At 34.0% G+C, this 72089-nt stretch overlaps 2 protein-coding genes, 1 non-coding gene and 2 pseudogenes across 4 annotated transcripts; 3 read left to right on the forward strand and 2 right to left on the reverse strand.

Annotated features, from left to right (window-relative positions):
• Positions 1–16968: 16968 nt before the first annotated feature.
• Positions 16969–17076, forward strand: LOC148547297 (small nucleolar RNA R71). Its single transcript, XR_015897517.1, has one exon. It is a non-coding gene; the product is annotated as a small nucleolar RNA R71 (small nucleolar RNA).
• Positions 17077–28113: 11037 nt separating this feature from the next.
• On the reverse strand, positions 28114–29037 carry LOC107610551 (UDP-glycosyltransferase 73C25-like; annotated as a pseudogene).
• A 1797-nt stretch (positions 29038–30834) lies between these two features.
• On the forward strand, positions 30835–31619 carry LOC110265396 (TMV resistance protein N-like; annotated as a pseudogene).
• Positions 31620–35222: 3603 nt separating this feature from the next.
• On the reverse strand, positions 35223–36242 carry LOC148547298 (uncharacterized). The gene has a single exon (XM_088495375.1). It carries the CDS (start codon positions 36240–36242, stop codon positions 35223–35225), a length of 1020 nt encoding a protein of 339 aa, XP_088351501.1.
• Positions 36243–45707: 9465 nt separating this feature from the next.
• Positions 45708–53732, forward strand: LOC107613662 (disease resistance protein RUN1). 2 transcript variants are annotated; one of them, XM_088497240.1, is made up of 7 exons: positions 45903–46508; positions 46827–47537; positions 49218–49221; positions 50704–50713; positions 51807–52189; positions 52782–53048; positions 53229–53732. In XM_088497240.1, exons 1-7 carry the CDS (start codon positions 46291–46293, stop codon positions 53544–53546), a joined length of 1911 nt encoding a protein of 636 aa, XP_088353366.1. In that variant the 5' UTR covers positions 45903–46290; the 3' UTR covers positions 53547–53732. The 2 variants fall into 2 exon arrangements, with proteins under 2 accessions (XP_088353365.1, XP_088353366.1); XM_088497239.1 differs by lacking the exons at positions 50704–50713; positions 51807–52189; positions 52782–53048; positions 53229–53732 and adding an exon at positions 49773–50699 and having other exon boundaries at positions 45708–46508; positions 46827–47931; positions 48967–49248.
• Positions 53733–72089: the final 18357 nt, after the last annotated feature.

Below are 72089 nucleotides of genomic sequence, written 5' to 3' on the forward strand. Positions count from 1 at the left end.
AAAAAAATTGAGAGTGTAAAGTGTAATTTCTAACCCTTCATTACTCTCTCTCTCTCATATTTATGCTTGGTCCCACTTATAAAATTAATGGTGTGAGATCACACTTTACTCCCTCAATTGTTAAAAAAAAATTGAGAGGATCCATTCTCGATATACACATCAACCATCAAATCAACCACATATATAAAATACATATTAATATACAAAATATACACTAAAAATAAATTTAACAACATATATATTTATACAAAAATACATAATGATTGATTTTTTGTGTGCACATAGAATTTTATATATTCTTATGGTAGTCAGTGGCTAAGAGAAGGGGGGTTGAATCTCAGCCCCTTTTTTTTTAATATTACTTTCTGCCTTTTAAGATAGCTTCAGGAGATATTTCTGCTTTTTGTCTCATAACAAGTCGAGAGACATTTTCTTTTTGTCTTGTAACCGGTTAGGAGATATTTTTCAATTTTGTCTCCTACGCAATAGAAATAGAAACAGAAATGGAGTAGAAGGAAAAAAGAGAATCACACCCAGAAGTATCTTGGTTTAGCTGCTAAGTGTAATGTAGCCTACATCTAGTCTCCATCAAAACAGTGATGGAATTTCACTATAATCAACAGATTACATACACCAATTCTTCCCTAGGAACTACTCATTCCTATCTGGGATAAGTCCAGAATCTATCCCCAAAACTGAACTTGACTTGGACAACTACCAAGCTTTCAACCGCAAAGTGCTAACCCAACTTGCAATGAAATCTCCACAGGATCATGAAACACAACACAGATGTACAAAGGACCTTTAAGACATCTATGGCTTTTTCTTCAATTTTGCACTCTCTGCCTTTTTCCTCTCACTGGGTTTTTCTTACAAACCTCTCTCTGTTTTCCTTTTACCATGAGACTCAGACAGACAAAACTAAAGAAAAGAAAACAAAATAAAACTTATTGAAGGAGAAGAACTCTGTTAGCTTAGGGTAGCTATGAGAACTCTGTGCTTTCTCTCCTTGATCTCAACCCTTGGCCGTTCACCCTTATTATAGAAGGGGAAGCTTCCAAGGTTGAAACCGGTTCAACCAAGTCACCATCTTCTTCTCCAACACATAGCCGGTTCGGGCAGAGAAGAGAGAGGGAAACCAAAGCCAAAAATCAACATGCATGTACCTCTCTCAACCCTTCTCATCAAACTTCTTCAATCTGAGCCTTCCATCTTGACTTTGGCCCCAAGAATGAATTTCAACCGTTGATGATTCTCTAATCCTTGACAGCTCCAACCTTTCCAAATTTGCTTCTTCCTCTTCGTAGCTCCAATAGCTACCTTCTCTCTTGGATGAACAAAAATGGAACAAAGCTTTAGCCACAGAGATCTTTCTCTCTGACCGAGACCGATCCTTTACATTTTTGGCATGGAGATCTTGGAGCTTCTTCTTGAAATCTTGCCTTCAATGGCAAAGATCTCAACTATGCCATGCTTTGGATCTCCTTTTTTCTTTACTGGCTTTCTTCATCCTAGCCTTTTGCTTCTTCATAGCTTCACTGTGTTCTCTACTTTTTTCTTCTGATAACTTCTTCTTACTTCCATCTTCTTTTCTGATGGATGTGACAAACAAAACAACAAAGAGAGTGAAGAGAGAGAAGAAACGAAGCATTTATGTGAAATTAAATGAAATTGGAATGTGGACTTCGGTTACCAAGGGAAGCAATTAATCAAATTGAATCTTTTGTTTCAGTACCCAATGCAAGCCATTGATCCAATTGAAGTTTGAATTCCATTCCATAATGGGGAGTAGGTAACCGAACCACTTCTCTTTCCGTTCCTTCTCCTTTCAATTTCGGACCAAGAGATTGTTGGTCCGTCAACAATTTGTTTTGGGCTGCACATTGGTTTCCTGGCCCAATTAACATATGATTATGTATTAAAATAATTCAGCCACTTTGCTTGGAATTTTTTTTGCACAAAGGCTAAATATTTTCTTATCACTTTGGGCTTTAATTTCCTTTTAGCCCAACTGAAAAGTTTGTTTTATTTTTCCTGCACACTCACAAACCCATTAAACAAACAATTGGAATCAAAAATCAAATTAACAATTTTTGTAATTAATATTTTGAACAATGTTTGATCATCACAATAATTTCAAGTTTTCCAAACTCATCAATCTCCCCCTTGATGACAAACATTATTAAAAAAATAAATTGAAAAAGGATTAGGATTTAGAAAACTTCCTTTGATGATTTGACCAAATCCTCCCCCTTTCAATTGATCAATTTGCTCTCCCTTAATGTGTGCATGTATCTAATGAAAGCACTACCTGTAAATATGCTCAAGCAGTTCCATAGAAAATTCATATATTCAAAGCATGGAACTTTTTAAACAAAAGACATGTTAAAAAGCTTGATTTTTGAGCAAATGGATAAAAAAAATCAAGACTCAATTTTGTTATCCTTCAGACAACATGCTGCTCACAAAAAATTTTCTTGTGAAACATAGTATGACAGAGTACATTCAGAGTACATGTCCAACAAATGATCAAGACTTATCATACTACATATAGCAATATATTCAAAGCAGATAATCCCTGCCAACAAAAAATATTTCTTGCCAATCAAAGCAATAAATAAAAAAACATATAGCCAGCAACATAATGTTCAGCCACTATAACAGAGCATAAAAAAAATTGGCATGAAACAAGAATCAAAAGGCTAAAAAAAATAAAGCACAAGAATTGGATTGGTAGTCCCAATTCTATTTTCCACAATACAATTCCACCCCTTTTTAATTCCTCCCCCTTTTGTCATCAAGGAGGGGACCTGCAAAACAGATAAAAACAGCAGTGTCATGCAAAATATTTGATATTAAAACCCAAACAGAGTATTTAAAGTTACTGAGTACAGTCATCCCAACATCAAATAGTTCAAGAGAAACTAAATCCAAAAAGACAATAAAAGAAAAATTGTTCAAGATCATAGGCAGCAGAGAGCAAATCATTCAGGCTTCAGAAAGATTTATATCAGAGTCAAGGTGATTGTCTTCTCCATCAGAATGAGCCAAGTCCTTCTCCAAGCTCTTAATCAACAGATTAACCCTTTCATGGCATTTGGTCCAGGCCTTCTCATTTTCATAGGCTTATTTCCGAGCCTCTTTGTAGGTCCTGACCATCATACTAGACATGTTGGAGAACTCATTTAGAACATCTTTGATAGATTTAGAAAGCTTAGAAGATTCAGGAGGATGGCTGTCACTTTTGCTATCAGAGAGCATTGATGCCATTGAACTTTTGCCTTTTTTACCTTGCATAGAATCAGGAACACCGCCTCCTTTAATGGTGGAAACCCTGTTCTCAACTGGTTCATTGCTCAAATCCACATTAAAGTACTCAAAGATGCAAGTCAGAAATATTCCATATGGCAGATTTGCTTTCTTATCACTGCGGATATAGTCCCACATGTGTCTTACCATAAGATATGCAAATGAAATGGATGCAGAAGTGAGAATAGCGAATAAGACAAGGGTATCACAAATGGTTACTCGCTGAAAAGAACCACTTTGAGGCATAAGAATATGATTGATGATACAATGAAGTAAGGTTCGCACAGGTTCGAGAGCCTTGTGGATCAGAGTTGTTCTGTCAAGAGTAGAGAAGTTTTCACAGACCCGAGTTAGGGATACTTGAAGGGAAACCCCAACATGGGAGTCCCATTTTCCAGACATGTAAGCCCTGGCTCCTTCATCTTGGTACCCCAGGGCAGCACTTATAGTATCACGATTCAAGGTGAGATGAACCTTTTTGACATATGAATGCAATGCACCATCATGATACATCATATTAGCATAAAACTCACGAACCAAATTCAAGTAAACAGGTTTTCAAATTTTGAAAAGAGGAGCCCATTTGAGATCATCAAAAAAAGTAGTAAAATCAATTCCTTTTTCACAAAGATTTTCCAGATTACTATATAGGAAGCACAAAGATGACGATTTACCAGAACCTGTGAGTGGAACTCAAAAGCAGCGCAAGACATGAAACGGGCAGGATCAAAATGGGAGTGACTTTTACCATACTTGTTTTTTAAGTCCAATGAGTCCAAGTTAGAGGGTTCTCTGGTGTTGTGAAGGACTGGCTTCTTTGTCCTTTAAGACTGGCTAGAGGGATGAGGTGTGGAACATTGTGGTGGTGAAGGTTGTGGAGATGGAAGTGGTGATTCTTCTTCTTCCTCTTCAGGGACTTGCTCCTGTCCCTTGGTATTCTTCTTGGATGAACCAGCTTCCTGCCTTGATGTCACTCTTGCATGGATAGTCTTACGGGCCATGGATGCTGTTGAGTGAGAGGAGGGTGAAGACGATGAGTTGGGGTGAATATGAATGTGAGTGTGGGATTGAGGAGTTGTGGAAGATGGAGGATTTTTAACAATCGGGATTCGGATGCTTCTTCGTGTGGCTAACTTCTTTCTCATGATGAAAGAGGTGAAATGGAGAGTGAGAAGATGAAGAGAGGTCGAAGAGAGTGGAAGGCGATGAGAAGTTAGACCACATTAAATGCTTAGTGGAGAGAATAATATTTAAAGTAATGAGCATTTAATGGAAATAGTTTTTAATAAGGAAAATTGAAATTCAAAAAATAATTGAAACATCCTTTCCTTGAAATGTGGGAGAGAATAAGGAAAAAAGATTTGATTTGACAAGAATTCTCCCTTTTAAAGATATGATGTGATAACCTTCTTAAAAAAAAGTATTTTTTTTAAAATATAATTTATTAAAAGAACATGATGCCAAAAAATTAATTAATGAGCCAGTATCATGGAATGGGCTTAAAGGAGGTTGGTTGGGCTTGAGTTCAAGGCACCAAAGTTCAGTCTCCCCCTGTTTAATAGCTTGTTCATCATATGCCCAGATTTTTCTCCTTGCTGCCTACGAGACAAAAACAAACAGAGGCATGAAAATCACATTTTTTCAACAAAACTCAAATCCATCATCCCCAAACTGTTCCTTAATGAACAAAATCTATCTTCACACAGTGGTTTGGTGAAAATGTCAGTAAGTTGCTCTTCAGATTTTACAAATTGGATATCAATAGTTTCCTTTTGCACATGTTCCCTAATAAAGTGATATCTCACTTTAATGTGCTTAGTTCTAGAGTGCAGAACAGGATTTTTTGAAATGTTTATTGCACTCATGTTATCACAAAACAGGGGTATACTATTGATTTTCAATTTGTAATCTTCTAATTGAATTTTTAACCAAATTAATTGTGAGCAACAAGCAGCGGTGGATATATATTCATCTTCAGATGTGGATAGTGCAACAGTGGCTTGCTTCTTGCTTGACCACATGTTGGGTGAGCTTCTAAGAAAGCAACACATTCCGGAAGTGCTTCTTCTATCAACTCGGTCACCCGCATAATCTGCATCCCGAAAACCTACTGCAGAAAATTCATTAGATTTTGGATACCACAAGCCAAGATCACATGTGCCCTTAATGTATCTAATGATTCTTTTAACGACCGAAAGATGGGATTCTTTAGGGTGAGATTGAAACCTTGAGCATACACCCACACTTTGAACAATATCCGGCCTAGAGGATGTAAGATACATGAGGGATCCTATCATTCCTCTATACTTTGTTTCATCCACATCTTTCCCATTTTCATCCTTATCAAGTTTAGTGTTTGGATGCATAGGAGTTCCCATTGGTTTAGAATTTTCAAGACCAAATTTCTTGATTAACTCTTTGGCATATTTACCTTGGTGAATAAAAATACCACTAGGAGTTTGTTTGATTTGAAGACCAAGAAAGAAGGTTAATTCTCCCATTAAACTCATTTCAAACTCACTAGTTATAAGTTTTCCAAACTCTTCACACAAGGCTTCATTAGCCGAACCAAACACAATGTCATCCACATAAACTTGAACAATTAAGATATCATCATTAGATTCTTTTATAAACAAAGTAGTATCGGTAATACCCCTTTGAAAATTATTTTCCAACAAGAAGGCACTAAGCCTTTCATACCAAGCTCTTGGAGCTTGCCTAAGGCCATAAAGGGCCTTAGAGAGTTTAAAAACATGATTTGGAAACTCTTTGCTTTCAAAACCGGGGGGTTGAGCCACAAATACTTCCCTATCTATAAAACTATTAAGAAAAGTACATTTGACATCCATTTGAAATATTTTAAAACCCTTATGGGCAGCATAGGCAAGAAGCAACCTAATTGCTTCCATTCTTGCTACCGAAGCAAATGACTCATCAAAATCAATTCCTTTCTCTTGATCATAACCTTGGGTCACTAATCTAGCCTTGTTACGAACAACACTACCATCCTCACCTAATTTATTTTTGAAAATCCATTTTGTATCGATTACCTTTTTACCATATGGATTTGGTACAAGTGTCCAAACTTCATTCTTTTCAAATTGTGCTAGCTATTCTTCCATGACTTTAACCCATGAGGGGTCTTCAAGAGTTTGCCTCACATTGAGAGGCTCCAATTGGAACAAGAAGGCAACATTGCTTGGTTCCACTTGCTTCTTTCTTGAGGATCTAGTGGTTATGCCTTGGAAAGGATCACCAATGATGAATTCATGAGGGTAACCCTTCAAAAACTTCCATTCTCGTGGCCTTTGAGGAAAGGTTCTGCCTTGACGAGTTTCAGTAGACAACTCTGTTCTGAATTCTCTAGCTTGTTCAGGAGACAAAACAGAAATGTCTCCTTCATTCTGACGAGACGTTTCTGGGAAGACAAATTTAACGGTTAGGACAGACTTGGGATTTTCTTGACTGGCTTCTTGGTTCACATCAGTTTCATAACCTGCATCATCATCTAACACAACACTTGGAATAGAGTTAGAGTCACAAAAAGACACATGTATGGATTCCTCTATTGTTCTATGTTCTTTAAGATAAACCCTAAAAGCTTTGCTAATGGTGGAGTATCCAACAAACATTCCTTCATAAGATTTTGGATCAAACTTTCCAAGATTTTCTTTATTATTAAGCACAAAACATTTGCATCCAAAAATGTGAAAGTACTTAAGATTAGGTGGGGTTCCTTTCCAAAGCTCATATGGAGTTTTCTTTAAACCTTTTCTAATGATGGTTCTATTAAGAATATAGCAAGCTGTGTTTACAACTTCAGCCCATAAAAATTTTGGTACATCATTTTCACAAAGCATTGCCCTAGTCATTTCTTGAAGGCTTCTATTCCTTCTTTCAACTACCCCATTTTGTTGAGGAGTTTTAGGACATGAAAAGTTATGAGTAATAACAAATTCATCACAAAATTTTTCAAAATCTTGATTTTCAAACTCCTTTCCATGATCACTTCTCAAGTGAGCAATTTTCAAATCTTTTTCATTTTGAATTTTTTTACAAAGAGTGGAAAAAGCATGAAACGCATCATTCTTATGAGCTAAGGAAAGAACCCAGTCGAATCTTGCTGCGTTTTGCAGGGTTGTGACTACCGTGATGATAACATTATTGCGCTAAAGCAATAACTTTGCTAAGTCCATTATGGGAATCATGTGGCCTTGTGCCATGAATGGGAAGATAACGAAGTGGAGCTGAGGTGTTTGGGAAGCCATTATTATTTCTCTGGATATGATTTAGTGTACGGAATCATTTCACTTGGACTTGTTATTTATAAACTGCATTCCTTTCTTGGTAATGTCAGTGTCTACATCAGCCAGTTATATATCGTTGTATAAATTTTTATTCTATTTTATTTTATTTATTTTTCTGTGTGTCTCACATCACTAATCTACCACTGATTTTTAAGTATTTTGGCGCTTCAGTACGTCTGTTAGCACACAACCTATATACATCATGTGTCTTCCTCAGAAATTATTTCTACGTTTCAATTTGTTTCTATGTATATTCATTTCTCTGTTAGTCTCTTAACCACTTGGTGAAATGTCGCCAAGCATAAAGTCATACAGATTTTCCTCATCTTAGAATATATTAACTTGGTGAAATGTTTTTTGTTACTGAATGTCCATTTGAATTGCTTGAAACATTTTTATATAAAATGACTATGTAGTACAAATGTTGCATTTTGATAAAGAAGAAATGTGAATAATTAAATTAAAGGACTTCAAGTTAGATAATCTTAACATCATGTAATTTGGGTTTTTTTAATCAAAATTTTGTACTTATTCTGGGATCATATTATTGGTTTTGATACTACCATGTAGTTGCATTACCTTTTTTTTTAATAAATACACATTGTTAAGTTAAATTAGAGTAAATGTTTAATGGTCTTATTTGTTGGGGATTGAGTGCTCTATGGTGATTTTCGTGACCTGATTTTGATTATTCCATTGTTTCTACTAAGAAAAGAAAAATATTAGCTTTTTTTTTTCAAAAGACAGAATTTCATTCATTAGGAATAGAATTACAAAAAAGCCCAACTATTGGGCTATTACATTTAAAATTGGAGTTCTTCCAAATAAACTCAAAAGAGTAACAAAGACTTAATTTAGAAAAGGAATTATTGCAGCTAAGGCCTTGGATCAATGGCAGCATCACCTACCTCACTGGGAGCTGCATCTAAGTTCGAATCTTCCATGAGGAATATAGAACTTATTTTAGTAGTAGTAGTGTGTGTGAGAGGGGTGTGTGTTGTGTAATGTATAAGACCAAAAAAAGAAAGAAAAGGAATTGAAGTTGGGCATAAAAAAAAGCAATGATTTATGGAATCTTCTTTTCTGTTGCAGCGCTGGCACATAGGATGGGTAGAATTTATACGATGGTGGAGGGCTTGCATTACCGAAATTGAGCTATGAAGGGATCTCCATAAAAAGAAATGAATTTTAGGGGGAAGACCCATCTTCCATAGGTCACACCATAATTCCTTATTCCTCATTATTTCAAGGCATAGGTTTATGGGTAAATGCTGAAAAAGGTAAGCTATTTGGTATCCTGAAGACACATCATATTTCCCATTCTTATTAAAAGACCACATGATCTCATCTTCTCCATCACCAATATTGGTTGCAAAAATTCTTCAGCTCATCGCTTCTGAGAAATTATGTTCAATTAGATTTTGGTTCCATATTTTGCCAGGTAGCATCAAATCACAAACCCGAAATAGAGGCTGAGTTGGTAAAAATTAGCATCAGAAGGGAAAACATAGTATGGATATGGAGGAGAAACGCAAGGATCTCCAAAAATTTTGATGTTATCACCGATTCCAACTTTTCAGCGGAGACCCTTCTCTATTACTTTTCGACCCTCAAGAATACTCTGCCACCCCCAAGAAGGTAAAATTCCGATCTTAGTTTGCATTACAGTACTGTATCTAAAATATTTTCCTCTGAGTATTTTGGATAGTAAAGATTGAGGTTGTTTGACTATTCTCCAGCATTGTTTTGCCAATAGAGCTAGGTTCTGAACTCTTAAATCTTTAAACCCCAAACCACCTTCTTTCTTAGCTCTCGTCATAGTATCCCAGCTGACCCAAGCTATTTTTCATTCTGAACCCCTCTGACCGCACCAAAACTAAGCTAAAATACTGTGAATCGCTTTAATAAGAGTATTTGGGAGCTTGACGCAACATAAAGAATAAATAAGCACTGCTTCTCCCACTGCCTTGATAAGTACATGCCTTCCAGCTGATGACAAAAGGCGTCTTTTCCACCCTTGCACTTTCTTCCTAACTTTCTCTTTAATCAGCCCAAAAGTAGCCTTTTTAGAGCGTTGGACAACAGAAGGTACTCCTAGATACTTTTCTTGAGCTCCTATGTGCCTAATGTGTAGCTGGTTAGCAAGAGAGATTCGGATATCCGTAGAAGTATTATTACTAAAAAAATAGCTGATTTATCTAAATTAACTTTTTGACCGCTAAACTCATCATAAGTCTCTAGAAGTTCTAAAATATGATCACAAGATTGGGGGTTAGCCTTGCAAAAAAGAATAGAGTCATCAGCGAATAAAAGATGATTAATAGTAGGGCTACTTCGATTGATCTAAATACCTTGAATGAGACTGTTTTGCTCTGTCTTGTGTAGCAAAAAGGATAATCATTCTGCACAAAATAAGAATAGATATGGAGATAGAGAGTCACCTTGTTGGATGCCTCTATTTGGCTTAAAAAAGCCAAAGGGTTGACCTTCCACAACAACAGAGTAAGAAACTGTAGTCACCACCTCGCGAACCCAGTCAATCCAACTAGAATGAAAGCCCAACTTATCCATCATAAACCACAAGAAATGCCATTCAACTCTATCATATGCCTTACTCATATCCAATTTAATAGCCATCTCAATCTCCAAGCCTTTCTTCTTGTTTTTTAAGTAATGCATGCATTGATGGGCTATTAGGATATTATTAGAAATTAACCTTCCTCTTAAAAAAGCACTCTAATTAGGGATGATTAATTTGTTCATAATACCTTGTAGCCGATGAACTAAGACTTTAGAAATAATCTTGTAAACAACTAAAGAAAGGCTGATAGGTCTCACCTGAGTCATATTACTGGCATTTGGGACTTTTGGAATCAAGTAAATATGGGTGTGGTTGAAACTCTTGAGAATTCTTCCACTTATAAAAAAAACTCCTAACTGCCTGAGTGACATCTTCTCCCACAATATTCGAATAGAATTGAAATTTTTTTTCTGTAAGTCCGTCTTCTCCTGGTGCACTTTGTGGGTGAACGCTAAAGGTTTCCCTTATAATTTCCTCCCTCGACACTTGCCTTAATAATCTTCTATTCAGAGAGTTCGTCACTTTAGGCACAAAATCTTCAAACACCTGATTCGGATCAGTAGTGTTCGAAGCAAAATCTTCTTGAAATACTCTTTAGCCACTGAAGCAATCCCTTCAAGAGTTGTAGTTACTCCACCATTAGTCCTTTCTAGTCTCCATATTTTATTATTCCGGTTTTTAGATTGGACACTTCGATGAAAGAACTTAGTATTTCTGTCACCTGCTTGTAGCCACTTAATACAAGATTTTTCTCTCTAATAACTTTCTTCTTTATCGTAAGCCGACTCGACTTTCCTCTCTAGCTCATCAATCACTTCCCCGCCATTGACTCCTGCCTCCCGCAGCACTTCAATTTCTCTTAAAAGATCTTCAATTTCTTTTCTTGAGTTTGACTTGCATTGTTACTGCCACTGCACTAGTTTATGCCTACAAATTTTTAGTTTTTGTGCCAAAATAAACATAGCCAAACCCTCCACTTTCGTCCTCCAAGCCTTTGTACTAATGTCTTTAACATCCACTTGACTACTGGTGCACAAAATTGTGATCATCAATGGCGCCATCAACATGGTACGCACAATTGTAATCTCAACTCTTTATCACAATTTCGCACAATTAACCAGCAAGTGCACTGGGTCGTCCAAGTAATAAACCTTACGCGAGTAAGGGTCGATCCCACGGAGATTGTTGGTATGAAGCAAGCTATGGTCATCTTGTAGATCTCAGTCAAGAAGATTCAAATGGTTATGGAGAATTAATATGAATAAAACATAAAATAAATATAGAGATACTTATGTAATTCATTGGTGAGAATTTCAGATAAGCGTATGGAGGTGCTTTGTCCCTTCTGTCTCTCTGCTTTCCTACTGTCTTCATCCAATCCTTCTTACTCCTTTCCATGGCAAGCTGTATGTTGGGTTTCACCGTTGTCAATGGCTACCTTCCATCCTCTCAGTGAAAATTTTCAACGCGCTCTATCACAGAACGGCTAATCAGCTGTCGGTTCTCGATCATGTCGGAATAAGATCCATTGATCCTTTTGCGTCTGTCACACGCCCCACACTCACGAGTTTGAAACTCGTCACAGTCATTCAATCCCTGAATCCTACTCGGAATACCACAGACAAGGTTTAGACTTTCCGGATTCTCAAGAATGGCCGCCAATGGATTCTAGCTTATACCACGAAGATTCTGATTAAGGAATCCAAAAGATACACACTCAATCGAATGTAGAACGGAGGTGGTTGTCAGGCACATGTTCATAGGTGAGAATGATGATGAGTGTCACGGATCATCACATTCATCAAGTTGAAGAACAAGTGATATCTTAGAACAAGAATAAGCTGAATTGAATAGAAGAACAATAGTAATTGCATTGATACTCGAGGTACAGCAGAGCTCCACACTTAATCTATGGTGTGTAGAAACTCCACCGTTGAAAATACACAAGAACAGGGTTTAGGCATGGCCGAGAGGCCAGCCCCTAAAACGTGATCTAAGATAGCATAAGACTACTCAAAGATTCAAGATCCCAAGATGAAAATACAATAGCAAAAGGTCCTATTTATAGAGAACTAGTAGCCTAGGGTTTACAGAAATGAGTAAATGACGTAAAAATCTACTTCCGGGCCCACTTGGTGTGTTCTTGGGCTGAGCATTGAAGCATTTTTGTGTAGAGACTTTTCTTGGAGTTAAATGTCAGCTTTTGTGCCAGTTTGGGCGTTTAACTCCAGCTTTTGTGCCAGTTCCGGCGTTAAACGCCAGAATTCTTGAGCTGACTTGGAACGCCTGTTTGGGTCATCAAATCTCAAGCAAAGTATGGACTATTATATATTGCTAGAAATCCCAGGATGTCTACTTTCCAACGAAATTGAGAGCGTGTCAATTGGGCTTCTATAGCTCCAAAAAATCCACTTCAAGTGCAGGGAGGTCAGAATCCAACAGCATCTGCAGTCCTTTTTCAGCCTCTGAATCAGATTTTTGCTCAGGTCCCTCAATTTCAGCCAGAAAATACCTAAAATCACAGAAAAACACACAAACTCATAGTAAATTCCAGAAAAGTGAATTTTAAATAAAAACTAATAAAAATATAATAAAAATTAACTAAAACATACCAAAAACATACTAAAAACAATGCCAAAAAGCGTATAAATTATCCGCTCATCACAACACCAAACTTAAATTGTTGCTTGTCCCCAAGCAACTGAAAATCAAATAGGATAAAAAGAATAGAATATACAATGAATTCCAAAAACATCTATGAAGATCAGTATTAATTAGATGAGCGGGGCTTTTAGCTTTTTGCCTCTGAACAGTTTTGGCATCTCACTTTATCCTTTGAAGTTCAGAATGATTGGCTTCTATAGGAACTCAGAATCCATATAGTGTTATTGATTCTCCTAGTATAGTATGTTAATTCTTGAACACAGTTACTTTATGAGTCTTGGCCGTGGCCCAAAGCACTCTGTTTTCCAGTATTACCACCGGATACATACATGCCACAGACACATAACTGGGTGAACCTTTTCAGATTGTGACTCAGCTTTACTAGAGTCCTCAATTAGAGGTGTCCAGGGTTCTTAAGCACACTCTTTTTGCTTTGGATCACGACTTTAACCGCTCAGTCTCAAGTTTTCACTTGACACCTTCACGCCACAAGCACATGGTTAGGGACAGCTTGGTTTAGCCGCTTAGGCCAGGATTTTCTTCCTGTGGGCCCTCCTATCCACTGATGCTCAAAGCCTTGGATCCTTTTTATTACCCTTGCCTTTTGGTTTAAAGGGCTATTGGCTTTTTCTGCTTCTCTTTTTTTTTTTTTGAATTCACTGCTTTTTCTTGCTTCAAGAATCATTTTTATGATTTTTCAGATCCTCAGTAGCATTTCTCCTTTTCCATCATTCTTTCAAGAGCCAACAATTTTAACATTTATGAACAAAAAATTCAAAATACATATGCACTGTTCAAGCATACATTCAGAAAACAAAAGTATTGCCACCACATCAAAATAATTAATCTGTTATAAAATTCGAAATTCATGCACTTCTTTTTCTTTTTCAATTGAGAACATTTTTCATTTAAGAAAGGTGATGGATTCACAGGACATTCATAACTTTAAGGCATAGACACTAAGACACTAATGATCATGTAATAAGACACAAACATAGATAAACATAAGCATAAAAATTCGAAAAACAGAAAAATAAAGAACAAGGAGATTAAAGAACGGGTCCACCTTAGTGATGGCGGCTTGTTCTTCCTCTTGAAGATCTTATGGAGTGCTTGAGCTCCTCAATGTCTCTTCTTTGCCTTTGTTGCTCCTCTCTCATGACTCTTTGGTCTTCTCTAATTTCATGGAGGAGGATGAAATGTTCTTGGTGCTCCACCCTTAGTTGTCCCATGTTGGAACTTAATTTTCCTAGGGAGGTGTTAATTTGCTCCCAATAATTTTGTGGAGGAAAATGCATCCCTTGAGGCATCTCAGGGATTTCATGATGAGGAATTTCCTCATGCTCATGTCCATGAGTGGGATCTCTCATTTGCATTGAGCTCCTTCCACACAGATATCCATGAGGACTTGGTCCAACCTTTGATCAAAGTTGACCCTTTTTGAGTTTGAAAGGGACCTCGGGGATCACCTTCTTCTTGGCCACAACTTCATAGAAGTGGTCTTGATGCACCCTTGAGATGAATCTCTCCATCTCCCATGACTCGGAGGTGGAAGCTTTTGCCTTCCCTTTCTTCTTTCTAGAGGTTTCTCCGACCTTAGGTGCCATAAATGGTTATGAAAAGACAAAAAGGAACGCTTTTACCACACCAAACTTAGAAGGTTTGCTCGTCCTCAAGCAAAAGAAGAAAGAAGAGAGTAGAAGAAGAAGAAAATGGAGATGGAGGAGTGGGAGTGATTCGGCCAAGGGGGAGAAGTAGTGTTTAGATTGTGTGAAAATGAAGGAGTGAAGATGGGTTTATATAGGAGGGGAGAGGGGGGTATGGTTCGGCCATTATGGGTGGGTTTGGGAGGGAAAGTGGTTTGAATTTGGATGGTGAGGTAGGTTGGGTTTTATGAAGGATGGATGTGAGTGGTGAAGAGAATGGTGGAATTTGATAGGTGAGGGGTTTTTGGGGAAGAGGTATTGAGGGTGATTGGTGAATAGGTGAAGAAGAGAGAGAGAGGTGGGGTAGGTGGGGATCCTGTGGGGTCCACAGATCCTGAGGTGTCAAGGATATCTCATCCCTGCACCAAGTGGCATGCAAAAACGCCCTTTTCTGCCAATCCTGGTGTTAAACGCCAGGCTGCTACCCATTTCTGGCGTTTAACGCCAGCTTCTTGCCCATTCCTGGCGTTAAACGCCAGTCTGGTGCCCATTTCTGGCGTTAAACGCCCAGAATGGTGCCAGACTGGGCGTTAAACGCCCATTCTGCTGCCCTAACTGGCGTTTAAACGCCAGCAAGATTTTCCTCTAGGGTGTGCTGTTTTTCTTTCTGTTTTTCATTCTATTTTTGCTTTTTCAGTTGTTTTTGTGACTTTACATGATCATCAACCTACAAAAAACATAAAATAATAATGGAAAATAGATAAATAAAACATTGGGTTGCCTCCCAACAAGCGCTTCTTTAATGTCAATAGCTTGACAGTGGGCTCTCATGGAGCCTCACAGATACTTAGAGCAATGTTGGAACCTCCCAACACCAAACTTAGAGTTTGACTGTGGGGGCTCTGTTTGACTCTGTTTTGAGAGAAGCTCTTCATGCTTCCTCTCCATGGTTACAGGGAGATATCCTTGAGCCTTAAACACAAGGGAGTCCTCATTCACTTGAAGGACCAATTCTCCTCTGTCAACATCAATCACAGCTTTTGCTGTGGCAAGGAAGGGTCTGCCAAGGATGATAGATTCATCCATACACTTCCCAGTCTCTAGGACTATGAAATCAGCAGGGATGTAGTGGTCTTCAACCTTTACCAAGACATCCTCTACAAGTCCATAAGCCTGTTTTCTTGAATTGTCTGCCATCTCCAGTGAGATTCTTGCATCTTGTACCTCAAAGATTCCTAGCTTCTCCATTAAAGAGAGAAGCATGAGGTTTATACTTGATCCTAGGTCACACAGAGCCTTTGAAAAAGGTCATGGTGCCTATGGCACAAGGTATTGAGAACTTCCCAGGATCCTGTCTCTTTTGAGGTAATCTCTGCTTAGTCAAGTCATCCAGTTCTTTGGTGAGCAAAGGGGGTTCATCCTCCCAAGTCTCATTACCAAATAACTTGGCATTTAGCTTCATGATTGCTCCAAGGTACTTAGCAACTTGCTCTTCAGTGACATCTTCATCCTCTTCAGAGGAGGAATACTCATCAGAGCTCATGAATGGCAGAAGTAAATCCAATGGAATCTCTATGGTCTCATTATGAGCCTCAGATTCCCATGGTTCCTCATTAGGGAACTCATTGGAGGCCAGTGGACGTCCATTGAGGTCTTCCTCGGTGGCGATCACTGCCTCTTCCTCCTCTCCAAATTCGGCCATGTTGATGGCCTTTCACTCTCCTTTTGGATTCTCTTCTGTATTGCTTGGAAGAGTACTAGGAGGGAGTTCAGTGATTTTCTTGCTCAGCTGACCCACTTGTGCCTCCAAATTTCTAATGGAGGACCTTGTTTCAGTCATGAAACTTTGAGTGATTTTAATTAGATCAGAGACTATGGTTGCTAAGTCAGAGTGGCTCTGCTTAGAATTCTCTATCTACTGCTGAGAAGATGATGGAAAAGGCTTGCCATTGCTAAACCTGTTTCTTCCACCATTATTGTTGTTGAAGCCTTGTTGAGGCCTCTGTTGGTCCTTCCATGAGAGATTTGAATGATTTCTCCATGAAGGATTATAGGTGTTTCCATAGGGTTCTCCCATGTAATTCACCTCTTCCATTGATGGGTTCTCAGGATCATAAGCTTCTTCTTCAGATGAAGCGTCCTTAGTACTGCCTGGTGCAGCTTGCATTCCAGACAGACTTTGAGAAATCATATTGACTTGCTGAGTCAATATTTTGTTCTGAGCCAGTATGGCATTCAGAGTATCAATCTCAAGAACTCCTTTCTTCTGATTTTTCCCATTATTCACAGGATTCCTTTCAGAAGTGTACATGAATTGGTTATTTGCAACCATTTCAATGAGTTCCTGAGCTTCTGTAGGTGTCTTCTTCAGATGAAGAGATCCTCCAGCAGAGCTGTCCAGTGACATCTTGGACAGTTCAGACAGACCATCATAGAAGATTCTTATGATGCTCCATTCAGAAAGCATGTCAGAAGGACACCTTCTGATCAATTTCTTGTATCTTTCCCAAGCTTCATAGAGGGATTCACCTTCCTTCTGTCTGAAGGTTTGGACTTCCACTCTAAGCTTGCTCAATTTTTGAGGTGGAAAGAATTTTGCCAAGAAGGCATTGACTAGCTTTTCCCAAGAGTTCAGGCTTTCTTTAGGTTGTGAATCCAACCATGTTCTAACTCTGTCTCTTACAGCAAAGGGAAAGAGCATAAGTCTGTAGACCTCAGGGTCAACCCCATTGGTCTTGACAGTGTCACAGATCTGCAAGAATTCAGCTAAGAACTGATGAGGATCTTCCAATGGAAGTCCATGAAACTTGCAATTCTGTTGCATCAGAGAAACTAATTGAGACTTAAGCTCAAAGTTGTTTGCTCCAATGGCAAGGATAGAGATGCTTCTCCCATAGAAGTCGGGAGTAGGTGCAGTAAAGTCACCAAGCACCTTCCTTGCATTGTTGGCATTGTTGTTGTTTTCGGCTGCCATGTCTTCTTCTAGCTTGAAGATTTCTGTTAGGTCCTCTCCAGAGAGTTGTGCTTTTGCTTCTCTCAGCTTTCGCTTCAAGGTCCTTTCGGGTTCAGGATCAGCCTCAACAATAATGCTTTTTTCTTTGCTCCTGTTCATATGAAAGAGAAGAAAACAAGAAAGTATGAAATCCTCTATGTCACAGTATAGAGATTCTTTGAGGTGTCAGAGGAAAAGAAGAATAGAAGGAGGAGGTAGAAAGAGAAGAATTCAAACTTATCAAGAGGGATAGAGTTCGAATTATTGATAGTGGAGGAGTGTTAGTCCTTAAATAGAAGGATGTGAGAAGAGGGGAAGAATTTTCGAAAATAAAGTAAAAGATTTTGAAATAATTAAAAGAAATTTTGAAAACTTGATTGATGATTTTCGAAAATTAAAGTTGAGAAAGAAATAAAGTGATTTTGAAAAAGATTTTGAAATTAGAAATAAAAAAGATATGATTGAAAACTATTTTGAAAAAGATGTGATTAAGAAGATATGATTGAAAAGTTATGATTGAAAACAATTTAAAAGGATTTGATTTTTAAAATTAATGACTTGGCTAACAAGAAATTTAAAAGATATGATTCAGACATTAAACCTTTCTTAACAGAAAAGGCAACATACTTGAAATTTTTGAATCAAATCATTAATTGTTAGCAAGTATTTTTGAAAAGGGAAAGAAATTGATTTTGAAAAGATATGATTTGAAAAAGATTTGATTTTGAAAAATTATGAAAACTTGAAAAAAATTTGAATTAAAAACAAAATCTTCCCTCTTGTGCCATCCTGGCGTTAAACGCCCAGAATGGTATCCATTCTGGCGTTTAACGCCCAAAACACTACCTTTTTGGGCGTTAAACGCCCAGCCAGGTACCCTGGCTGGCGTTTAAACGCCAGTTTTCCTTCTTCACTTGGCGTTTTGAACGCCCAGCTTTTTCTGTGTGATTCCTCTGCTGTATGTTCTAAATCTTCAATTCTCTGTATTATTAACTTGAAAAGACACAAAACAAAAATATTTTTTTGAATTTTTAATGGTGAGAAACAATCAAAATGCAACTAATCATGAAAACTAAGATTAAATCAATGCATGCAAGACACCAAACTTAGAAGTTTGTATACTACTGACACTAACAAATTGAGAATGCATATGAGAAACAACAAAACACACAAAACAAGAGAATTTAAAGATCAAAGCAAGGAAATCATCAAGAACACCTTGAAGATCAATGAAGAACATACTGCATGTAATTTTCGAAAATTATAAGAATAAAGACATGCAATTGACACCAAAGTTAAAATTAGACACAAGACTCAAACAAGAAACATAAAATTATTTTTGGTTTTTATGATTTTATAAAATTTTTTTGGATTTTTCGAAAATTATATGGAAAAGGAAATTAAGGATATCAAAATTCTTAATGAGAATTTCCACGAATCATGCAATGTTAGTCTAAAGCTTCAGTCTAAAAAGATTAGACATGGCTAGCCAAGTTTCAGCAGGACATTACATTCAACAGCTATATTGATGAGAATCAATCAGCTTTGGTGATGATGAAAACATCATCTGAAACTCTAGAATTCATTCTTAAGAACTCTGAAGAACAAAATAAAATAAAATTACCTAATTTAAGCAACAAGATGAACCATCAGTTGTCCAAACTCGAACAATCCCCGGCAACGGCGCCAAAAACTTGGTGTTGTTACCGGACCAAACTTGGCACTGTTGTTGCTGGAAACAAATGTGAAATTATTGTTCATTTATCCCCGGCAACGGTGCCAAAAACTTGGTGCACGAAATTGTGATCATCAATGGCGCCATCAACATGGTACGCACAATTGTAATCTCAACTCTTTATCACAACTTCGCACAACTAACCAGCAAGTGCACTGGGTCGTCCAAGTAATAAACATTACGCGAGTAAGGGTCGATCCCACGGAGATTGTTGGTATGAAGCAAGCTATGGTCATCTTGTAGATCTCAGTCAGGAAGATTCAAATGGTTATGGAGAATTAATATGAATAAAACATAAAATAAAGATAGAGATACTTATGTAATTCATTGGTGAGAATTTTAGATAAGCGTATGGAGGTGCTTTGTCCCTTCTGTCTCTCTGCTTTCCTACTGTCTTCATCCAATCCTTCTTACTCCTTTCCATGGCAAGCTGTATGTTGGGTTTTACCGTTGTCAATGGCTACCTCCCATCCTCTCAGTAAAAATGTTCAATGCGCTCTATCACAGCACGGCTAATCAGCTGTCGGTTTTCGATCATGTCGGAATAGGATCCATTGATCCTTTTGTGTCTGTCACACGCCCCACACTCGCGAGTTTGAAGCTCGTCACAGTCATTCAATCCCTGAATCCTACTCGGAATACCACAGACAAGGTTTAGAATTTCTGGATTCTCAAGAATGGCCGCCAATGGATTCTAGCTTATACCACGAAGATTCTGATTAAGGAATCCAAGAGATACACACTCAATTGAAGGTAGAATGGAGGTGGTTGTCAGGCACACGTTCATAGGTGAGAATGATGATGAGTGTCACGGATCATCACATTCACCAAGTTGAAGAACAAGTAATAGCTTAGAACAAGAATAAGCTGAATTGAATAGAAGAACAATAGTAATTGCATTGATACTCGAGGTACAGCAGAGCTCCACACCTTAATCTATGGTGTGTAGAAACTCCACCGTTGAAAATACACAAGAACAGGGTTTAGGCATGGCCGAGAGGCCAGCCCCTAAAACGTGATCTAAGATAGCATAAGACTACTCAAAGATTCAAGATCCCAAGATGAAAATACAATAGCAAATGGTCCTATTTATAGAGAACTAGTAGCCTAGGGTTTACAGAAATGAGTAAATGACGTAAAAATCTACTTCCGGGCCCACTTGGTGTGTGCTTGGGCTGAGCATTGAAGCATTTTCGTGTAGAGACTTTTCTTGGAGTTAAACGCCAGCTTTTGTGCCAGTTTGGGTGTTTAACTCCAGCTTTTGTGCCAGTTCCGGCGTTAAACGCCTGAATTCTTGAGCTGACTTGGAACGCCTGTTTGGGCCATCAAATCTTGGGCAAAGTATGGATTATTATATATCGCTGGAAAGCCCAGAATATCTACTTTCCAACACAATTGAGAGCGCGCCAATTGGGCTTCTATAGCTCCAAAAAATCCACTTCAAGTGCAGAAAGGTCAGAATCCAATAGCATCTGCAATCCTTTTTCAGCCTCTAAATCAGATTTTTGCTCAGGTCCCTCAATTTCAGCCAGAAAATACCTGAAATCACAGAAAAACACACAAACTCATAGTAAAGTCCAGAAAAGTGAATTTTAAATAAAAACTAATAAAAATATAATAAAAATTAACTAAAACATACCAAAAACATACTAAAAACAATGCCAAAAAGCGTATAAATTATCCGCTCATCAACTACACCATCTCTCTTGAAATTTAAACCTCCTTTTAGAGTTCTCCTAACTGGATTAGTGTCTAAAAAGAGGGGACATAATCAGAGCCATTCTTAGAGAGTCTATGAATTGTTGCCGAAGGATAAGAATTCAGCCACTCTTCTTTCGCCAGCCCCCTGTTAATACGTTCTTTGATAAGCTCTTGACCCCTTCTTCTATTTGTCCAGGTAAATGGTCTCCTAAACCAATGAGTGCATTTCCATCAATAAATTCAGTAAATGCAGCAATAGAGGAAGCAGATTTGTCACTACCTCCCTCCTTTTCTTGTTGATTTACAATGGCGTTACTGATTCAACAAATATCTTCATTCTTTCTTTCTAGTAACTGTATTTCTTTCCATTAAAGAATGGAGGTCTGTTGCTTGACTGCACTTCTGTCAGAGTATAGGCCACCAGATTTGAGCCACTGTTATCCGCCATCAAGATCTTTTCTCCAAGCTGCAAAGCTTGATCTCTTTGAGACCAAGCTCTAATACCAATTGATGGTAATCAGTGGCTAAGAGAAACGGGGGTTGAATCTTAGCCCCTTTTTTTAATATTACTTTATGCCTTTTAAGATAGCTTCAGGAGATATTTCTGCTTTTTGTCTCATAACAAGTCAAGAGACATTTTCTTTTTGTCTCGTAACCGGTTAGGAGATATTTTTCAATTTTGTCTCCTACGCAACAGAAACAGAAATAGATTAGAAGGGAAAGAGAGAATCACACCCAGAAGTATCCTGGTTCAGCTGCTAAGTGCAATGCAGCCTACATCCAGTCTCCATCACAACAGTGACGGAATTTCACTATAAACAACAGATTACATACACCAATTCTTCCGTAGGAACTACCCATTCCTATCTGGGACAAGTCCAGAATCTATCCCCAAAACTAAACTTGACTTGGACAACTACCAAGCTTTCAACCGCAAAGTGCTAACCCAACTTGTAAGGGAATCCCCACAGGATCATGAAACACAACACAGATGTACAAAGGACCTCTAACACATCTATGGCTTTTTCTTTAATTTTGCACTCTCTGCCTTTTTCTTCTCACTGATTTTTTCTTACAAACCTCACTATGTTTGCCTTTTACCATGAGACTCAGACAGACAAAACTAAAGAAAAGAAAACAAAATAAAACTCATTGAAGGAGAAGAACTCTGTTAGCTTAGGGTAGCTATGAGAACTCTGTGCTTTCTCTCCTTGATCTCAACCCTTGGCCGTTCACCTTTATTATAGAAGGAGAAGTTTCTAAGGTTGAAACTGGTTCAACCAAGCCACCATCTTTTTCTCCAAAATATAGCCGGTTCGGACAGAGAAGAGAGAGAGGGAAACCAAAGCCAAAAATCAACATGCATGTACCTCTCTCAACCCTTCTCATCAAACTTCTTCAATCTAAGCCTTCCATCTTGACTTTGGCCCCAAGAATGAATTTCAACCCTTGATGATTCTCTGATCCTTGACAGCTCTGACATTTCCAAATTTGCTTCTTCCTCTTCGTAGCTCCAATAGCTACCTTCTCTCTTGGATGAACAAAAATGGAACAGAGCTTTAGCCACAGAGATCTTTCTCTCTGACCGAGACTGATCCTTTACATTTTTTGCATGGAGATCTTGAAGCTTCTTCTTGAAATCTTGCCTTCAATGGCAAAGATCTCAGCCACGCCATGCTTTGGATCTCCTTTTTTCTTTACTGGCTTTCTTCATCCTAGCCTTTTGCTTCTTCATAGCTTCACTGTGTTCTCTACTTTTTCTTCTGATAACTTCTTACTTCCATCTTCTTTTCTGATGGATGTGACAAATGAAACAACAAAGAGAGAGAAGAGAGAGAAGAAATGAAGCATTTAATGTGAAATTAAATGAAATTGAAATGTGGACTTCGGTTACCAAGGGAAGTAATTAGTCAAATTGAATCTTTTGTTTCAATACTCAATGCAAGCCATTGATCCAATTGAATTTTGAATTCCATTCCATAATGGGGAGTAGGTAACCGAACCACTTCTCTTTCCATTCCTTCTCCTTTCAATTTCGGACCAAGAGATTTTTGGTCCCTCAACAATTTGTTTTGGGTTGCACATTGGTTTTCTGACCCAATTAACATATGATTATGTATTAAAATAATTCAGCCACTTTGCTTGGAATTATTTTTACACAAAAGCTTAATATTTTCTTATCACTTTGGGCTTTAATTTCCTTTTAGCCCAACTGAAAAGTTTGTTTTAGTTTTTCTGCACACTCACAAATCCATTAAACAAATAATTGGAATCAAAAATCAAATTAATAATTTTTGTAATTAATATTTTTAACAATATTTGATCATCACAATAATTTCAAATTTTTCAAACTCATCATATTCAAACTATCATCTTATGAACATGGGTACATGACTAATCAACCATTTGCATAGAAAAATGAATGTCATCATAATTACATTTATAATCAAAATTTATAAATAATATATTTAAAAATCAAATTCACATCTATTATCAAAATATAATAAAAATACAAAAATACAGCAATGACATTTTTTTAGTGTTAATAAAAGTTTGATTATTCTATTAGAAAATTTGATTATTCGGTAAAAAATTTTTTGATTATTTTGATGATTGATTATTCTATTAATAAACAATCATGCTACCAGTAATAAACATATAGAAATATCTATTTGACATTTTATCAAAAATATTCTGTAAATATGTTTGATTATTAGTTTAGATTTAGTTAATATGTGTACTAAATATCCATGTTAATATTACCAAGTAAGAAAATTTGTGTAGTAAAAATATGAAGTTTACATTTTCAGTGCATTTTTTTGTTTATTTATTAATTCTATTAATAATAATCTTAACAATTGCATATTAGCTAAACCCATTGGTCTATTACAAATTTAATTATTCTATTATGATAAGTTTGATTATTTTAGTAACTGATTATTTAATTGAAAAAACTATGTGAATCAATATATAAATATATATAAATACATAATAATTAATTTATTAGTTAATTTTTAATATACATATAGTATTTTTTATTAATAAAACATGTATACATAAAATGTGTGCTAATACACAATAATTGATTTGGATTTGGATCTTCTAAAGTTTGAATTTTACTTTAGAGAGTAAAGTGTGATTTTTCTACCCTTGAATGATTTCTCTTTCATATTTATATAAATGGTGAGAGATCAAACTTTACTCTCTAAAGTGAAATTCAAAATTTAGAGGATCCAAATCTAATGATTTATTGATGCACGGAAACTTGTCTCTCAACAATTTTCCCTCGGCAAATACACCGAATTGTCGTCAAGTAAAAACTCACAATAGAGTGAGGTCGAATCCCACAGGGATTGATTGATCAAGCAACTTTAATTAGAGGAATGTTCTAGTTGAGCTAAGCAGAAATTGATTTGAGAATTTTAGGAAATTAAATGGCGGGAAAGTAAATAGCAGAAATATAAATGCTAGAAATAAAGAGCTGAATGTAAATGGCGGAAAGTAAATTGCAGAATCTTAAATGGGGAATGGGGAAGATGGACATCAAAGTAATTAGCAAGAATTAAAGTGAATGGGTAAGATCAGAAATGGGGAATTCATTGGGCTTAGGAGATGTTGCATTCTCCAGATCAAGTTCATTCTCATCTCTTCCTCAATCAATGCATTCATTGATCTCCTTGGCAATCTTAAGTGATTGAATTCCAATTCCTTGGTAATTCAATCTCTCAAATCTTGATCAATAGCCAATTCCTTGGTCTAATTGCTCATGAGAAGAGATGAAGTATGGTCACTGATTATACCACATGTATTCCCAAATCAAAGTGTTGGTAGGATTATATGTCACTATACCCATCCAAACCCCAATTTGGTCCAACATGAGAAAGCATTTTTAGCATGATCTCTTCATTCTTCTTCCAAGGTTCTGAAGAGATCCAAGTATGAATAGCTTCTTTTCCAAGACAACTATTCAATTGGATGAAGATTGAAAGCTTTCTAGTAAAATCAAGAGAAAAGAAAGAAGAAAAATAATGAAAACTATTATTGATCCATCAAATTACGACAGAGCTCCTTAACCCAATGAAAGGGGTTTAGTTGTTCATAGCTCTGGGAATGGAAAGCAGAGATGGAGAATACATTTTGGAATTAAGACTAGAAGTTGCAGAGAAAGTAAAATTATACAGAGTGTAGTTCTCCTAATGCCAAAAAGCTCCTCTCTAATTCAAAACTACCCCTATATATACTACTCTTTTGATATTCTAGTTGGCTCTTCAAGTCTTGGATATGGGCTTTTGGATCTTGAGTTGAAGTAGTTATCATCTTCAGTGGGCTTAGCTTTACTTGCAGAGAGAGTGTGAAGTAGGCATGGACTTTAGCTTAGGACGTTAGTGGCGTTAACGTTAAGTGAAAATGTGGGTTCGAGAACGTTAGTGACAATCACCTTTTTCACTAACGTTCCTAACCCAAGGATGGTCCACGTTAACTTCAACGTTAGTGGCACCAACGTGACCACTAACGTTGCCTCTTGGTCCTTCACACATGTTATTGGGGTTCACCTTTTTCAATAATGTTGAGAGTCCCCCCTTTCTCACGTTAGAGTTCACGTTAGTATAACTAGCGTGGCTCTTAACATGAGCATGCCTTAGCCTCGAGAGCGTTAGTGACACTTACCTTTGTCACTAACGCTCCAAAACGCCCCTTTCCCACGTTAGAGTTCATGTTAATTGCGTTAACGTGGCCACTAACGTGGTATTGGTTGCCATCTCCAACGTTAGTGACAAAGGTGAGTGTCACTAACGTTGGCTCATCATTCTTTTCCTCCACGTTAGCTTCCACGTTAACTGAGTTAACGTGGCAACTAATGTGGCTCATATTGGCTTAGTCCAACGTTAGTGACAAAGGTGAGTGTCACTAACATTGGCTATTCCTTGCTCCTCCACGTTAGAGTCCACGTTAACTGAGTTAACGTGGCTCTTAACGTGGCCAATATGGGCTTAGTCCAACGTTAGTGACAAAGGTGCATGTCACTAACGTTGGTTTCATCTTCTTCTTCCACGTTAGAGTTCACGTTAACTGAGTTAACGTGACTCTTAACGTGGACAATTGCCACTTTGGAGCGTTAGTGGTATTCACTTTTACCACTAACGCTAGAGCTCCCTTTTCTTCCACGTTAACTACCACGTTAGTGTAGTTAACGTAGCAACTAACGTGGGCTATGATGGCTTCGAGGACGTTATTGGCGATTACTTTTCTTATTAACGTTGCAAGCTATCTCCCATTCCACGTTAGTGGTCACGTTAGTTAGACTAACGCGGCTACTAACGTGGCTCTTCCTTGCTTCCTTTGTCCTGAAATCAAGCAAATAAAGTGCATCAAAGCTTTAGTCCAAGTTATGAGATCATGCATTATCCCAATTGTCATTCAATCCATGCATAATTCTCATGAAATCATGTAAAATTCACAATATTTGCCTAAATCAAGATGTAAGTGAATATCCACCCAAAACTTGCTTATTTACTAAGAAAATGCATGAAACTACCTTAAAACAATAAAGAAAAGGTAGTGAAACTGGCCAAGATGCCCTTACATCATTTATATGGTTCATATAATTTGTTTATATTCAAATTGGAGGGTACTCCTCCATAATTTTATTTTCCCTTTCTTTTGTTCATGGCTATAGATATAACCAAACCAGAGAAAGAGAAGATCAAAGCCCTCTCTATTCATCAAAGACAAGGCACCCAAATGAAAGCATGCAAGCTATTTATCTTCTCCCTTAACCATCCTCAAGTCAATGGAAGGCACTGTTTCAGATGCAATTGGCAAACTGAATTTGTCATTCTATTCTATCTTGGAGATGCTTCATATAATCCAAAATAGGCTGAACTGCCCAAATCAATTGGCCTGTTCGGCATGCTTCCACTAGTTGCAACAATCTAACTCAAACACAGCATCGCGGTGGAGGCCCCCATACGGCAACTCCCTCTCTTTGAAGTATGTTTGTTTGGTGATCGTGTTCTATGGATGCCTTTGTAATGAGGAGTGGCAATGGATAGAGTAGGGTAGGATAGAGTTTGGATTTTACTCTAACTCTATTCCTAGGTTGCGATTTTTATATAAACTCAATTCTATTTTACCTGTGGGTTGAGAATACCCAATTCTAATCCTACCTGTTCTTAATCCACAGGTACCCAACTCTACATGCGGGTTAGAAAAAATGCAACATTATTATATAACTTGATGGTAATTTAAAATAGAACTGACTTTTATGTAAAAAAAAATGTATTAAATTATAAATTAATGATCTTCTCTTAGTAGTTAAGGATCTTTTGCATTTTTTGAGAGATCTTTGGTTCAACATCTACTTAAAACATATTTTTATATAAATATATAACATCACATATATAGGATGCGGGTTGGTCGCAAATAAGTCTGCACCCTACCCGACTCACAAGAATCCTACCCGCACCCTACTCTACCCGTTGTGGATTGAGTTGCTGCGGATCGGGTTCGCAACCCTACATGACCGGATTAGTTCGGATTAGATACCCGTAGGTGAAATGCATGTTGCCACCCCTATTTGTAATTGCAATTTGACTATATAGGATTATTTGTACAAGTATTAAGATAATTATTAAATTTTATTAGAAATATAAGCCATAAAAAAAATATATTCTTACTACTATTTTTTCTCTTTATTAATTCAATAATCTTATAACTTTCTTCTTTTATTTAATAATAAAAGGCATAATAAGTAAAATTTAATTAATGACTTTTTAAAAATAGAAAATGACACATAATTTACAGCAAAAATAAAAATGAAAAAAAAACACTTAATAAAATGGAGGAAAAAAATTTTCTTACATAAATTTGCTAATACCAATACTAATTGATGACATGCTTTACAAAAAAAAAACATAAAATTCTTATTGGAGCCTCCATATTGATTTGGAAAAGTATAGGTAACCAACAATATTTTTAAACAATGTGTAAACAATGTGAATTAATAGGGTTAAAAGAGTAAATTTAATTAGTAGCATTAAATTAGGGTGTAGTGTATTTTTATTTGATTGGTGATTGTTCATATTATTCAAGATAATCATTGTTTACCTAACACTTCACCATTGATTTTTACTCCATATAATAGTACTATGGAACAAAATAATCATGATTTTGTGCCATTAGTTTTTGACAATTAGATTATCATTTACTTCCCATGCTTTTATGCAAAATATCTTCGATGAACATAGTCAAGTTACTATGAGAAGATCTACCTTGTGCTACAGATATTTTTGCCATTTCTGCTAACTCTCTTACTCTTTTTCTTCTCTCTTCACATTCACCATTATTCTCATCCATTAACTTTTCTGGTCCTATTTAATATCTTCTTTCTTAACCAATATACCAATCTCCTCTTCCTTTCCCCACACCATAGGACTTCTCACACCAACCATCACTCTAACTTTTAGTACTTTGACAACTAGTTTTCATTCAGAAACTGGTCTGCAAATAACGGCCACGTTAGCATTGGCACACCAGCGCAGATAGCTTTTAAGTTAGAGTTCCAGCCACAGTGTGTTAAGAACCCTCCAATTGAAGGATGTGATAGTATTAGTAGCTGAGGAGCCCAACCTCGAATTATAAGGCTCTGATCTTTGATTCTTTCTTCTAACCCATCTTCCTTAATCCACTTTTTTAGCCTTTTTAATTAACTCCCTTCCCTTATGACCCAAATGAAAGGTCTCTTTGATTCTTTTAAGGCTAAACCAATCTCAATCAACTGAATTGCAGTTAGATTACATAAACTTCCAAGGCATACATAAATTACACTCTTAGACTTTTGAGAATCAAGCCATTTTTGATACATCCACCCTTCAGTTGAAACCTTGTTGCCTCTTTGAGCCTTGTCCAACTGATCCTTGTTGCTTAGTGACACCGGACCGATGCACCACGCTTTATCCTTTCTAACCCTCTTGTACATTCTTTGATACTCAGGCTCCAATTCTTGGAACAAATTCATGATTATTCCATAAGTGTCTTTGCTTTACAAAATTAAAAGAAATAAATCGAAAAACACTCTCAAAAGCATGTTACGTCAGCTCCATGTAATAGAATAGATCTTGTACACACCATATTCTGCATTGGAGGCCTCCAAATGGTATATGCCTCTCTTCTTTAATTTTGATCTTGATATTGAATTGTTTGGATTCTTTATTCCTTCTCTTTAAAGTATGTTTTTATTTTTTTTATTTTTATTTATTTTTGTCAAATAGATTGGATAGCCTTCAATTTTAGACAAACTCACTCACACTCAACACTTCGGTTCCTATTTATTACTTGGTCTTCGCCAAGTTTTAAAAGTTTTAAACTTAGGTGCAGCATATTAAGAGGCATATTATTTATTCTTTGAATTAAAACTTCAGCTACCTTTTTAAAGTATGTTTGATTTGATAATTGTATTTTGTGGATAAAAAATTGTGCGCTTGTATAAACAAATTCATTTGTAGATTTCCAAATTTTCCAAATAATATTTGCTGCCATCGAAATCAAAACCTCCTCTCACACTTTGTCCAAGTCAATCATTCCTTGAATGAAGTCAATCATTCCTTGAATTGAGTTTTAATAATAAATTCTTTAAGAGATCAAACCTAACAGCTCTTGTACATTGACATCTTAAAAGACAATGTTCAATAGTTTCTATGAGAAGATCCATCTTCTTCTACAGACCTTTACCAAACTTGTGCCATTAATGGGAACATAGATTGCGTTTATTTATAGAGATAAAACATTAAGATAGGGACATAAAAACACAAAATTATGTTTGACAGAAGAGACATAAACAGAAACATTGTGTCCAGAAACATTAACAAGGGACATGACTTATTTTTTATTTTTTTATTATTCTTGTTAATTTTTCATACTTATATTTTTTATTATTATATTTTTCGTTTCAAATTTTTTGAATAAAAAAAATGAGAATAAATTAGATTTTCATAGTTTGTTTTAATTTACCACTAAACAGAATCAAGAATATAAAATTGTGCCACATGTTAAAATATGATTTGTCTACATGCCAATTTAGTGTCCCGTGTCACAATATAATTTGTTAGTTATGTCACTTTATGTTATTATTGCAACTTGCAAGTGATTTTTTAGTCCCAAAAATTGATGAAAGTCAATCAAATTAATTTCTAAAATAATTTCTCTTATTTTTTATTTTATATATTTAAAATTATTAATATTTTTAAATGTATGAATTTGAGGACTAATGACTTTATATTATAAGCAATACAATTTTTCTAAGCACACACTAAAGTTATGTACAATTTCTTTAGAATTTAGATAGAAAATTGGTAAAATAATAAAGTGCAACTTCCTCATTTTAGGATATCTTAATTCATTTCTTTAATATGATTTAAGCTAATGCCTTATTGCATAATAATGGTCGAAATGTTTTTCCTTACACATTGCTTGGATAGAGGGAATTTGCAGAGAAAGAAAATGGGAGGAGAAAAAATGAATGAAAAAGTAAATTTTTTGTTGTTTGGATGAGAAGAGAAAATAGGGTGGAAAGAAAAAAAATAATATGAGATCCACTAAAATATTTTTATCCCAAAGATGAGATGAAAATGAAGAGAAATGTAGCAAACATGAATGAAATTACATATTTATCCTTTTACTTTTTTTTCTATTTTCTTTCTTCTCATTTTTTTTCTTATTTTCTTTCTTTTTATTTTCTTTCGTATATCAGAAATAAAGTTTTGGTAGAAAACTGACTTTCTGTCGAGATTTTTTTAAAGTTCTAGTATAACAAATTCACTTACAGATCGCTGAATTCTGTTTTATAGAATTTGGTCTACCTGACAAGAATTGATTTGAGCAACTCGAAAGAGCTTACGGAAATGCCAAATTTTGAATGTTGCAAAAATCTCAAGAGATTAGATCTTTCAGGATGTACAAAACTACAGCAGATCCACCCTTCAATTGGATTTCTTACAAGACTTGTTACTTGAATTTGAGGGACTGTAGTAGTTTGGTTAGACTCAAATTTGGTGATAATAAATGCAAGTTAAGCTCTCTGATAGTTCTACACCTCTCAGGCTGCACAAAATTGGAAAGTACACCAGATTTTTTGGGGCTCTTAAATCTAGAATATCTTGATCTTGAACAATGTACAAGTTTGGTTCATATGCATAACTCTATTTGGGCCCTTGAAAAACTTAGATCTTTGAGTTTGAGAGATAATATAAATCTTAAGGGGGGACCTAATGGCATCGCTTGTATGACATCTCTTCATACTCTAGATTTTCAAGGCTCCTCAAACCTTTCAGAACTTCGGCTTGTTATTAGCAGACGTTACACAACTCTTGGCAAGTCTATCCCTTCACAGGTTCTGGAAGCTTTATCATTTCTGGATCTTGGCTTTTGCAATCTATCAAAGGTTCCTGATGATATTGGGGAATTAAAGGGGTTAGAAAGACTAAATTTACAGGGAAACAGCTTCACTAGTTTACCTTATACGATTGGGAGGCTTTCCAGGCTAGCATATTTGAACTTAGAACAATGCTTTAATCTTCATTCACTGCCTCAACTCCCATTTTTCAATGACCCGTTAGGAGGACGATATTTTAAAACAGTGTCCGGATCAAGGAATCAGGCTAACAAGAAAATAAAGATAAGAAAATAAAAGATATGTATTAAAATTGTTGTTTACATTATAAAGAGTCATGCTATTTATAAGCATTTTTCAAACTAACCTCATAAATATTTAGCTACCAACTACTAACTCTCAACTACTTATTATTACTCTAACACAACTATTTATTATTGTTCTAATACGCCCCCACAAGCTGGAGGATGAAAAATATCAAGAACTCCTAGTTTTGAGAGATTAAGATGAAAGAGATGAGGGAACAATGGCTTAGTAAAGATGTTAGCCAATTGTTTTGAAGAAGAGACAGGAAGAAGTTTCATCATTCCGGCTTGAGCCTTTTGACGGACCACATGACAATCAACTTCCAAGTCGCTCATGAAAAACAGGATTTGCTGCAATGTGTAGAGCGCTCTGATTATCACAAAAAAGAATAGGAGTGCGATCAGTTGAAATTTGAAGAAAATGCAGCATATTGATCAACCATTGGAGCTCACAGGTGGTGTTTGCAAGAGCCCTATATTCTGCTTCTGTTGAAGACCTGGCAACAGTGGATTGCTTCTTTGTTTTCCAAGAGATCAAAGACTTTCCCAAAAAGAAACAATAACCAATTAAAGAACGACGAGTATCCGGACAACCCGCCCAGTCAGAATCACTGAATCCACATATATGAACAGAAGAGTCACGGGAAAAGAAAAGACCTCTGCTTGGATTAGACTTCAAGTATCTCAAAACCCGATTTGCTGCACGAAAATGGGATTCAGTAGGAGAAGGCATGAATTGGCTAAGCTGCTGTGTTGCGTATGTAATGTCAGGCCGGGTAGTAGTAAGGTAGAGGAGGCGGCCAACAAGACGACGATAAATTAAAGGATCGGGAAGCAAAGGGCTATTGTCCTGATGTAACGTTGTAGAACTGTCATGGGAATAGATGCTGGTTTAGCACCCAACAAGTCAGAATCTTCCAATAAATCAACACAATACTTTCTTTGAGACAAAGAAATTCCTTGAGCAGAATGAGCAACTTCAATACCCAAAAAATATTTAAGAGTACCCAAATCTTTGATTTTGAAATGCTGATTTAAAATAGATTTAATGGTAGCCATCTCAGAAATAGAATTGCCAATGAGAACAATATCATCAACATACACCAATAAGACAGAAACTTCAGCACTAATAAATTTGACAAAAAGACTGTAATCAGATAGAGTCTGCTGGTACCCACAAGAAATTAAAAGTTTGGATAATTTTTCATACCACATACGGCTTGATTGGCGCAAACCATACAGTGATTTCAGCAGTTTACAACACTGATTTGGGTGACTAGAACTGATTCCAGGAGGCAAGGTCATGTATACATCTTCAGATAAATCTCCATGCAAAAAAGTATTGTTAACATCTAGTTGATGGATAGGCCACCTCTTCATGGAAGCCAGAGCTAATACAAGTCGGATTGTAACTGGTTTTACTACCGGAGAAAAAGTCTCCAAGAAATCCACCCCTTCTGTTTGTGTGAATCCTTTTGCTACAAGACGAGCCTTATAGCGTTCCATAGAACCATCAGGGCGACGCTTGATCCGATACAGCTATCTACAGCCAATGGGTTTTACACCAGGAGGACAATCCACAACAGACCAAGTTTGGTTCAAATCCAGAGCAACAAGTTCATCTTTCATAGCACTGCACCAATGATAATATTTATTGGCGTCTTGAAAAGACTTTGGCTCAATTTCAGAGTGCAAGGATAAAATGAATTTTTGATAAGAAGGGGAAAGAGAGGTCAGAGACAGAACAGAAGAAAAAGGATACTTACAAGTTGAAGATGATGGAGTTGGAGTAGTGAGAGAAGAGCCGCAAATATAGTCAGCGAGACGATTTGGGGAATGTCTTTGACGGAGACTGTGACGGATGGTAGGATAAATGGTTGAAGACGGTGTAGGAGAGATTATGTCTGATTGGGAAGCAGGAGACGAGGTTAAGGATTGTGAAGGAGGAGAAGAGATGAACTGAGGTGTATTAGATTGATGATGAAGTATGGGTGGGTCAATAGGTAATAGTTCAGGCCTAATGGGAAGGGAAATGGGTTGTTCGGTTGGTGTTTCATGGAATTGTTTTGTTTCGGACATGTGTGGGGTTTGGTATGTTTAAAACAGATTTAGTACTAGTGGCAAAAGGTATTACCATTTCATAGAAAACAACGTTTCTGGACATTTCAAACCTTTTATTTTCTAAAATATAAACAACGTACCCTTTAATCCCATTTTTAAAACCAAGAAAAACAGCTTTCTTTGCCCTTGGATCAAATTTAGAACGATTAGCCATGAGAGTTGATACATAGCATAAGCAACCAAAAACCTTTATATCATTATAATTAGGAGATTTATTAAATAAAATTTCAAAAGAAGTTTTAAAATTATTATTGATAGCATATGACCAAAATGATAGAGGTAAATTAGATTGAAACATGAGAGCACGGGCCACATTTAAAATATGTTGGTGCTTACGTTCCACTCTCCCATTTTGTTCGGGTGTTTCAACACAACTACGTTGATGAATTATGCCCTTTGAAAAAAAGAAATTATGTAAGAGAAATTCCGGTCCATTGTCGGAACGTATATACTTAACTTTGAAGTTAAATTGCGTTTCAACCAATGCAATAAAATTCTTGACATGATTTTGTATTTCGCTTTTTGATTGCAATAAAACTACCCAAGTGAAACGGCTGAAATCATCAACAATAGTTAAAAAATATTTATGATTATGGATTGAATTTTGTCGAAACGGTCCCCATATATCAAAATGCAATAATTCAAAAATTACATTAGCTTTATTAAAACTTGGAGAGAATGAAAGTTTCTTTTGCTTGGAAAAATGACAAACATCACAAGGCTCACCATGAGGCATAGAAATAAAGGGAAATTGTCTATGTAAAAATTTTAATCTTTGTCCAGAAAGATGTCCTAAACGAAAATGCCATAAATTGAAAGGTGTAATGGGTGTTGAATGAGTGGTGTTTATTGTATGAGTAGGAAATGGATTATTTGTTGTGATGGAGGTTTCAAGAACATACAACCCTTCTCTCATGCTATCCAAACCAATCATCTTCAAATTGTTGTCCTGTAAGAAACAAGAGGAGTGTGAAAAAGTAAGTTGACAATTGATCATTGAAGTTATTTTTGAAATAGAAATAATATTAAAATTGAAGTGAGGTAGATAGAAAACATCATGAAGAGCTAATGAAGTTGAAAATTTAACAACACCTTTATAAAAAGATGTAACTTTAGAACCATTAGGCATATGAACAGTAACTGGATTAATTTTAGAAAAAAGATATGAACCAAGATAAATTGGAAGCAATATGATCCGTGGCACCAGAATCAATGATCCAAGTGCCTGTAAATTTATTTTGTGCAGAAAAATTATTTAAAATAGAATAAGTGTGAAATGAACACAAATAATGAGTACCCAAAGTTGGGTCAGGAAGAAACCCAATTTGGTTGGAGGATGAGAGGCTTTTATCTTTGCTGTCTGAAGATTGAGATTCAGCCTTTTTCAGAAATGCTAGAAGGATGTTGTGTTGGGCTGGAGTGAGACCCAAAACCTGCTCTGTGTGTGTTCTCTGAGGAGTCATTTCTTCATGAACTAGGGCATGAGAGGAAACTGGCGGCGTGGGAGAGTCAGGAGGCGGTGTCCGCACAACGCTGGCATTAACTGAGGCAGAGGCACGATCAAGGAATCGTGGTCTCCTTGGATGACGCGGGTGGCCAGGAGGGTAGCCATGTTTGTTGTAACAAACATCCACGGTGTGCCCCCTTTACCACAGTAAGAGCAAATCTTCGAGGAACCGCTGTTGCCGCGTCTTGGGTTTGAAGAGGCATACCCACGACCACAGCCAAGAGGAGGACGACGAGTTTCTACGGCAGCAGCAATGGTTCGTTGATCGTCCAAAATTCCAGATGCGTTATGAAGTTGACGTTCGTGTTGAACGACAAGAGCGAAGACCCTGGTGACAGGCGGAAGAGGATCAAGAAGAAGAACTTGTGATCGAACTACAGAAAAACGCTCATCAAGACCTTTAAGGAATCGAATGATAAAATCTTGTGAGCGATGTGTTTTGGCTGGGCAATTACAGACGGAAAGAAGACGTGAGTTATCAAGCTCTTCCCACAATGTCTTCAAAGAGGTATAAAATTCTGTTACTGACTGATTTCCTTGTCTAAGAGCATAAATTTCTTCTTGTAATTCTGCAATACGAAGAATATCACTTTGGAAAAAACGCTCTTTAAGGTCAGTCCATACAGAAGAGGCAGTAGAAAAATAAACAACACTTTGGGTAATAGAGGGAGAGAGAGAATGAAATAGCCAAGACAACAGATTATTGCAATGCTCCCATATTGGAAACAGAGGATCATCAGTTAGAGGAGAAGGAATAGAGAGAAAGCCATATTTGTTTTTGGAGATGATGGCCATAGAAAAAGATCGACACCAAGAATGATAGTTATTGCCAGTAAGGACAGGAGTAACAAGGACAGAGGTTAGATTTTCACTAGGATGAATATAGAAAGGGTTAATGGGATCTTGTGCTACGTTAGAAGATGATTCTGCCATTAGAGGAGAAGAAGACAATGGAGACTGATTATTTGGGTTTGAAGTTTTCACCATGGATACCAACAGAGCTCTTTCTCTTTTTGAGCTCTGATACCATAACAAGAAAATAAAGATAAGAAAATAAAAGATATGTATTAAAGTTGTTGTTTACATTATAAAGAGTCGTGCTATTTATAAGCATTTTTCAAACTAACCTCATAAATATTTAGCTACCAACTACTAACTCTCAATTATTTATTATTACTCTAACACAACTATTTATTATTGTTCTAATACAAGGGTTAGGACTATATATGTTTTGTTGTCGCATATTTGACAATTGTCGCTGTCTAAATTGGGTATTTGTCTGGCTAACAAGATTGATTGAGGTGCGAAATTATCTTCTATGCCTAAATTTCTCGTCTTTCACACAATTTCTGTCTGATTGATACTTTCTTTTTTGAAGAAGAGAAAAGAAAAAATCCTTTGCTGAGAGATCTTACTGATATATCTTTGTGTGTTTCCTCTTGTACCAGCAACCTTGTCATTTCAGGTGTGGCTTTGACATTGTTATCCCCGGGAATGAAATTCCATCGTGGTATTTCAATCATCAATTTAAGGGCGGATCAGCAATAAGGATAGTGGACGCAGATGTGGATGACAATTGCATTGGCTTTACCTTTTGTGTAGCATTTTGTGTAACCAATCCTTCGGCAGTTTCTAGTTCTTCACATAATCGGCTGTCCACATCGTTGCCAAGTCCATTATATCTTTCCTTTGAAAGTGAACAAGCAGTAGAAATCTTCTGTATGCCATGCCATTTAGACTGCAACCCTCAGTTTAAAACTGCGAGGAAGCAAAATTTTGACCATGTCTGGATTATCTATATTTCTAGGCCACACTGCCATTTTGTCAGGAGCCAATATCACATTTAAAGCCTGCCCAGGGATTGAAATGAAGAACTGGGGGCTGCGAATGGTATTCAAGCAACATATAGAGGCAATTAAAAGAAACTTGAAACGCCAAAGTAAGATTGACCCTTTTTATTATCTTATGGATGACCCTGAAATCCAACTTCATGATCATGGGTTGGTTATTGAGGATGTGCGTGAAAGCTACAACAGTAGCATCGGGCCAAAAATCCAGCTTCCCTACAATTGGTATGTAACTGATGAAGAGGAAAAGGAAAATATGGAAGTCAAAAGCAAAGAAATTAATCTCGCAAATATTGGCCTTTAAGTGAGGCCAATCTTCCTTGAGTTAATTATCCTTCTTTTACTCATTTTTCATATGTTTGTTATTTTTTATTCTTTAATAGAAAGAGGATTCTTTAACAATCACTTATTCTTTTGCTTTGCCACTCTCCAAGCACACATGAAGATTGAAGAAGCAAAACATAGCGGGAACAATGGAAATTCTGTTGTTTTATTGTAGATTTGGTGAGTCATATATTGTGTTACTGTTAGGTTTGTGGCACCTAGCTAGCTCATTCATGTGAAAAAAGCTGTAATGAGAACTTGAGTGTTCTTTTTTTTTTTTTTATCGTGAAATTATCCGTTTGTTATTGAATTGTATCCCAGTGCACCACGACTCTCGTCATATTCATCCTGCTCTCTATATAATGATGGTTGGATCAAACATCGAGCAACATTAATCTCATTTATCCGTTTGATCTTAATGCTCTGTTTTCGTTATTTCATAGCTACTGGAAGATTCCACATTTCAAGAGAAGTTGCAAAAGTGATTTCTTTGGTGTCATTTTTGTATCAAATATTTGCTCCCCTCAGTTTTTTACACAAAGTTTGTACTCTCTAATTTATAAAAATGTTAAAAAAAAAAATTGTAAATCCCTTTTAATTAAGTAATATCGTTTTTAAATTCATTTTAATTTTAATTTTTAAATAATTTTATATTTAGCTAAAGTGAGACTTCTATTGTATATTAATTACTATCTCAGAATAAAAATCATACTAATAAATTAATAATAGCAAATTACAAAAATTAGATATAATTATAATTATTTTCATACGGCTAATGCTGTTAAAATTATTACTATTAATACAATTAATACTATTATTGTTATGTTTCCTTAAATTTAGAGACAAAAATTAAAAGAAAGTAATACAGTAATACTACTTGAATAGGATCCATCTAGTGTGCAGGTGTGTTTTCGTACAGATTTACAGGTGTGTTTTCGTACAGATTTACAGATTTTTGTTTTTGTGGTTGAAAAAGCGTATCACTAAAAGTGTTGCTTAAAGAGAAAGTGTTACCCTTAATCGTTAACTTGGCTCTGATACCAATTTTTTTAATCGTTATTTCTTTTAATTTTTTTTTCGAAATTTCTATTAAATAATTTGCCAATTCAAAAGTATTGACCATATTACTAGTATTTATAATTCTGATTTTTATAGTTTTTCAATCTTGTTTTAGTTTATAATATTCTTTTTTGTATATAAAATATTTTATCTGTTTGTCTTTTTCTTTAATATAATTTCTTAAATCCTCAAAAACCTCTTCTATTTCTACAATTTCTATTGTTTCTAAATATTTTTTTAATTTTTCAACTTCATTCTCCATTTTTTCTTTTAACAGCTTTAACTCTTTTAAGTCATAATATGGTTTTCCAGATATTTATAAATTTTTTAAGTTTAACTCTAACTTGTTTATATTTATTCTTATTTCTATCCTCTTTATTATAAGGTCATTAATTTCGATCTGAAGATTATTTAATTTCCTTTTATACTCCTTTATTTTACTTTTTAATTTTTTCGCCCTTTTTCTTTTTATTTTATTTTCTGGTCTTTCAATCTTTGTATGCTTCATTGTTTAGAATTTCTGCAAATTCTATCATCAATTCATCACTATTTTCTAGAGATTCTATCATTTTTTCTAGCTCTTCAACTTCTTTTTTCAACTTGTCATAGATTATTTTTAGAGCTTCAAATGCTCTTTGATTTATTTCAGAAAACTGTAAATAATTCAACCGATTTTCTCTTTCAAAAAGCTCTTGTTTCTTATCTTGATAAGTTACATATATTTTTTCTTTATTTATTGTCATAATTTAGTGTTTAGGGTTTCATTTAATTTTTCGACCTTTTTTGTTAATTCTTTTATTTCAGAATTTTCTTCTTTAATCTTTAATTTAGATAAACTTAAAGGGCTATTAATTTTAGATTCTCTTATTTGAAAATTCGATGAAACTAATTTTCCTAATGGTTCTTTTAATAATAGAACTGGGTTTTCAATAGCTTTATATTTTGGTATTTCTGTTTTTACAATTTTCTGAAATAATTCATCGACATAAATTCTTTCTCTGTTTTTAAATATTATACTATGATGGCTATTTGTTAAAGCATAATTTATTGCATATGTAATTGAAAATGGTTCATCGTCTTGTTCCATTAGATTCTTTCTATGAAATTTATAAGCCAAACTTATAGATCTTCCAAGATTTTCAGTTGATAAAGGTATAGCATATCCAAGATGGGCATTGAATTTAACATTTACGTTTGCCAAGTTTCCATGAACAATTCCAATTATTTGATCTATTGGGTCATCAATAATTCTTTTGTCACAGATTGCTAAGCTTATTGGTGAATTAATTTCTTTCATATATGTAGATTTTATTAAGACTTGTATAGTACTAATATGAATCCATCCAATTTTAGATCTTTTTTGTTGATCCTTAATTTTTTCAATCTGTTTACTCAATTCTTCATCATTTATCAAAGCTATTTCAAGTTCTCCATTGGCGGATTTTATCTTTATAGGGGCTTCAAGTTGAATTTTTCCATAGTATATTATATTTTTTCTATTAAAAACTTCTTTTAAAAGATTTTGTTTATTAAAATTTTCATTGGATTTGAGATTTAATTCTGTTTTTAGAACAACCTGTTTTTCATTATCTAATAAAGCAGCTAATCTATAATAATCAGATTCTTCTGTTAATTCTAAACTTTCTAAATAATTCATAATTGAAAGACTAGGATGAAGATGTACCTTTCTGGAGAAAAACTTCCTTTATTTAGTATATTTTACATAAGGTGTTTTTATCTCCAGAGGGGAGATTGTAGATACTAACTCCAGAAGGGAGTTTAGAATTATTTTTTCCTAAGGGAATTCTTCCTCAGACTATAGAATCGCCTTGGCAGCTTCCTCCTTGCTCTCCTAGCATATGAGTACTCTTAGCCTCCTGCTTTCTATTGTCTGATGCCCTTACAATTGCCTAAGGCAACCTATTTATAATAGTTGGGTTTGATGGACAATTTCCATCCTTACCCTTCTTATGACGTCATTGCTTACGTCATTGTTTGTTCTCTTGCACCAGCTACATTGTTGGTGCTCTATGACCTAAGTGCTTACGTCACTACGCAATAATGTTAAGAGATGCTTCTGATGCACTGTCCTCCTCTTTTATCATGTGACCCTCAGATGCATTGTCCTTTTCTTTCATCATGTGAGTTGATTCCGTTTCATTATTGCTTTCTTCAGATATTTCTGAGGCACATAGCTGGCACTTGTGGTCTTCTCTGTTTTTTATCAAGTAGCAGAGATTCCTCTTTATCCCTTCGGGGAGCTTTTCTAAAAGTCCAGATAAGTTGTAGAATGCTGATTCAAATTCCACCAAGAGTCTCATCTCTCTTTCTTCAATTTCATTTCTTTTACTGGACACAAGCAAAGTATTTCTACTTTTATAATTAATCTTTGTGTGAGATTCCTTCGTTATTTTTTGAGTTCTTTCAAAGACCCTTGCTAGTGTGCTAGCTAGCCTTCCTACATGACTGTAAATCGTTAAATCTTGAATCTGATCAATTGGTTGAAAATTTTCTGGGAAGACAGACATGAATATTACTTGGTGTGCTGGAACCAAGCATTCTTCTTCTTCATTAAAAATAGGTTGACTGTTTGTAAATTTTAGGGATATATCCCTTGGATTTACATTGTCAATCATATTTTTAAATCTTTTTACTGCATCAATGAATCCTGCAGGAAACTCACTAATAATTTTTAGATCATTAAAAATTAAAATTGTATCAATTAATCCATACTGGAAATATAACCAGCTTTGTTAGCTGTTCTTTGGCAATAGGATAATATCCCAAAATTGCCCTTTTTTCTTCAGTCCAATTCAGGACTATGTTAAGAGTTTCTCTGAAATTTGATCTACAGACCTTTTCTTTTCCTTGATTTCAGCCCTTGTAGGAATGTTTCTTATTATCCCTGTTCTCTAGGTTTGAATTGGAGCTTTATCTGCTTTTTTTAGGGTTTGCTCCGGATGGAGAGCTTCATATTCCCTGAAGGATTTCTTTGCCTCTTCCAGTGTTAGAAACCCTCCTTTATGAATTATCCTTGATTGATGTGTGAATGGTGCTGCTTTTTCCCAAGCATTATATACTCCTTTCATGGGGCCATTATAAATTACATAATATTTTTTATCTTGGGTGGATTTTTTAATGATTTCAGCAATTGTTTTATTTTCTGAAATTTTTTCTTCACCTGATTTGTCCACCACACTTAGCTGGCTGAACTCTGATGGTTTTGCTTGTTGTGTTGATTTCATTGCTTCAATGGCCTTCTTGAGAGATTGGATCTGTGTTCTTATTTGCTGACAATGCTTGCATTTTTCGAGTTCTTGCTCATATTTTTGAATTTCTTGATCTAATGCGTTGTAGACGAACTCCATTCTCTTGTTAATGTATCTGCAATAACATTTTTGTCACCCTTAATATATTCAATTTTTATTGGATATTGTAACAAAAATAATTGCCATCTTACCAATCGTCCATGATTATAATCAACTTTTAAATTATATCGTATGAAACCTGTTAGGTAACTTGAATCTGTCCTTAATGTAAATTCTCTGGGTAGTAAATCAATTTTCCATTTCTTAAGAGATTTAATTGCTGCTAGAGTTTCCTTTTCATGGGTGGTATATCTCTGTTCTGTTGGAGTAAAAGTCCCTGAAATATACCTGCAAAGTAATTCCTTTGGGGAATATTTAGAATCTAGTGATTCTTTTTCTTGTTTCAAACTTTTTATACCTTTCTTAGCTTTTAGACATCCTGACCAGGTTATGTCTGAAGCATCTGTTTCTACTATTAGGTAGTCATTTTCTTCTGGAATATAAAGTTCTGAAAATTTTTCACATAATTTTTTAATTCTTTGAATTTGTATACTGTCTTTTTCATTCCATTTCCATTCTTTTTTAGTACTTATTTTTGGAAATAAGCTTTTAGTGTATTCTGTTATATTCTTTAAAAATCCTTGATCAGAAATATAATTTATACACCCTAAAAATCTTTGTAATTGTTTTCTATCTTCTATTTTATTAGGAAATAAGTTTACCTTTTCTAAGACATTTGGCTGAAGTTTTAGCTTTCCTTGAGTGGATAGAATTAATCCAAGAAACTCTATTTCTTGTTTTGCTATTCTTGCTTTCTTTTTGCTAAGAACTAATCCCTTTTTTTTACATCTTTCTAAAACTATTAGTAATTTTTGAAGATGATCTTCTTTATCCTGTTTCGTAAAAATTAGTATATCATCAATGTATACTAAAACAAATTCATTTAACTCTTTTAGATTTTCTTCCATAAATCTTTGATAAATACCTGGGGCTTGTTTTAATCCGAATGGTAATACATTCTATTCATAGAGCAACACACTTGTTGATTCTTTTGTTGGGCAAGTAAAAGCAGTTAATTTCTTTGTTTCTTCGTCTAAACGAAGTTGCCAATATCCTGATTTCGCATCAAGAGATGAAAACCAGGTTGCTCCTTTGATTTTTTCTAAAATAGAATCTTTTCTTGGAAGTTTATGAGCATCACCAATAGTTGCTTCATTCATCTTCTTATAGTTAATTACCATTCTTCGTTTTCCCCTTTTAATTTCATTATTGTTTTCGACATAAAAGGCTGGAGCCGCATGAGGACTTTTACTTAATCTTATAATTCCTTTTTCTAAAAGATCTCTACATTCTAATGAGAACTCTTCTCTATCTCTTGCGGAATAAGGAATTTTATTTGGAACATTTATTTCTTTTGTAGGATCTTTTAGTTTAATGCTTACTAACTCATTATTTGTATTTTTAATATCTAAAGGATTTTCAGCACAAATTTCATCCAAAAGTTCTTCTATCTTTATTTCAAGATTATTTTTTGGAATATTTATCTGAAAGTATAAATTTAAATAACATGTCTCTAATATAGAAAATATTTTAAATTTTAAGATCTTATCTACAGTAGTAGTTGGTATTTTTTTATACGTTTTGATTTTTGATTTATTGAAGAATCGTGTAGAGCTTTTAAAACTATATATGTTAATTCTTGAATGAATGGATGATATAGCTTTAAAAAGTTATTTCCTATGATAAAATCCATTCCAGAATCTAACATATATATAGATGGAACAATGAACCTATAATTTTGAATAAAAATTTCAGTCATCTCTGCTTTTTGGTCAATTTTATGTATTGATTTGTCAGCTATTCTAACTCTTAATGGTTTCTTTAATTTTTTCCAATCAAGTTTTATATTTGAACTAGCAAAGCATTGTGTTGCTCCGAAATCTATAAAAGCATTTATAAACTTTTCTGCTATTTTTATAGTAATAAATGTGGCATTATTACTCAGTCTCTGAGTCTGTTTTTGAGACATATTCAAAAATATAGTCTAAGTTATCATCAGATTCCTCTAAAGGTTCCATAAAACAAGACTTAGCAATTTCTATTTGTTTAGTAAGATCCTTTTTATCCTTCTTTTTCAGACACTCATTTGCATAGTGTCCTTCTTCTTGGCAATACCAACACTTACAGTTTTCTTTTTTATTCGGGCAATAGTCACTTTTTTGTCTTTTGTTTTTATTGTTATTTCTTTTTCTAAAATACCTCTTTTTTCTCCAGTTTGGATAGTATTTTCTTTTTCTTTGAAAATTTTTATTAAGCCCATATTTTTGGGGTATCTCTTCATTATCCTGACAGCAAATTCTAATTATATTTGCAAATCTTTTTTGAGTTGCTTCTTACATACAACGTTCTTTTATTTCCTCTCTTATTGCAGAGGTTGCACCACCAAAATTATTTTCAATTGTCCCTCTATTTATTTCTCTTATAAATCTTCCCATTATAAATTCATTAGCAGGATATGGAAGTTTTGTTATATACATACTAAGATAATGATTTTTATCTTCTTCTTTTAATTTGTAATAATGTATTCTATATTCACATATATAAGACTCCACATTACATAGATCATATATCTGAATATTAGCTAAATGATTTGTTGCTTCTTGATATTCTTTATTATAGACTTCTTGTCTATGATCTATAATATTTTTTCCAAAAAATTCTTTATATAGAATCATCATTATATATAATATCTTATCATAAGCTGTTGTTTTTGTTGCTAAATCTTCTATTATTTGGTTTTCTATTGATGTCATATAATCTCTTATAGTTCCTTTAGTATGAAACCCTATGTAATTCCAAATATCTCTTCCAGACAATTCACTAAGCTTTGGATTAGTAAAAGCTTCTAATAAAAAGGAATTCAACCAATTTTCGAAAATTTCCTTTTCATTCTTTTTACAGTCTAAGTCAAGCATTCTTTCTCCTTCCATTTCCTGGATTTTAGGAATGTATTTTGATGGTATTTTTGTATATTTTGAATCTTTATTTATAAACCCTTTTTTAAAAGCATAATTATCAAAACCTGTTTCCCATTTAAATTGAGATTGATTATCCTTAGATGTTCCAGCTTCATTTTTTACTTGTATTGGAATTGCTGGTTCTTCGTCACTTGAATAATCTAGGATGTGTTCTTCATTTTCTATATTTTCAGAATTTACTAATTCTTCTTCTATTTGAAATCCATGTTCCATAATATTATTTTCTTGAGCCATTTTTAATTGTTTAAAAAGCATTGTAACTTCTTCTAATTTTTCTTCAATATTCATAATTTTAGTGGTGGTTTTACTTTTAAATCTGTTATGTTGATTATATTTTGAAATTTTTCTTCCTTGGGATTCTCTTTTTCCTTATTTCTTTGAAATTTTATGGATGTTAATATTTCTTCAAGCATATCTACTATAGAATTTAATTGTGGGTTAAAAGTATGATATAGATGTGGGGAATCATTTCCATGGTAACATTTTTTAGAAATTCCGTGTGAAAAATAAGTTTTTTCAGGTTTTTGAAGTCCTTCAATAAAACTTATAGTAAAATAAAGATTTTGAGAAAAGTCATTTTGTATTGATTTTAAGAATTTGGTGTCATTACAGTTAACATTAGTTAAAATCATTAATTTTTGATCTATTAATTTTGATAACTTAATTATTTCTTCTCTTAAATCTTCTAATTTACTTTTTTTCCATTAGGTGACGCTTTTCCTCATGAAGAGTTATGGTTTTAAATGAAAAGTGTAACTTTAGAATGTGTAGTTCAGATTTTGCCACGTAATCATATCTTTAAATCTGTACAGATTTAGATCCGTACCATATAATTTTCCTAAGTTTATAAAGTAAGAAAGAGACAAATATCCTGTCAGAATTCTTTGCGGTTGTATTTATCCCTACGAAAATATTAGAAGATATAAAGAAGACACGATGACAGTTATTGCGCCTACCAAGTTCGTTGACGTATGAGTCAATTAGTGTGGGTTTCAATTTCGATCGTTCTTCCCCTATGCTCTGAACTATTTTCTCTGGAGCAGTGGAGCTGAGCAAGAGAGTAAAGAATAGGATCAAAAGATCCAAGCGAGAAGGCGCGGGTTTGGAGATCCAAGTTTAAGTTTAAGGCCCTACTCTGTTGCCCAAGAAGTTCATCAGCTACAGCAACACCTCCTCCTCCTCCGCAAGATTCAGCTTGCAGTTCCACTCATCAGTCAAACAGGCGAGTATACAAGCATGATGTGTTTCTGAGTTTCAGGGGCACCGACACCGGCAACAATTTCACCATCATCTCTATCATAATCTCATCAGGAAAGGAGTTTTCGCCTTCAAGGACAACGAGAGGCTTCAGAAAGGGGAACCTATCTCTGCTCAGCTTCTGCAAGCCATCAGAGATTCCCGTGTTTCTATCATTGTCTTCTCACGTGATTATGCTGCCTCCACATGGTGCCTCGATGAAATGGCTACCATAGCTCAATGCAAGAAAGAGTTCGGACAGACGGTTTTCTCCGTTTTCTATGACGTGGATCCTTCCGATGTTCGAAAGCAGCGCGGGGTGTATGAGGATGCTTTTGCTTTGCATACGGAGCGGTTTCAACAAGATCTTGGCAAGGTTGAACGCTGGAAGAGAGCTATGACGGATTTGGCCAATTCTGCTGGATGGGATGTTAGAGATAAGTATGTGTTATGCTTTAATTCATTATAGATGTTTTAGATACTAAATTGGTAAATTTGACTGCATGCCGAGAACAAGTAATTTGACCAAATCATGAATTGAAAATTAATTGGGAATCTTTTTGGTAGTGGTTCAGAATTGATTTGAGTGAGCGTTTTTTATATTTTATTTTTTAAGTTGAATTAGTTTGAAAATCATACATATTTTGTTCTGATTTCTCATAAAAGAATTGAAGTCCTGATTCTTGAATGAATTACATACCATAGTACATGTGATGATTTAGGGGTTTTTTTTTTTTTTTCTTTTTTCCCCTTTTTCAGGCCAGAATTCACAGAGATTGATAAAATCATTCAAAAAGTAATAAAAAAATTGGATCATAGATTTTCCGGGTCTGCTGATGATCTTGTAGGGATACAACCATGTGTAAAAGAATTAGAACAAGTTCTAAAGATAAACCCAAAGGATGAAGATGTTAGAGTTCTTGGAATCTGGGGAATGGGCGGAATAGGAAAGACAAGTCTTGCCAGTGTCTTGTATGACAAAATCTCTTATATGTTTGACGCACATTGCTTTATCGAGGATGTGCACAGAAGTTATAGAGATGGCAGTGCTATTGCCGTTCAAAGACAGATTCTTCGTCGAACTCTAGATGAACAAGATCTGGAAAAATATAGTCCTTCTGAAATAGCTGGCATAATCAGAAATAGGCTATCTTCCAAAGAGGTCCTTATAGTTCTTGATAATGTTGATGAAATGGAACAATTAGAACAATTGGCTATTAATCCTAAATTACTTGGAAGAGGAAGCAGAATGATCATAACCACTAGGGATGAACATATTCTTAAAAGTTATGGAGTAGATGCAATTCACGAGGTTTCGTTATTGAATTCCCGTGATGCGTCGGATCTTTTTTTAAGAAAGACCTTCAAAAGTGACCGTCCTAGTAGCAGCACTTGCATGGAGTTGACTCCTAGTATATTGGAATATGCTCAAGGTCTTCCATTAGCAATCAAAGTAGTGGGTTCTTTCTTGTACAATCGGAATGCTTCCCAATGGAGAGATTATTTTGAAAGACTGAAGAAACATCCAAACAAAAAAGTTACTGATGTGCTTCAAATAAGTTTTGACACACTGCAAAAAGAAGACAAAGAAATATTTTTGCACATTGCTTGCTTTTTCATAGGGCAGAGGGAAGAGTATGTAAAGCGAATTCTAGATGTTAGTGGACTACACCCTCACATTGGAATTCAAGTTCTAAAGGAGAGATCACTCATAACTATTAAGAACCAAGAGTTTCATATGCATGACATGTTTCAAGAATTGGGGAAGAAACTTGTTCGAGAAAGATATCCTGAAGAGCCAGCATTATGGAGCAGAGTATGGCTCTATAGCGATTTTGAAAGTGCTTTGATGTCAGCTGAGACGGTAATCTTCTCAAACTAAATATTCTGATTTTTCTTATTTTCAATTAGAGCATTTTATAATAAATCATTAAATCCTTTCTTTATTCATCTCCATCCTTAATTCCTTCTTTATTCATCTCCGTCCTGAAGCTGATGTTTTAGGATGGGTCAATTGCTATGCAAACCACAAAAAACAGCGTTATTTCCTCCTCCTATTACACCCCCATAAGTGTTTAGGGAGGAGGTCTAGGACACTAGCGGAGGATAACTGTCATATTATCAACTTAATAGTCCATGGATTGTTTTCATCTCACCTTTGAGGACTAAAACGTTAAATAAAAATTATTTTGGGACCAGCTTGAAATATTACTCAAAATTTTAGTATTTTAAATATTAAATATTTAACTACCAAGTCTAGCAATTCAAACACTTACATTGGATATGTTTATTTGTGCTTCTTAGGAAAAAAAAAAATAAAAAAAGAAGTAAAAAACAGCAGCAGTTTTTCAACTTTTTTTAAGATACAAATTTAGTCATTAATATATAAAATCATAAGTTCATAACCACTATACAAATCCTTATGAGATTTTTTATTCCACTATCCTAAAAATGAGATTAAATTATATTGTGGACTTGTGGTTATTATTTTTTAGATCTAAAAATTTAATTGCTTTTTAAAATAAAAAAATGTACTAGTATGTAAACACTATATGTGTATATATAAAACATTTGTATTATATATATTATTAAAATGAAAAATTTTTAATGAAAATATCATTAAAAAGATATCATAAGTAGTATATTCTTTTCAAAATTTATGTAGTTATCTCATTTTATACCAATAAATAAATATATAATAAAGCAATTATATCTTCTAATGTTTCAAAAAATACTGTTATTTAAATGGTTTTTTTTCTTCATTTATAAAAAAGTATTTATATACTTGTAGTTGTCATATCTAAATAACTAAGTACTTCTAAAAATATATCTAAAACACACAATATTTTTCTTATGCTTTTGCTTTTTCTTCATAATACTTTCCTTCATATCTTTTCAGGGAACAAACAATGTTAAAGCCATAGTCTTGGATCAGAAAAAGGAGATGCCCGAGTCCAGGCAGTTGAGGATAGAAGGATTGTCAAAATTGAGGGATCTTAAATTGCTTATATTATACCAAAAGAACTTTTTAGGAAGCCTCGATTCTCTTTCCCCTAATCTACAGTATCTTGCTTGGCATGGCTATCCTTTCGCTTCTTTGCCATCGTTTCAACCTTATAGTAGGCTTGTTGAACTGAACCTACCTTATAGCAACGTCAAACGACTCTGGAAAGGCAACAGGGTAGTTATGACTTTTTCATCTGATTTAGTGTTTGGTTTAAGTAAACAATTTGATTATTAATGATCCCAATTCTTTCTCCTAAAATATTGTCCTGCAAAAAATCAAACCTCCATTTATAAGTTTTATTTTGTTTTTTTTTTAAAAAAAAAAAAGAAAAGGTAGTAAAGTACCTTATTGAATATGTTTAAAAAATGTGGGTCTGCTTTTGAAGTTTTTGGAATTTAGAAGAATCTTTTTTTAGTCTTATGATATTATTGTAGGAAACATAAATATTAAAATCAAATCAATCTATACTAGAAAAGATCTTATTATGCTTAAAATGTTTTAAAAAGTCAAAAAATTTAATACAAATATTTGTTCTTTTAAATAATCATTTGCATGGTAGGTGTGGAAAATAATTAATTTTACTTATATATGTTTATGTAAAATATGTTTACAATGATCACGTGTGAAAATTATATGCAAAACTTTTTTGTTATAGCAAGCTAACATGTATTGATATTGATATATATTATCCTTCTCAGAATATCCCACACTTGGAAAAGATGGACTTGAGCTACTCAAAGGATCTCATAGAGACACCAAATTTTGAATGGAACCCAAACCTTAAGCGACTAGATTTTACAGGATGCACAAACTTGACGCATGTCCATCCCTCAATTGGACTTCTTAAGCAGCTTGGATACTTGAGTTTGCAAAACTGTAGCAGTTTGTTGAACCTCAATCTTGGCGATGATTGTAATTTAAGTTCTCTGAGAGTTCTACGCCTTTCTGGCTGCACGAACCTTGGGAAGACCCCAGATTTCACAGGGCTTTCAAATCTTGAGTACCTTGATTTTGGACATTGTACAAATTTAACTACAGTTCATGAATCTATTGGTGCTCTTGCAATGTTGAAGTTCTTGAGTTTGAGGAGCTGCAGAAATATTGTTGATATCCCCAATGAAGTGTAAACTACTGATGTCTCCCCTTGGACAGATTTCTATGTCTTCCTCTTATCTAGGATGTTTGATATCTCTGGACCTTGGCTCATGCAATTTAATAGAAACTATTCCTGATTCTATTGGTGATTTGAGTTGTTTAGAAAGATTAAACTTGGAGGGAACTGTCTTAAGACGTCTACCTGGTACCATCAAGAAGCTTTCGAGGCTGGCATACTTGAATTTGGCATGTTGCGATTATCTTCAAGGATTACATGAGCTCCCATTTGATAGTGCACCATCAGGGGGAAGGTATTTTCAAACGGTATCTGCATCTCGTAACCATAGGTCAGGATTGTATGTTGTAAACAAATACAATATGCTTAGGATGAAATTATTTGATTGCATGCTGGCTGCTCTCTCATGGTTTGCAAGACTTGTTGAGGTGCGTACTCTACATGCATGCTTTCCATATCACTCTCCCTGTTCGCATTTTCTCTTACACATCTAAGTTTCCTTCTGTTTTATTTGGAAGCAGCAACCTTGTCATTTCCGATGTGGGTTTGACATCATTATTCCTGGAAATAAGAGTGGTGGAATTCCAGGATGGTATTTCAATCATCAGTTTAAAGCTGGGTCAGCTGTAAGGGTAGTGGATTACGATGATCCAGATGACAACTGGCTTGGCGTTTCATTTTATGTTACATCTCAGCGTGTTCTAGATAATTGTACTCCACCTGGACAGCTATGGCGTCATTTTTATCTTTCTTTTGAAAGTGAGCACAGAAGAATATTTTGATATGCCTTCTATAGTCGAATACCATCTGGATTCTGTACCTGGGGTAACACATCCTTGGATAATCTATGTCTCTCGGGTGCATTGCCATTTTGTGAAAACTGGAGCCCGTATAAGATGTAAAGCCTGCAAGGGATTGAAGTTGCAGAAATGGGGGTTTCGCATGGTGTTCAAACAAGATATAGAGGAACTGAAGAGGAGGTTAAAAAGTAAGGATATTAAAAAGCACAGTCCTATCTTTGATTCTTCCAGATTGGTCATTGAGACTGAGTATGTTGATGAAGACCCAAGTAGCAGTTCAGAGTCGAAGATCATGCTTCCTTATAATTGGTTGGTTACCGACGAAGAAGAAAATGAGAAGATGGAGGCAAAGGTCAAAGAAGATGATCTCTCTAATTTGGGCCTTATATAGATACTACACAGAAGCACTCTTAAAAGAGCAATACTAGGGGGCCAGCAATATTTGTGATTGGTAGCCATCAACTAGCCATTAATGATGATTTGATGGTGTGAGATTGGTGTGAGATATCATCCAATGACTCACATTTCTCTGCTGGTTACATGCTGGCCAAAATGCAATAAAATTGCTGGCCCCCTAGACTTTTCCCTCTTGAAAATATACATCATCTTGTTCCCCAAGGTAATTATTCCTTCAACTATTCAAATTTTGTTCTTTTCCTACCAAAGCTTTGCTCAGATGGAGAGATAAAATAGGATCTGCCATTGCAGATTGCTTAGCTTGCTGCGTCCGTCTTCTGATCTGCCTAATTATCACGAGGAGTTGAGTGCAACCAATGTCCTCATTAAGTTCAATCCTCTAACTACAAATAATGATACAGTAGTTAATAACTGGGAAGGTTACTTGGAGAGATGGAGAAAATATCCAAATGAAGGATATATGAACTCGCTGCAGGAAACAAGTTATACAGATCTGAAGGGAGATGAGAAGATAATATTTCTAGATATAGCTTGTTTCTTTGGGGGGAAAAGGAACAAGTATGTCGAGCACATTCTAGAGAGTAGAATATCATCAGATCCTCATCTTGCAATTCAAGAGATCTGGAGGAATTCACTCATAAAGATTAGGAACGACGAAATTCATATGCATCAAATATTACGAGATTTGGGCAAGAAAATTGTTCGGGGCAATAATACAGAAGAGCCAAAATGCTGGTCTAGATTGTGGGATGCCAAGGATTTCCAGAAAGCCTTGAACACAGACATGGTAATAACTAATAATTCGGGTCTAGTTAACTAAAAAAACGGTTAGAACTTGCTTTATACCATTCATTAATTGTCGTAACAATTAATAAATGTTAAATAAGATAAATTATGGTTGTTTTTAGTTAATTTTTTTTTGTTATTAAATATTTTCGAATTTTTTTCTTGTGTCTAATTATTTTGTGTCTCCAAAATGCTTTTTTTATTATTATTAAGAAAAAAAATAAACATCTAAATTAGTTCATAAAGAATTTCAAAATGGAGCATTTTGCTTTCAAGAGGAATTTTTATTTTTTAAAAATTCAAATTATTCTTGTTAGATAGATTGATTTTATGTCGTTTTAAAAAAAGATTAATTTATCTTAAAATATTCTTTTTAGAATCTAATTATCTTATTATAAAATTTATTAAAAATTTATTTGTTTAATATGCATGTTATAATTGAAAACTATGAAGGAATCAATTTAAAAAACATTAGTTTTTGAAGATTTCGTAATAATGAAAATTTATTAAGAATCGAAATATTCAATCATGCCGATTTAAGTATTTATTATGAAAAATAAAAATATTGTAACATGTTTCTTGATATTTTTCAGAAAGGAAACGCAGTCCAGGCCATAGTTTTGGATGAAGATGTCTCAAGGTTTTTCAAGATTGAGAGAGTGTCGCAAATGAGGCATCTTAGACTGCTGATATTACATCAGGAGAGCCCCTCAGGAAACCACATTTTTTATTTCAACGAGTTATCCTATCTTTCCTGGGATGGTTACGCTTACGCTTCTCTGTCACTATCCATATGGTTTAATCTTGTTGAATTGAATTTACTAAACAGCAGCATCGAACGACTATGGGATGAAGAAGAGGTAATGTACTGTATTCTTATTCAATTATTCTTTCTGCATTTCCAAACTTTAAAATGGAAACCATACCACCATGGTGTTGGCCCGATCCGAGGGGGCACGAGTGTGTTATGCATACATCTGAGTTCTAGCTGGAATTCACAACTCAGTCTGATATGCTTGTAGTGAATTCTTTCTTCACAGGAAATTCCAAATCTAAAAAGAATGGATCTGAGCAACTCAAGAAATCTTACAACCACTCCAAACTTTGTACGCTGCCAAGGACTTGTGCGGCTGGATCTTAGTGGATGCACAAACCTAACTGAAGTCCACGACTCAATTCAACTTCTCAGCAAACTTGATTACTTGAGTTTGCGAAATTGTAGCAGTCTACCCATTCCTGATTTTGGCTCTAATTGTCAGTTAGTTTCTCTAAGAACTCTGCTGCTCTCTGGCTGCAACTTCAGGCACAGGAGGCCAGATCTGACAAGGCTTTCAAAACTTAGCTACATTGATTTTTAACCGTGTATAAAAGTTTGTCCGAAGCATGAGCCTTAAGTGAGATCTCTTATCTCTTGGTTGAAAATCATACTTTACCTTCTAAAGTGAATTTTAAAATTTAGAGAATCCAAATCCGTTAGTATGTTTATGTACTATATTTCAAATCTCTACTCATGTATTTACATTGTTTATTTTTTATTTGGTTTAGTTGTTTCTTTTTGTAATTAATTTTTACATCTATTATCATATAAAAAGTAATTTAATATTTATAATAACATTGTTTTTTATTTTATTTGGTTGTCTTTCTCTTTTTTTACTATTTTTTCTCTTAATTTTTTTACTTATTAGTTATTATCATATAAAAGTATCTTAATGTTTATAGTAACATTAACATTGGATATATATATATATATAATAGTACATGAAAATAAATTATCTTAAATTTTATTTATTTTTCCTCATGTTATTAAATTATAACACATTAAATAAATTATCAAAATAAATATATTTTACATATTTTATTCACTAATATACTTTATATATAACATAATTATTAAAATAACTTATTTATATGATTTTATCCTATATTTCTTTTATAATATAAAACATAAAAAAAACTTACTATCACATCAATACTTAACAAAACAAATTAATTAACAAAAAATCTTATAAAAATTAAGATAACTTTCTTGACAAACATTTATTTAAATTTTTCTTAATAAAAAAAACACACACACACTCTCTCTATATACATATATATCACTAAACAGTGACGGATCCAAAAAATTTTGATAGTGGGGCGAAATATATATAACATGATAATAATTTTTATAATAAAAATATTACGTTTATATAAAAAATTAGCTATCAAATTATCTATTATAAATTTATGTATAAATACATATATTATTTAACTTATTTTTAATATGTATTTTATATTTTAAAATTTGTATTTTAAGATTTATTCTGTACAAGTGATTATTTTATATATATGTAGCATAATTGTTATTATAATTATATTTTGTTATTGTAAAATATGATTAGATTTCAAAATATCTAATTACAAATTAAAATACTAAAATAGTAATTTAAATAATAACATATAATTTAAAATTTAATTTTTTTAAATTTCATATTTTTAACCTTGACAATATAATCAAAATGTCCTTTTTTGTATATGTTATTTAAAACTCAACTTTCATAGAATTAGCTCTTGCTGATATTCATAATTAAAAAAGTTCATTCAATTAGTGTAGTTATTATGAAATAACTAAAACTAATTTTAAAAGAAGAAACACAAATGAATAGACAATATTCTTTCGAGTCGATATCTAAGAAAGAACACTAATCTTATTTAAATTTGAAAATTGATCATTATAATGGACATCTAATATGAAGTTTTCAAATTGACTATCAAGTGTCGAAAGTTGAATAAAAATTTATTGTGGGGTCAAATTTAATAATTTAATGAGGATAAATAAATATTATTATTATATACTACTCAATAAAATTCCAAATTGTAGTGGGGGCGCTTACCTTCACAACCATAGAAGTAGATCCGTGACACTAAATATAGTCACAAAAAAAATATATCACTAAATATACGATATTTATTGATTTAATATTATTTAATTATACAAAATTTTAATTTTTGATCCCTTATTTATCAAAGACAAAGAGACATAGACAGAGGCTGATGTTTAAAAAAACTTTAAATAAAGACATTAATCTCGTCCATTAAATAGATTGTCATGTATTAAATTTTTGATATGTGACATAAATTAAAAGTGTTATCATTATTAAACACTATTGCTATATTATTAAAATTGTTACTTTGACTCTAATACCAATTTTCAAATTTGTTTAAAATTTAAATTTTCAACAAAATTTTATTAAAATATTATTTTACTTTTTATAAATTTTATGATATTATTTTTTTGCTTTCATTTATTATCATTTTAATACTTTTTCTCATTTTGCAATTTTAATCATTTTTTTACAGTTGAGTTTTTATTTACAATTTTTATAATTCTGTTAATATTTTTTCTCTGATTTTTTAAGATTTGTATTTTAATCTACTAAATTTTATTGCTAATTGTTTCATTTTTAGTCTAGTAATTCTTATTATTTTTGAATTCTTTGAATAACATTTGTTGTGAAATTAAAATTTTGAAAAAAATATTTTATATAAATATAAAAAATTCAATACCGTTTGAATTAATATTAGTTAAATCATTAATATAATTATTTTTTTCTTAGATCTTCAGTTTTATTAATAATTTATATTTTTATTATTAATCTATATTTTTTAGAATATATTTTTTAACTGTGGTCAAATAAATAATTTAAAAAAAAAGAAGTATATTTTTGCCATCTGGTGTGCTTAACCAACTCCTTGGATCCGGCCCATGCACATAAGAAATAAGAACTTGAGATTGAGAGGCTGCAAACATTTTGTTCATGCACCTTACATTGTCAACGGCAACTCATCCATCCTAATTCTTGATTTGAGCGGTTGCATGATGATAACCAACCTTTCCCACAGCAGAAGAAAGTTCGTACATTCCTCCTGTCTACACTCTTTGATATTTGAGTCCTGACTTAATTCCTTGAGCCAAGAAGACCTCTTGATTTTGCCACTTGATGGAAGAGGTAAAACACAATACGAAGGGGGCTAATAATGCAGAAGAAAATAATATCTGGTCTGTGGACTCACACCTCTCAGGTAATGATCCTTTTTTAATAACTACTCTTAATGATTATTGCTATCTCTCCAACAAGAGAATTCCTCGTGAAGCAAGCCGAAATTCATAATCTTTACTGGCATGGTTATCGTTTCTCTTCTTTGCCATTGAACTTTGAACATTATGACAATCTTGTTGAATTGAATTTGCCTGGTAGCAGCATCAAAAGGCTATGGGAAGGCCGCAAGGTACTTTACTGAATTTTATTTTGGGCGGGGCTGGGCGCTAAAGAAAAATGAGAGGAACAAAATGACATGTTGGCAGGTGAATTCTATATTCACAGAATTTACTTTGCCTGATAAGAATGGATCTGAGCAACTCGAAAGAGCTTATGGAGACACCAATTTTGAATGCTGCCCAAGTCTTAAGTAATTAGATCTCACAGGATGCACAAAGCTATTGCATGTCCACCCATCAATTGGACTTCTTAAACAACTTGCTTACTTGAGTTTGCAAAATGGTAGCAGCTTGTGATGATTGTAAGTTGAGTTGCTTGAAAATTTTACACCTCTCTGGTTGCACAAAACTTACAGACACCCCAGACTTTAATTTACAGGAATGTCAAATCTTGTGTATCTTGATATTGACCACTGTACAAGTTTGATCAAGGTTCATGAATCCAGTGAGGCTCTAGCGAGGCTCAAAGTTTTGAGTTTGAGAGGCTGTTAAAATCTTGTCAAGTCACCTAGGACTCTAGGAGCTAGGAACATCAATTTAATGACATCTCTTCAAATACTTGATTTACAGGGGTGCTCAAAACTTCAGAATAAGTTTGTTAGTGAAAGGACAAATGATACATCTATGCAACCTTCTGAATCCTTGATATTTCTAGACCTTAGCCTTTGCAATCCAAGTAAAATACCTGATGCTATTGCGGATATAAAGTGTTTAGAAAGAATAAATCTACAGGAATTATTTATATGGAATTAGTAGACTCTCCAACCTGGCATATTTGAACTTGAGTAATTCCCTAGAACTTTCTTTGTTGGGTGAGGTCCCATTTGACAGTGGTTCATATCAGGAGAAAGATATTTGGATGATATAAAGTAGTTTCCAATAAAATATATATATATATATATATATATATATAAATTGTTAAAAAAAATGATATAGAGATAATATAACTAACTACTGAATACAATTAGTCAATTAGACTAAATAAAAAATTATAAATGACATAATATATATACAGTGAAAATTAACATTCAATTTTTTAATTTTATTTTTTATAATATGCGATAATACTATATATTTTCAATATATTACAACTAAATGATATTAAAAATATAAATTATTGAAAAAAATAATATATGAATGATATAACTAAAGAATATAACTAGACAAAAAATAAAATAAAAAACTAAAATAAATTTATAAAGTACATGATATATAGGTAAAATTAACATTCAGTTTTTTTATTTTATTTTTCATAACTCACGATAATATCATGTATTTTCAATAATATTACAACTAAATGATATTAAAAAATATATAAATTGTTGAAAGAAAAAAAATTATACATGAATGATATAACTAATGAATACAATTAGACTAAAAATTAAAAAAAATAAAAAATTGTAAAAGTCTAGTATTATAGGAATTTATCACCTAATACACATGTTTAGCAAACTAAAAAAAGAGTTGTGATTATCAACTAAATTCTTTAAATATTTGTGCAAAATATTAATAAGAATGGAGAAAAAAAAGAATAAGAGACATGAGATTATGTGAAAAAAGGAGATAAAGAAGAGGAGTGAAGTGAATATTGATTTATATAGTAAACATAAGAAGAATTGAGTAGTAAAAAAGAAGATGAATTATGTTTTATTACTCAATTTATACCTATTAAAGAGAAATAATATTAATATTGAAACCATATAGTATTCTATATAAAAGTAAAGAGTGTAAACCTCGTTAAATTAGTAGATAATTAGTCAATAAATTAGTTTTTAATAAGAAAGATTAGAAATGTGAATATTATATCAAATTAGGATAGAGCTCATCGAAACAAAAATTTTAAAACTAATTTCCAAAAAAACAGTCCAAGATTGGACCGAGCGGGTCGAATCGGTTGAACTGGGCCCAAACCGGACCGTGGGCCCAACCGGCCCAACCTTTTAAAATAAACCCCACGTCCTTCTCTTCTTCGTTTTCAGCAGAACGCTGAAGGCTTGCGTGCAGGGAGAAGAAAAAAAGGGTCTGAACCCTCGCTCCCAAGTTCAAAGCGCCGTAACTTCCTGATCCGAGTTCTGATCGGCGCACCGTTTGCGGCCACGCATTCACCGCGTCGATCTCTACATTTCTACCGGAATAATTTCATTGGTAACTTGTTTAATCACTCTCAGACTCCTCTACCACCAAATTTTTAAAAACTGAATAGGAATGTTGAATTTCTTTGATTTCTGATGTTTTAGGATCCAATTAGCTTGAGGAAAACGTTCACTCTTGCTTATGTGAAACTTGGGTAAGGTGAGGATACTATAATTCTATTTTAATTTCATTGAATTTGAGTTTTGAGTATTAAATTGGATACATATGTGTTATGAATATGCATTAGGTTGTGAATAAATAATTGGAGTTTGAAATTGTGGATGTTGGAATTTTTTATGGAGGCTGGGCATTAGTATTTTGTTAGGCTTTAGAGCTATGTTTGTTGTGAGTGAATTTTTTTATTGCTACGTGAGAATCGGTCAAGGTATGGTTTAGGTTTCTTGCATTTAATATATAATATTCTGTGAAAACTTAGGTTAGATGACCTTAGAATAAGTTGAAACGCGTGAAAATGTATAATGTTTAGTATTCTTAACATTCTGGTGGAAGATAGATAGGAGATGGTAATTGTGAAAGTATGGACAATAATATGATAATTATTGAGTTGATGATGATGTGTATATGTTTACATTGATTAAATGTATAAAGAGATTGTTAAGATGTGGAATTGAGCTATGTTGTTGTGTGATGGATGATAAGAAATGGTAAGAGATTATGTGGCTGGGGTGTAGCATGTAATAGGGTTGATTCCAAGTGTAAAATGGTTGATTTGTGATTGAAAGAAAACAATGAAATGGAGGTTAAGGAGTTTTGCAAAATTTGGTTTTTGGTTGAACTTCGGTGAGGTATAATTTAGTTTTTGGACCCTCAATTTGCTTCCAACTTGTTTTAAAATGAAAATTGAAATTATGAAGTTTATGCTGTTCAAAAAACGGGTGAAAAATATTTTAAATCGAAAAAGTTATGGGTGTTGGAAGATTGGAACTCAAAACTGATTTTTGTTTCAATACTGCAGCTTTGCTACTAAATCTCTTTGTTTTAAAGAACGTACGCCCACGCGTACGCGTGGCATGGAATTTTGGCAATGCGTACGCGACTGGTCCCATGCGCACGCGTAAGGGTTAGCAAGCATGTCCACGCGTACGCGTGACCCACGCGCACGCGTGACCCACGCGCACACGAGCTGCAGTTTCATACTTCCACGCGCACGCGTGAGCCACGCGTACACGTGGTTCTTGTTCCAACAAACATGATTTTAAAGTTTTAAAACCTCATTTCAAACCTCTAAATCTCTGTTTCCTTTCCTTTAGTCATAAATAGTGGTATTAAACCTGACAATCAGATGAAGCTAGGAAATGGGGATAACTTGGCGGTGAAGTAAAGCTAAAAAGGAAAGTGATGAATTGATTACGAAATGTTACGGATGATTATGTATGATACTTGACTTGAATGATTAAATGATCTAAGATACGAGATTCCCTGGATAAAGTACCGTGGCTTGCCACTACGTGTACCAGGTTGAAAACTCAATACTCTGTTGACCCTACGACATAAGGGTGACCGGACACTTATAAATTCCCGGGAATGTTAACCCCCATTGAGAAATATTGATTATTTGAGAAAAAGCTATGCATAGACTCTTGGGGATGCACGTCGAGGGACAGTCTAAGGTTTTCAGACTTGTCGGGTTGGCTGGATAACCGACAGATGAGTCTCATTAGTCATAGGACAGGCATGCATCATGTGCATACTACTTGAATTACTTGTTTGTGCATTAACTGGGTGTGCCTAAGTGTACTTGTCATGCTAAATGTATATTTGTTACCTGCAGTATTTGTAACCTTCTTTTGCTTGTCTTTATCTGTTTATTTGTCTGTGAAATGCTGACAGAGATGGAGGTATGGAGGAATGACAGTACGGGACTTAGGTTTTAAGGTTAAGTTAAGTTTAGATACTCTTAGAAAATCATCTTTTATGCCTTTTCTTTAATACTTTAAGCTCTATAATCTGAGTGTCGGCGTTCTAGGATTGCCTCTGACATTTCCAGGACCTTATATATTATGTGTGTGGCACCTTTACCATACTGAGAACCTCTGGTTCTCATCCCATACTATGTTGTTATTTTTCAGATGCAGGTCGAGAGGCATTTCGTTAGACGTCGGACTCCTGAAGCGAAGTGGTTATTGGGTTATTTTGTTGTACAGTGATATATATATATATATATATATATATAACTTTCTCTCCGCATAACTTGCTCTTTTGATCCTCTTAGAGGTTTATGAAGAGACAAAATTTTGTTTATGTACATTTGGGTTTTGAATATATATATATATATGTAAATATTCTCCGGTCAGCCTTGACTTCGCGGGTTGAGTTAAGAGCTTGTTATTTTGTATCTTTGGCTCTCTACTCCTACTTTTATTATCTTATGTTTAATAATTATAGTTTTCTTCATACGCAAGTTATTCCGTTTCCGTAGCGTTGCGCTTTTCGTTTCATGATTTTGTTTTACCCATTTTCCAATACTCCTAGTTTATTATATTCTTTCTAATTTTATATGTATGTATTTTAATTTTAGAAGTCGTAGCACCTCGTCATCTCTGTTTTACATCCTAGGTGTAAAACTCTGTGGTAAGGTGTTACAAAGAGTAAAATAATATGAAAAGTATAAAATAACTTAAAAATATAAATGTCATAATAAATGAGAAGGAAAATGAAGAAGAATTTAAGTTATAATTCTATATAGTAAACATAAGAAGGAGAGAGTATAAAAGAAAATGATGAATTATGTTTATACCTATTAAAAAGAAATAATATTAACATTGAAGGCACATAGTATTTTATATACAAATAAAGAGTAAGAAAATATAAAAATTATAAAATAACTTAAAAAAAATAAAATATTACAAGAGTAAGGGAAAAAAAATTTAGTTATAATAATGAGACATATGAAAAGTAATAAAAACAAAAGAATTAAAAAATGATTCAATTAAAAACAAAAAATTAAAAAATAATTTAATTAAATAGCAAAATATTTAATGAAACTTTTAAAGAGAGTTCCATCTCATGAAGCTGCCTAAATTATTTACAACATGGTCCCAACTTACTATGGTATATTTGCGTATAAGTAAGAAGGTGATTTATATTTGTAAAACAAACTCACACCATCTAAGTACATATTCACTAATGATTTGGTTCCGTACTAGTAGCATTAGTAAGTATAATTGCTTCCACAAAATATTCAATATTCACTATCAATATGAAATAATATAGACAAATGCCAAAGTTTTCACAAACTATAGAATACTAAGAATTAAGTTTTACCAAAAAATTTAGTGAACAATCTAAACAAATAATAATTTATAATTTTTTAAAATTTTTAGTGATCACATCTAAATAAATAATTAATTTAATAATATTAAAAATTAAATACTTAACAACTTAAAAAAAACGTATTAAAATTTAAAAGTAATAACTTAATTAAATAATAAATTATAATTTATAAATAAAATTTTAAAAAATAAATAATTAGTTTAATAATATTAAAAATTAAATACCTAAATAAATTCTCAAACTTAATGTATGAATGGCACGTTAACATAAGAATTCTCTATTTATATTATTATTATTATTACTACTATTACTAATTTACTATTATTACTATTACTATTATTATAAAAATAAAGATAATAATAAATATATAGATAATTGTAATAACAAAGTTTGAACAGAATTTTGTCAAGCATAATAAAATTAATGATGCAATTTTTTATGTGCAAAATACAGAGGACTTGTTTCATTCACATTTTATCATCAGATTGCCTACCAGTATGCAGAATTATTCTTCAAAAATTTAATATCGCTGTTGTTTGGTTATGTTATTTCATAAAATACTTTATTGGGTAGATTGTATGCTACATGACTTTTCTTATTAGTTAACTCGTCTTTCAAAGTCAGGACTTTGAATTTCATATTTGAGTAATTTGACCATAAGAAATTAACTCACCTTATCCTATTTGCAAAATAAGATGACAGACAACAATGGTATTGAGGCAATAAAAATATTCACTAGTATTCAGTCATCTTTTTACAATTAAATGTTGGTAAAAATCGATCAATGGTTTCGAATTATTTTAAAATAGAAAATACTATTTAAAAAAAAGTTAAATCCAAATATTGTTATAGTATAATACAATAGAAAAATAGAATTAGTTCAATAAGTAGTCATTTGAAAAAAATGTAAGTAAATTTTTTTTTTTAATTCAAGCAAAAGAAGAAAAATAATAATCACATCAGAGGATAGATAAATGTGGTATTTCAAATTCAGCTAATGCTGTCAAATTTGTCCGAGAGAAAGCTCGAAAGCCATTTGTGAAAATGTTGTTGGGAAGAGTTATTATATTTAGCTTTATTGAAAGTCCAAAATTTTGATTATGCATGCCAAAGCAAGATCCAAAATTGTTTCATACACTACATTACCACCTGTCCATGAAGCTCTTTATGCTGAAAAAAAAAAGTTGAAGTTACAATGCAAGATTTTCTCTCAGACAAATTATGATAGAACATGTTTAATAATAGACACTTATATTTCAATTTAAAATTTTACCTGTGAGTTTAACAACACATTTTATAAATTTGGATTGAAAATTACGTAAAAAAATATTTAATTTTTGTCAAGTGACAAACCATTTAAGAAAAATCATGGGAGTGACAATTAAATCTTATTTAAATAATTAAAATTTGATTCGAGTATTTAGTGTGACAGTTGATAATGCATCATCTAATGATATTGATGATGTTGCAATTAAGTTTTTGGAATAACATTATTTTAAATGGTGAATTTATTCACATGAAGTTCTGTGCACATATTCTAAACTTAATTGTAAAAGAAAAGGTCGAAAGAGGTTGATAAATTATTTTTGAAGATTTGTAGTGCCGTAAAATATGTTAGATCTTTTCCATCTAGAACCATTAGATTTCAAGAATGTGTTGAATTGAAAAAAATCCAGTATAAAGACTTGCCTTGCATGGATATTGAGACTAGGTAAAATTCTACCTTTCAAATGTTAGAGATAACTTTGAAGCATCACAAAGCATTTCAATTACTTGCATTGAAATACAACACATATATATATATATATATGAGAGTTGAGTGGAGAAAAAGCTAGAGGTGTGCATTCTGATTTAGATTTGGATTATGCTGAATCCATTGTATCATTTTTGCGAGTGTTTAGTGATGTCATTTTACGTATTTTGATACCTTATAGGTTGGCAGTGATATATATATGGAAGAAGTGTTTACAATTGGACGATATATTCATTATTCTTGTGATCATTCTATTGATTTGAATACTTTATCAATGACAAAAAAAATAAGGGTTAAGTATGAAAAGTATTCGGATAATCCTGATCTGGTGAATATGTTGTTATTGGTTTCTGTCATACTTAACTCAATGCAGAAGATTGAGTATGTCAATTATTTTTTGAATTATTTATTTGGAGAAGAAAGAGAGGTTGAATTGAGGTCAAAGTTGTCCAAGTGTTTAAAGTTACTCTATCAGCACTACCAAAAATCTGAGGAAGCAAGTGAAGCTGATAGACAAGATGTTCAAGCCAATAATATTAATACCAATGTTTATGGTATGGATTTTTTTTTTTCTGCAAGCAACTATAATAAAACAAAAACTTGATAGATATTTACAAAAATATACTGAGCCGTACTCCCACAAGTTCGATATCTTAAATTGGTGTAAGGTCAACCTAATTTCTAATTCTTGAAAATATGACTCATAAGGTATTGGTTATACATGTTTTTATAGTGGCTTCAGAGTTTGTATTTAGTACTGAAGTAAGAGTCCTTGATCCATATTGTAGTTTCTTAACACCGAAAATGATAGAGCCTTAGTGTGTAGGAGATGAGATTTAGGGTTTAGAGTTAAGGAATATCTTTTCTTGACTTTAGATACACAACTAGAAAATGGCTTAATATAGACAGATTTACAGACAGATTTGGTCTATATTACAGATGAATTCTTGGTTACCGACGAAATTACCGACGGATTTTGTCCCTCTGTAAAAGTTTCGTCAGAAATTATTTACCGACGAATTTTTATCAGTTACCGACAGATTTTCCCTCTGTAAATTCTCCATCCATTTCTCGAAGCCGACGAACTTTTCGACGGATTTCCCGTCTGTAATCGGATTTTCTGACAGATTTTTGTCTGTAAATTACAGACGGATTTTTTGACAGATTTTCCGTCTGTAATTTGAACCTTGGAAAATCATCTCACACTCTGATTACAGACAGAAAATCCGTCTGTAAATCCGTCAGTAAGCTAAAATAGAATTTTTTTTATTTTTCCAATTACAAAATAAACTTGTTTTCATACAAAATAAATATAAATTTAATACAAATTTTTACCTAATTTGTATTCGAATATTTATAATATTACAAAAAATAAATAAATTCATCGTATTATAAAACTAAAAGAAAATTATTATAAACAAGCAAGTAAATATAATTCAAAACATAAACAAAGTGTATTATCAACTATAATCCTTAGTGTATTGTTCAATCGTACTAAATTTTACACAATTTTACATATATTACAGAAAGATTAACTGAATTTTTTCTCAAAAAATGGACATGAATCAACATCCATCAGCCATATGTGCATGAATTCTTCTGAACCTGATAGGTTTGATTCAGAAGAGTTGATCACCAAAGGGAAAATAATTTCCTTATGGTGCTTTGTTCTTACTAGTTTCCCCACCACATTCCCTCTTGAACGAATCTCAATGTCCATAGCATCCTTATTCCCATTAGATTCCTCAACAGCAATCAACGGCCGATATAGTTGGTGAATGAGACTCTCATCATATTGGGAATGCTCAACCCAAGTAATCTACAACAGTGAAAAAAAAGGGTTTATGTTGCAATCACACTTCATTGGCACATTGGTTTAGGACAAGCGAAAATATTAGTTATCATAGATTCATACTCCAACTTAATGATAAAGAAAATGTTAACACAAAAACCAAAGATAATCATAATTCAATAACCAACCTAGTGTTAGCAAATTAAGAATTGTTATCAATATGATGGTAACAAAAAGCATGTAGACTTTCAAAACTACAGTTAAAAATTGGGTAATAAAGAAAATAAGGAAATTAAAGCGGCAAAAATTTCATTGACTATAACTGAAATTGATAATATGAAAATGATAATATATGATTATGATTGTTCTACTGAATAGTTAAATGGCTTAAATGTACTCCAAATTGATGTGGTCTTTTGATTCAGCAGTGATACAGAAGTAGAACTTGAAAATTGAACATAGAAAATCTTGATTCTGGGATGTGAATATCTTCTTCTCTAATAGAATATCGTTATAGTGTCATCAAATTGCAAAACAAAGAAATAAGCAAGTTCCTTTGAATTTAATTACTTCAACATATGATGGATACTATTTGCAAATAAAAATAAAGAAAGCATATAAAGGCAAAGAAGGGGAAAAGGTTGACTTACCAACCAGTGATCCAAGAAGCAAAGGGTGCCCATGATGGACCAGCAACTTGAGGAAGCTCAATTGACGAACAGGAACGAGTGGCGAAAGCAATTGAATCTCCGCTTGCATCTGAAAAGCATTATTATTTGACCCTCCTATCAGTCATCAGTTCCAGCCAAACAGGAAAGAAACAAACATTCAGAATAGAGACATACCACTTGCAAAATATCATAAAAAATTGCACCATAAAACAAAATAGATTCAATTACTCCTCTATGCAAATTGCACCATAAAATAAAATACCGTAATATTTTCTTGAACGGCATTGATGAAGTCGTGTCAGTGAGAGAGCGAGTGTGTAAGAGAGAAGTGAATTTTGAGAGCACCATACAAAAGTTCCATATTGCGAAAGATAGAAAATTCGAGGCTTTGATAACATTAACTGCTAAGACTAAGAAATTTGGACATCATTTATCTTGTTCATTCATCTCAAGCAAGAAGTAATAAATAATACGAATAAGCTCTACCATCGGAATCTACAAATAAACAAGCTTTACAATTAGCATACATTGAACATTAGACATGCACACAAATCAGCATTATTGTTCATGCTATATAATGAAGAGTAAACTTTAGTTCAACACTTACATGCAAGGCTTTTATATATTCCAATATAAGCTTAAAACTTCTCAAATCCTGTTTCGTTTCAGCATTTACTTTGACAGGTTTCTGAAACAATAATGAATATAAAATGAGCAATGGTTAAAAATATTGCCTACTTTGAAACAACAAAAATTAACATGGAAAAAAGACAGACCCGGAATAAAATAGAATTAAAAAAGAAAGGAGGGAAAGGTAGAAGCAATGGTACTCTAACCTGCCACATAAATAAATATAGTAAACAAAAGCTATAACTTTACCTATCATGACTTAGAATTCAAAGCAGGTTAATAAAAAAATGTAGAATCAATGGACCATAACTTCATTAGAAGGAAATGATTGTTACCCTACAAAATCCCACTTTTGTACTAATTCTTGCAAAATATAACTTGCTCTGACTTGGATCCGCCAATGGACCAGCCTCGAGAATTAATACATAGGATCTTCCATTTCTACCAACAGAAAGAACCAGACCCTCATATCTAACATCATGACAGATTTTGACTCATTATACATAAATCAAGATATAAGTTTATATCTTTAGAAATACAAAACAAAGTAATTATTTATTCGGTATCCAGTACCTGTCAAGAGTGGAACCTAGAGGTAGAGAAAGCTTTTTGGACAGTTCCACAAACCCTCCTCTAGTGAAGACATACCCTAAAAGTAACAACAAAAGAATATATATGGTCAAAACTTGAAGGAGAATTTTTGGAATCCCTATTTACACTAAAAGTAGTAGCATATGAATCTTCTCTTGTAAGCAATGCAGCCAACCAGGGATTTCCTCATACTTTCTCTTGGACCTTCAAATTGTATTACCTCACCACCTTCCCCTGAATTTGATTTTCCACCTAATCTGTTCATTGCAATTGCAATTGCTTCATGAGTTTCTCTTGAAATAGCTCCAAGAGACATCCCACCAGTGCAGAACCGTTGCACAATAGCTGAAGCAGGTTCAACCTTCCCTGCAGGTATTGGAGCACGATCACTTTTGAACTCAAGAAGATCACGAAGAACCTGCAATAAAAAATAGAGATCGCAAATAACATTTTGGGTAATAAAATGCAAGATAAAGGCAGAAACTAGGATCTTTAAGACTCACATTCACAGGTTAGAATTTAGAAACTCTGTTCTCTACAGCAGCAACAGGGAAGGGATAGGGCTAGGGCTAGGATAATGAAATCAGAATAAAATCACAATGGAATGGGTAGGGATATGGACGAGAAGGAGGCGGAGGCCTACCTGAACTAACGGCGACGAGAAGAGATGATGACAAACCTCCAGCGAGGAGAGAAGAAGCAACGACGAGAGCGGCGCTGGAAGGAGCTCGTAAGACAAGAGCACGGCGGAGAGAGCTCGTACGACGACGGCAACGAAGGGAGCAAACGCGATGAGGGCGATGGAGGGAGCTCGTGCGACGCGAGCCGCGGGGGCGACGACAGCGGCGACGGCGACAATGGAAGACGTCACATCTTCAAGGGAGAGAGAAGGCAGGGAGTAATTCAAGGAAAACGTGAAGAAGTGAAATGAACCACTCGTAGTTTCGGGAACCTAACTCCTTATTCTAATATTTTTGATGGAAAATTTTAAATTACAGACGAATTTTCTGTTTGTAATAATTTAATAAAATACAGCATTTTGTCTATTTAATTACAGACGGATTTTTTGTCTGTAATTATTTCCCACGAAAAAAAATTAATTTTACCGACAGAATTATCGACGGATTCTGTTTTTCGTCTGTAATTTATGCTAATTCATTTTTTTATTTTTCGACAAAAAATCTCTCTAAAATTCCGTCTGTATTTCCGTGGGATAAAATCCGTCAGAAATATTCGTTTGTAATAACTAATTTTCTAGTAGTGATAATGATAGTAAAATTTTTTAACAAGTTGATCAATATATAAAATTTTATTCATATTTCTTCTATTTTATTTTATTTTTATATTTTTGTTGTCTTGCTATTTTAGAAGTTAGGGATTAGTTACCAATTAAAAGTTATTGAATATAAATTTGCACAAAATTTGAGATCATACTCTCTAATAGGAGACTTAAAAAATATTATCCCTTGAAAAATAAAGTTTGAAGTAAGAAAAAATTACTATGATTGTCTTATCGTAAGTTGGTATTTTTTTTTTCTTTGTTTTGATAATTATTTTGTTTTCTTAGGTAGATGTATTTTTTTTAATGACTAGGTATATTTAGTATTTATATTTGATTGTTCAAAAATTTGTCTCAAAATAATAAAGATATATTTTATTATTTTGTAGATATATTTTTTTTAAAGATAGTGGTTGTTTAATAATTTTATTGGCACCTTTTGATATTTTGTTGTGGTTGTTTTAACTTTTGAGAAGTTTTTGTGGCATTTTCTTATATTTTAATGATGATAAAATGTTATATGAATTAGTTATTATTATTAGATTTATAAAAAATTAAATCTTAATTGTAATGAACTTATATAATTTAAAAAAACTAATTTTATCTTTAAAAAAATATTAAATTTTAAAATTTGTAGCAAAAAATCAATTTTAAAATTAGATTCTTAGTAAAAAAGAATTGTGATTTGGAAACTAAATTTCTACAAACTAATTTTAAAATTAGAGTTTTAGTTAAAATATCTGGTTTTGAAATCGAAGTTTTTAAAAAAAATTGAATTTAAAACCGAATTTTTAATTAAAAAGCTGATTTAAAAATTGAATTTTAAAAAACCAAATTTAAAATCAATTAATAAATAAAACTGATTTTGAATTTTTAAATCGGTTTAAAACTGATTTTTATATTTTCAAATTGGTTTAGAATCGTTTCCCTCGTATATTTAGTTTTAGTTTGATTTCATGAACAGCAAAACTTGTTTTAAAGTGGATATAGACATACAGTTTAGATTTTTAAACTATGTCCACCCCTAATTTCACTTCACTAGGAGCGAAATTTCATTAAAATCACTTGTAATTTTTTTTGAAATAAAAGAGCTCAACACAATAGAGTGGAGCAAACAGAAAACGGTAAACAAACAAGCAATCACCTAGACTTTAACACAAAATAAAGAGACTCCCCATGTCATCTCCAGCATAGCCATCAACAACACGAAGAGAGTGCGCCTTCCCACTCCTTATAGCTGAGCACAGGCAAATTGATGATTTTTTCTACACCTTTGCTTTTATTCTGAAATATCCTCTTATTCATTTCCATCCAAATGTTCCAGATGACCGCACAGAAGCACCTCAACCGCTGCTTTCGATCCTCATTCCTACGGGCTCTTCTATCCAACTTAGAAAGTGTTCCTTCATCAATCCCGGAATGGACCATAGACGGCCAAACACAGATATCCAAGCATTCCACACCTGCCAAGCAAAATCACAGCCAAGAAATAAGTGATGGACCTGCTCAACATCTCTGTTGCATAAAACACACCTCTTATCATCCTGGTTGACTATCCCAAACCGACTCAGCCTTTCCTTAGTATTCACCCTGCCTATCAAAATAAACCAAACAAACAACTCCACTATTGGTGGGACTAAACCTTTCCAAATGGTCTTGGTGAAACTGTAACTGGTTATATCCTCTGAGAGCATGCCTTCTTGTAACACCTGCACAAAAGAGTTAGTCGAAAAAATACCAAGTCTATCATATTTATTTCCACACCACTTTATCCTCCATATTATTTACTAGCCTCACCGGCCTCAAAGTCTCATGCAACTGACCCAGAAGATCCAACTCCCACTGAAAGAGCTCTCGCCTCCAAAAGAAGTTCCAAACCCACTCTAACCCATCCCAAAACCCACAATCCCCAATAGTCGAACCACACAGGTTTGAAACAGAGAAGAGTCGGGGGAATCGATCCTTCAAGGATCCACAATGTAACCATATATCCTCCCAAAAACGCGTCCGACGACCATCACCAATCTCCATGGACAGACCTGTAATCATCTTATCCCTTATATGTTGATCTTTCAGCTGTAACTGGCATATATCCTTCCAAGGGCCTCCTCTGGTAGGTAACACTTGAGTAGACAGTAACTCAGTCGGCTTCAGATTATTACAAGAACAGACCACTTTTTTCCACAATAGGCACTCTTCCTTCGCAAAACGCCACCACCACTTAAACAAAAGTGCAAAGTTCCGAACCATAGCATCATCAACTCCCAACCCACCTAACTTCTTTGGGGCCTGCACCAGCTCCCATCTTACTAACGCCATACCATTCCTCCCATCCTCCTTGTTCCATAGAAACTTTCTCTGCAAGGATATCAATTTCTCAGCAACTGCCTTTGGCATCTTATACAAGCTCAAGTAATACACCGGCAAGCTATTTAACACTGATTTGATAAGCACCAACTTTCCAGCTTTGTTAAGCACCTTCGCTTTCCAGAGGCTTAGTTTCTCTTCCACTTTGTCAATTATAGGCTTCCAGGTCTTTACCAACTTTGGGTTAGCTCCTAGGGGCACTCCAAGGTATTTAACTGGGAGGGTACCTTCCTTACAACCCCACAAGCTGCACATACGTTGGGTCCATTGCTCTTCACAGTTGATAGGAATCAGACTAGACTTCTCAAAATTAAATACTGAGCCCGGACATCAACTCAAACCACCTCAGCAACCGCTTGTAGTTCTTCATGGTCTCATCTTCTGGTGGGCAAAATAGAATAGTGTCATCAGCAAACTGAAGATGGGATAACTTCACCCCGTCTCTACCAACCACTAAGGGAGAAATACACTCGTTCCTAACTGCCTGACCAACCATCCTATGCAGAACATCCACAACCAGCACAAACAAGAAGGGAGAGAGCGGGTCACCTTGTCTTAAGCCCCTTTCCATCTTGAACGATTTAGAAGGCGAGCCATTAATCAATACCGAAATAGAGGTCGTGGTCACACACTCCATAACCCAAGCCCTCCACCTGCACCCAAACCCCATCTTCTGCAACACCATATCCTCCTTATTTCTCCTCTTAAGCCAGTGGACTGTTTCATACACTATTAGGGCCCCATCATGAATCTTCCTCCCCTTCACAAAAGCACTCTGCGTCTCTCCTACTAATCCCGACATACTGATCTCATCCTCCTGACTAACACCTTCGAGATAACCTTGTACACACACCCAACCATACTAATGGGCCTCAGGTCTTTAATCTCCTTCGCACCAATAAACTTAGGTGCCAGCGCCACCCAAGTTATATTTGACTCCGCCGGTAACCTAGATGTCTGAAAGAACCCCATCACTGCTGCCGTGAATTCAGATCTAATCTCATCCCAGCACCTTTTTATGAAATTCATGTTATATCCACCACAGCCTGGCGCCTTAGATGACTCGCAGTCCCAAACTGCCTCTCTAATCTCTTCAGACTAAGGCATCGCCTCCAAGGTTCCAGAGTCTTCCT

The sequence above is a fragment of the Arachis ipaensis genome, chromosome B8 (genome assembly GCF_059453495.1).
Source record: "Arachis ipaensis isolate K30076 ecotype BB chromosome B8, ASM5945349v1, whole genome shotgun sequence".
NCBI classification, from domain to species: Eukaryota; Viridiplantae; Streptophyta; class Magnoliopsida; order Fabales; family Fabaceae; genus Arachis; species Arachis ipaensis.

Excerpts from the sequence above, each read along its gene's own strand:
- LOC107613662 (XM_088497239.1), top strand. The coding sequence starts at position 46,291 with ATGGCTACCATAGCTCAATGCAAGAAAGAGTTCGGACAGACGGTTTTC. Across the intron at positions 46,509-46,826 it reads GGATGGGATGTTAGAGATAA|GCCAGAATTCACAGAGATTG; the intron begins GTATGTGTTATG and ends CCCCTTTTTCAG. Across the intron at positions 47,932-48,966 it reads CTTTGATGTCAGCTGAGACG|GGAACAAACAATGTTAAAGC; the intron begins GTAATCTTCTCA and ends ATATCTTTTCAG.
- LOC148547298 (XM_088495375.1), bottom strand. The coding sequence starts at position 36,242 with ATGGTGAAAACTTCAAACCCAAATAATCAGTCTCCATTGTCTTCTTCT.